This window comes from Sprattus sprattus (assembly GCF_963457725.1).
Source record: "Sprattus sprattus genome assembly, chromosome: 2".
NCBI lineage: Eukaryota > Metazoa > Chordata > Actinopteri > Clupeiformes > Clupeidae > Sprattus > Sprattus sprattus.
The window spans coordinates 58,319,927-58,389,926 of NC_137921.1; the positions used below are offsets into that span (position 1 = coordinate 58,319,927).

The following is a 70,000-nucleotide window of genomic DNA, read 5'->3' on the forward strand; positions in this document are numbered from 1 at the left end:
CATCAGATACGGCTCCTGAAATACATTCTGAGCAGGTTTACCATTGTAGCCTATGGGTCAGGGTATAGGACATGAATACTAACATTAAATATTGCATGGTCAATTTCCCCGGTGAAAAAAATACATGATCCGTGCATGTATGGGTGTGCAATTGCATATGTGTGTGTGTGACTGCATTTATTGTGTCTGTGTGTGATTGTGTGTGACTGTGTGTGTGTGTTTGTGTGTGTGTGTGTGTGTGTGTGTGTGTGTGTGTGTGTGTGTGTGTGTGTGTGTGTGTGTGTGTGTGTGTGTGTGTGTGTGTGTGTGTCTATGTGTGTATGTGTGTATGTTTGTGTGTGTCTGTGTGTATGTGTGTGTGTGTGTGTGTGTGTGTGTGTGTGTGTGTGTGTGTGAGAAAGAGAGAGATACATTTTGTCTACTGTATTTGTATGTTGACGTTTGCTTTGTAGTGTGGCAGTGTATTAATGGTGGGGGAGTGAATGAAATAAAAGAAAAGAACGATGGTCCCTTTAAATCAGGCAGCTAATTCGGTGGAGGCACAAGAAAATCTTTACCATGGAAGGTCCTGCTAATAACATGTCCAGTAGATTGCTTCTGGCAAGTTGCTTTGTTATTCTTGTCACCAGAGTCCCCAGGTAGCAGTCAATTTTAAACCATACATCAAAATGATTAATTTGCCACAAATGAGCACATGCTAGAATACCCTTGACTTGAAATAGGGAGGCTAAAGCCTTTTGGATCGGATATATAATGTATTCATGAAGTTGAGGAAATCGCATATTAACTGCTAATATGCGTTTATGCCCACAACTTCTCACTCGATTTCATAGACATGCTGTGTTAAAAATATTTTCCGGTTAGGATAACACAATTACTCCAGCTCAGATAGCATAATTAACGAAGCAAAAACGTCAAAGATTTTGTTCCGCTTCTTATTTACACAACGAATACGGCTTGCTAATTCTGCCAAATATTCCACTGACGAGATGAATGGATAAATGCCATTCTGTGGGCCTACCATGAAACTGCGTCATCTCCTAGAGATGACTGAGCACCAAGATGGAAAATCATACCTAAAGAAGCTTTATTTGATTCACTAGAACAGACCAAATTCGGGGATTGACAGTGGAGAACAACGAAACTGTGAACTAAACCCAAGGATATGTGAGATGAATTTCTGAAAACCAAGCCCTAAAAACGTGAACGGCTGATGGGAACGATTGGATGCAGTGCCCGGCAGGGCCAAACGCACACGCTGAGTGAGGGCCGGTTTTGACACTTGCCTTTAAACCCTTCAGATGCGCTGGACATTAGACCGCATTAAGTTCTGTAGAAAGCTGATTTAAGGAAGAGGGGCTGAGCGGAATTCCTTCTCGCTTTAATTGCTTTAGAAACGGTTCCCACAAAGAGACACTGCCCAGATTTACCTCCCGTTTAACTTCTTATTTCCATCGGTTCACAAGTTAATCCGATTTTTCTCCCAGACCTTAATACTCTGAGATATATCGTATATACAAAAGGCATGGATGAACAGAAGGTCGATTTAGAAGAATGCAAAACTTCCAAAACAGACATTAATAATTTATATATTATACATAGCTCTAGACAAAAGGTTATTATTAGGTCTTTAAATTAAAGTTGACCAGAGACTTCTTGTGAAATCTTATGTCTTGTCAACATGTATTGAGGCAGTTGTAGAGACAAATATGATATAGCTCAATAAAGCTAGACTACTTTTTATAATAGTTGAACCATGATGGTTCTCATTTTCTGATTTTATTTTGTAGGTTAAAATAAATTAGCGACAGCAGTCGTGTGACAACGACATGAATATATCAGCAGCTTTAATTTGCACTAGTTAACGTTAACGGGAAAGTAAAAAGTAATTCATAATAAAATCATGACATTTCATGACTTATTTAATGGGCCATGGGTTGAACACGGCATGGTATAAAAATAGATAAAATAGAAAAATAAGTCAGGATACCTCAGCCGATGATTTGAATATACCGGTGCGGATGAAATGCCCAAAGATCACATCTAGTTTAGGATGCTTCACCCTATCTCTCCGTTTCTTGGAGAATTTCAACAAAATATGCAAGCTTTACATTAAAAGGCTACTTTTCGCTGCCCTTAATTCCAGCCTAAACGGTTTTTCTCTGGGAGAAGAAATCTTTTCTAAAAACCTTGAAGAAGAGAAGGGCATTATTGTTTTAATCCTCTTACCACCCGTCATTTTAAGACAGTTTTTTAGAGGCTGAAATGGCGTCTTGTCTCCCCAATCCTAACCTAAATCCCTCTGGGCCGGGAGAGATTCTAAAGGCAGCAGCCTAGCATCTATTAGTGATCTCACCCAAGTCTTTCCAGTACCGTCTCACCATCAAATGGCGCGACAAAGTCCAAAAGCAAATACAATTAAGTCAAGTGTTATGAAACTGCCTTTAAAGCACAAAACTACAGCCAAGTTACCCAAGACCGACATATGGTTACACTATTGTAAATAAACCAACATACTCACCTGCATTTTTATGGGCCTAAAGTTAATCTGGTGTGCTCACTAAAAAAAGAGGAAAAGTTAAATAAACGTATTTGCTGCCTTCTTACTCACATCACAACAAAAATAACTTCTTATGAACTCATACATGTTATAGACATTTAGCTACCAACATTTCATTTATTTTCTAGATTTTCTATAGACTACAAACTACGTACAATAATGTTTTTGGCAATGTTATTGGCTTTTAAACCAAGATATACAAACGCATTCTGAAATGACTGATTGTGAATGTGCAGGTTTTTTTTTTTTTGTGTGCATTTGTTTCATATAATAGCCAATTGGAACATATTTATGCACTGTATCAAGTCACAGGCATGCGGAGGGAAAATGGGGAAGCTATGTCATTTGATTGACACTTCCAGCAACCACTTGGAATCTAGTATGACCTCATAAGCGCTCCTTAAAATCCCTCCCCATACACTAACCAAATAGATGGCAGGTTGTGTACTCTCCAACACAAGCAGACCGCGGGAGGTATCCTCACTTCAGGACAGTGGCATGCTTGCGTGAAGACAGACTTGGCTAACTTCAGTTGAGCGGAGATGCAGGACTAAACATCATCAATACAAGTAACTTTCTGGAAAACTGGAAAAGGCGGAACTCAACGAAATCAGTGGACTAACCAATCGCGTTTGAAAAGTATAAGGTAAGAGATGTAGCCTGTGCGCTTTTGGCAACTAAACAAAGTGTGAGATATGCTGTTTTTTTACTGCTTAATGCATGATTCTGTTGTAGACAAACGGACAACATTGTTTATTTATAACATTTGTAGCTAAATCAGTTTTGTCATTTCAAATGTCTATTTCTTTTTAAAATGTTGAAGTTGTTGTCACAACATAATTATGTGTCATACATTTAAATACATAGCCTATCGAGCAAAAGGACTGGATTCTAAAAGGAGTTGATCAAACGTAAAGCAATCACAAAGCAATGTAGCAGGCTAGACTTTACTGTGAATCCACCTGCAACTTATTTATTTGTCCAGTACATTTTCGCGTTGTTTTTTTATGCGTAAATATTCAATATTTTGTGAAGCACCACTTTGATGCAGACAGCTTTTAAAGCTAAACCAGACACAACTAAAGTTTTTGCCGGACACATGAGCGTATTCAGCAGCCAATATATTCCTAGGCAGCACACAACGTGCCCTAAGGCCATTGGCCTCGCAGCAGTAACATTTATCCAATTTGGCCTCACTAACAGATTGACACGATAAATCCACACCAATTTACATTAAGATGCTATCATGATTAGCCAGAGGCAAATGGCAATATCCGCAACGAATACATTTCACAAGAGAGTATTCTGGTTAAACATACAGCCTCACCTCTTTGTTCTGTACGCAATACACTGGGTTCCTCATAGCATTTAGCATCTTGATAAAAAAGGTAAAACCTATCAAGAAGTGTCAAGCGCGCACACACACAGAAGCACACACACACACGTCCATGTCAGGGCTGATGATAAATTAATGGCCTCGCAGTTGAAACCTATTTGCACCTACATTAGACGCCGACCCAACTGGGGATCACCATGCATATTTCACAGAAGAGTTCTCATACATCTCCGCCACTATAAGCCTCGGGGCGGTGAAATTGGGTGCCGCTAGAAAGATTGAAAGAAACGGGTCCGATTCGGCTCAAGTACTTGGGGAGCAAAGCAAATGTTTAGCAAAGCACCTTCTGCTCAGGCGAATTAAACTATTCCCTTATGGCCTTCCCATGATCACACCTGCATTCTGTTAAGTAGGGACGGGCACACGCGCTCTGACATTTTGCAGGAGCACTCATGATTCTGTTTAGAAGTTAAGTACTTACAAGCACGTATTAAACATATACAGCGTGTTTTTTTTTTTTTTTTTTTACTGTTTCATGAAGACGAAAAAAGAAATAATCCGGAGTTCTGTTTCTTTTTCATCAAAGGGTTTTTTGGTAAATTGTATTTTACTGGGCAAACGCAATTCAACTTCAGGCACTGCTTGAATTCCAGAACACATCAAAGTACCATAAGAATAAGACTAAATGTCGTGATAAATATTATACCAAACATTTAAATAATCTATATTGTGACTTTCTCGTACATTATTCAAAACATTGTGTGATTTATATTACATTTGTTATCATTATTATTAGTGGTACTTGGTGCAACAGAACAAAACGCAGTTCTTGCTTTTACTCTCAGAACCAAAGGCCCAGTTTTAACTAAATTACCTGGACAAAACAGTAATTATTACATCTAAATGTGTCCACTGTCATTTTTCCAGGCACAAAATGCAAACCCATGAAATATCTTAATTTGACCAATTACCTATTGGAGAGTCACCCGGCTTTTGGGACAGGGTTGAATTAATTACCCCGTTTTCCTAACTTAAAGAATAGAAGGCTCTCCGTGGATAAATTAACATAGAAATGGGAATTATACCCTGAAAGAGAGGGATATGTCAAGGATGACAATAATTAGACATACATAGTTTAACCCCTAATATAATACTTAAAAGTAAAAAAGAAAGGAATAATAGCCCATATGAGATGTTATGGATTAGTTTATTAATTCTACAAACATAGAGCGCTGTAGGACAACTTGTAATTCACATAGATATAGCCTAAATACACCAATTTTGCCTTGAGCGGTTCCGGTTGGTTTGCGAGTGGAAATGTAAAATGCTTCTGTATCCTAATACATTCTTAATCATATCCTGCAGCAATAAGCTCTCTCTTCAAAGTTATATTCCCATAGCGATTGTAACTGGGGTTTATGGGCTGTTATATACTATATTATGTCGTATAGCAATACAATTTTTAATATAAACGACACGGCAAGGGACCTAAACATGACTTTGTATTTCGTCGGTGTCAATTTGGTTCTGCTTGGCCAAAGGTATATTACTACTATTTTTATTATTACAATTATAATAGAAATAATAATTATTATTATAATGTGCCGTGATTCCCTTTCCCTTACATTATCGTATCAAGCGATACATTCAGTAAAAACAATTCAAACATTTGAAAAAATTATCAAAAATCCTTGCCACAGAATGTGCCAATTTATTCAAGATATGAATAGTACAAAAACAGATTGTAGGCCCTTACACTGACACATTTTAAGATGTATCAAAAATGCAATAATGTAAAGCACGTGGGCCTTGTCTGACTACCACGCTTTTAGTCCATTTATATAAATTATGCCCATTTATATTAATTCTGCCCATTTATATTAGGTTTTCTGTACAATTAGACACAATCTACACAGTTTTTCCACGAGAATTTTTGTTTTTCCTTTTGTTTGTGAAGCAATGAACTGGTGTATAAATTGTAGCCCTACTTCATTTAACGTAGACTCAGAAAAAGATTTCAGATGAAGTTTGTTTTTTAAACGATAGGTGTTTGTGTTGTCTGCGCTGCTATAGCCTACGTATGGACCACAGTCTGAGACCAATGAAATTTGACTTAGCATTGTTTTCCCACTCCACAGTTCATCGTGACCAGCGACCATGCAGCATTACGGCGTGAACGGCTACTCTCTCCACGCCATGAACTCGCTGAGTGCCATGTACAACCTTCACCAGCAGGCCGCGCAGCAGGCGCAACACGCGCCCGACTACCGGCCCTCAGTGCACGCGCTCACGCTCGCTGAGAGGCTAGCTGGTAAGAAGCTGTTGAACATCCTCACTCACTCACGCCTCCAGGAAATAGCGGTACACTTCAGAGGTCAAACACATTTAGCCAGCCCGGTGGAGGAAGTGTTATTTAGGTCCAAACAGCGTGTTTACTGGCAGGGGGCATAGTGCAAGCCGTCTCCTCAGGAATGTGTGTTATTTATTAGAATTTAATTCAGTTTCAGATGGAGTAAGATTGCTTAGAAAACCCTTGAACACACATTAATGGCTGCACACGCCTCCAACAATTTTACATGTAATTGTAATGTAGTTGTACTTTACATTTAGTCTTTTATTTTTGTACTGTCTCTATTACCACAATATAACGTCAACAATATTTATAGAGGTAATGTTTTTACATCTCTATAATCCTTTGAGGAGGGTTGGTGTCATGTGTTATATGACATTCACCCAATTTAATTAAACCAAGAACAGCTGACATAAAAGGCAGGGTCACCTGCATCATCTGAATCCTGTGTCATTGCCCCCTAATTAAACGTGCCATCTTTCTTCTCTTTCAACGGCTGCACATTTCAAGACATCATCCTGGAGGCCCGATATGGCTCCCAGCACAGAAAGCAGCGGCGCAGTCGCACTGCCTTCACTGCCCAGCAGCTGGAGGCCCTGGAAAAGACCTTCCAGAAGACCCACTACCCTGATGTGGTGATGCGCGAGCGTCTGGCCATGTGTACCAACCTGCCTGAGGCTCGTGTGCAGGTATGACAATTTCACCTCGTGGGAAAAGGGAACGAGAAATGGGGGAGAGAGAGAGGGAATTTTTTTCTCATATTTTCTTTTTGATAACATTTCTTTCTCCTCAGTTTAAATAGAATGAGAATTAGTCATTGCTCAAACATTGTTGCTCATATTGTGCCATGGAGTTAAAATAGTTATAGATGCTTTATGAAGTTCAAAGGAATCTCAACGCCCTGACAATGTATATAGGGTTATCACTGGCCCCTACTCATTAGCCAATCACTAATCTCTAATTAGACAAAATGCCTAGAAACCTCTTAACTGCCAGGAAATCAGAATCAGTGTCATAAGGGTGTATTCATACATCATAATAATAATTTCATAATCTCATGAAATATTATTTTTTTCCCGAAAGGTGTGGTTTAAGAACCGCCGTGCCAAGTTCCGCAAGAAGCAGCGCAGCCTGCAGAAGGAGCAGCTTCAGAAGCAGAAGGAGGCGTCAGGCGAGGGCCAGTCGGAGGACGGCAAGGTGGAGCCTCCCTCTACCGCCACAAGCGCCACCGCCACCACCTCACACACCGAGTCCCACACCCCACCTCCCCTCTCCTGCACCTCCTCTGTCTCCGAGGCGGAGCAGTCGGCGCGGCCCCAGACGTCTGAGCTCAGCGTGGAGGTGAACGTCACCTCCCCCGAGCAGTCAGGGAGCGAGTCGGCGGCGGAGGACAACATCGACCGGGAGGAGGAGCTCAAGTCCTTCAGGGAGGAGCCTAAAGGGGAGTTGATCCCGCTGCCTGGCAACAGGTCCCCCTCCTGTAAACACCTCAGCCCCAAGTCAGGTGAGGAAGTGTTTTCATGCTCTGCAGATATCGTAATTTTATAGTCCTGTTACATTTGCCAAAAAGCCATTATTGTCCTCTAAATGGGGGAGAACATGTTTGGGCAGGTAAAAATAACAGGCTTTCTGTGTCTCTCTGTTCCTCTGCAGACTCCCCACTGGGCTCTCCTGCCATCCCCTCCTCCAGTGGAGTCAGCAGTGGGATCCCCCAGAGCAACTCGTATGCCTCCTCCCCTCTGAGCCTCTTCCGCCTGCAGGAGCAGTTCCGCCAGCACATGGCCGCCACCAACAACATGGTGCACTACCCCTCCTTCGACATGGGCACCCCATCCGCCTTACCCTACCTGGGCATGAATGTCAACATGGCGGCACCGCTGGGCTCCCTCCCCTGCCAGTCCTACTACCAGTCCCTCTCCCAGGCTCAGCAGGTCTGGAACAACCCCCTCCTGCAAGCTCCCGGAACTCTCCCCAGCCTTAACAGCAAGACCACCAGCATCGAGAACCTGCGCCTCAGGGCCAAGCAGCACGCCGCTTCCCTGGGGTTGGACACCCTGCCCAACTGACTCCAGCGGGAGGGGGCCCTCCCCGGCCTCTGCAGCCAGAGGCAGCTTCATGATCACCTCATTTCTGGAACCGAACACTCCCTGTCTCTGACCCCAGGGCAGCCGCATGGTCCAGGATCTACTTCTGCTTCAACACAAAATATCCTCCGGTTGGCTGATCCCTAGTCAGCATGAAGTACCGTCTACAGAAGCGAGATGCTGAGGGGCCAAGGTTTCAAAACCCAAAGCACTCGTCCTTCCACGTGGATAATCATACAAGACCAGCTTTGTTTCATGTGTACGTGCCACCTCATCTGTTTTGAGTGCACTGTAAAACCATATCTAATGTAACCACGTACCCGAGGAGGAATTTTAAAGTCAAGAAAGAAGTTTATTTAAATGTGATAAAAACAGTATTCGGTTTGGCTATAATGGAATGTTCTGCTCAGAATCTTTTGAGACTTAAAAACACAGTGTTGTTCATCCATGGAATCCATTGACTCGTGTAAATATCTCTCGCTGTGTGCTCACATCACCCTATTTAGTCAGTGGTCCCATGGTACTTTTTGTACAAAAAATTAAAGAAAACAAGAAAAGAAGAAACTTTAAGAAGATTTAAGATATTTTTAAAATGTCACTTTGTGAATGTGTCCAGAGGCAGTTATGTATAGGGAGTCCAAGACTTGACAAAACGCAGACATCAGCGTTGACATTGTGCACGTCAGGAGGAGACTGTAGTCACAGCTTCAAAACAAATAAGTGAAAACCATGTTATGTATTTTGTCATTGTAGATCGCAGACATGTATACCTTGATTGTTTAAATAAATGTGAGTAATTTATCTGTTAAATGCAAGGGAATAAACCACAGTAATAATGAATCTCAACGCCCACGTGTTAAGTTATTTTAAATTTCAATAGACTGTAATTCATGGATTTCACGGATTCTCTACACATTTAATTAATGATCTTAAGCAGTGCCTTTGAGATCATTCACCAGATTAAGTCATCATCCAGCGATGCAACATCCTGCTTACCGATATCAGCCTTGGGATTCAAATCTCTCGAGGACCCCATTACTGGCTCTTATTAAACTAAGCTCATCTCCAGAGGGGACTTCATAATGACGCTATTGGCCATGCCATTCTTTTCAGAGGGGGCCGTGTTTGAAAGCCCCAGCCTGGGTACACACAGGTTTAACCGCCAGTGAAATGCTCCATTGGGTGCTGTGGCCCTTGATGTCCTGGCCCAGGGAGGGCTCAGGGAAGGCCAGGGCCACTGGGTAGGACAGGGCGACCGCGGTGAGGAAGAAACTACTGAGGCCCGACAGATCACACAGCTGGAGACTTTAGGTGTGTGAAATCACCGCCACAGCAGGGAGCCGTGGCCTACAGCACTCACAAACACACACACACACACACACACACACACACATAAAAACACACATACACACACTTCTTCTGTTTATGTATTTAACACCTCTTTCTCGCCCTTTCACACTCGCACACAGGCAGTCACAGCATAGGTATGAATAAATGACTGGATGCATTAAAAAAACATATTGATTCATTTAAAACGAAGAGCTATTTTCACTGGAATGGATGCACAATTGTTCCAATTAATATAATTGCTTTTAATATTCACTCAATTCATTCAAGATGATAATCAATTATAAGTCAATTGGATGATCACTTTATGTCATAATTTAATTTCTTTACAAATTAACATATTGTCTGGCACAAAATACTGTTCCATATGGAATATAAAATGCAGTTGTTACAGACAAATTCTTCCCTTGATGTGTGAAGGGATAGCCCACGCAAAACTTCACTAGGTCCTCATGACAACCTCTTAAAAGTAATTTTCACAGGAAAAGAAGTTACATTTCTTGAACTCCAGAACTCTTAACATCAGATGCCGAACTCTATATGTACAGCCATATGCCCTCTATCCTAATCAGACAACACACTTTACTAACAACTTTTAGAGAGAGAACACACTTCACTAACACACTGAAGAGAGAGAACGCACTTCACTAACACACTTTAGAGAGAGAACACACTTCACTAACACACTGAAGAGAGAGAACGCACTTCACTAACACACTTTAGAGAGAGAACACACTTCACTAACACACTGAAGAGAGAGAACGCACTTCACTAACACACTTTAGAGAGAACGCACTTCACTAACACTTTAGAGAGAGAACACACTTCACTAACACACTTTAGAGAGAGAACACACTTCACTAACTCACTTTAGAGAGAGAACACACTTCACTAACACACTTTAGAGAGAGAACGCACTTCACTAACACACTTTAGAGAGAGAACACACTTCACTAACACACTGAAGAGAGAGAACACACTTCACTAACACACTTTAGAGAGAACGCACTTCACTAACACACTTTAGAGAGAGAATACACTTCACTAACTCACTTTAGAGAGAGAACGCACTTCACTGACACAGTTTAGAGAGAGAACACACTTCACTAACTCACTTTAGAGAGAGAACACACTTCACTAACACACTTTAGAGAGAGAACACACTTCACTAACACACTGAAGAGAGAGAACGCACTTCACTAACACACTTTAGAGAGAACGCACTTCACTAACACACTTTAGAGAGAGAACACACTTCACTAACTCACTTTAGAGAGAGAACGCACTTCACTGACACACTTTAGAGAGAACACACTTCACTTACACACTTTAGAGAGAACGCACGTCACTAACACACTTTAGAGAGAGAACACACTTCATTAACACACTTTAGAGAGAGAACGCACTTCACTAACACACTTTAGAGAGAGAACACACTTCACTAACACACTTTAGAAATTCACAGAATGCATCTTCTCAGATTGACTGTAGATGTCGATGAAGGACCTCTCCCCTATCATTTACTTAAACCTCACCACACAGTCACTATTTTACCCCATCACACCAGACTCTCTGAATGAATGAACCCGACACACTGCTGGTGTACACTGTGTCAGTTACTTCACAATATGCAGGCAGATGGAGTGCAGAGGACAGGGGAAAACAGACAGAATAGAGAGAGGGGAAGAAAGAGAAATGGAGTGAGCAGTAAGATCACTCTCAAAGTAGGGATATATTTCACAGCCATCATGCATGCTTTCTCACACTCACACACACACAAACACAGACACACACACACACACAGACACACACTTGTTCCCGGTTCGTATGCTAGCTAATCCTGAGTGAGATGACTCAAACCCAGTGGCAGTAGCTACAGAGGGGCCGCCAGTCTTCCTCCTGCAACTCTCCCTCTCCCCCTCCCCTGTCACTTAGAGTTTGGCTGCACCGAAACAGAACGCTTTGCCATAAGAAGATTACCCAGGGTGGGGATACCGCTGGATTAAGTCAAATAGAATAGAGTGAGATAAAACTAAAGCCGGGGAAAGGTCCTCACTGTCGCCAAAGTTCGGACACCTGTTTCTCCTGGCCACTTGCGAAGCCATCTTCACACTATTTATGTGTTCATTGTTTTGTTTATCTCCCAGCAGAAGTATCAATATGTTGAGCTGTTAGACCTAACCAGCAGGGAAGGGCTGGTACAAGCGAGGTAAATAAATGCTAAATGTATTAATGAGTGATATTTGGCATGGTAATTGCAAGTGTCTTACCTGAAAGTGTGAAAAAAAGAGAGAGTGAGAGTGTGTGTGTAAGTGTGTGAGAGCGAGTTAGAGTGTGTGTGTGCCTCTGTGTGTGTGTGTGTGTGTGTGTGTGTGTGTGTGTGTATAAGTGTGTGAGAGCGAGTTAAAGTGTATTTGTCTATGGTGCTAAGTAGCTGAAGGTTTCCAGGAGCCCTTTGATGTGTATCTGGGCAATGCGCTATTAAAGGGATTTTCTGAGTTGACAGCTTGGAGAATATGTGGAGGAATTGCGATTGCCAGTGGGCTAAAAGAATGCTGGAAACAGGATTAGGATCATATTCTGGCAGCGCCTGTCACTTCATCAATGGGCTAAGGTTCCCTCGGTGACAGCTCTCCTTTTCTGCGCAGCTAAAACCTTTAGTGGGACCATAAAAAGGGGTGAGAGAGGAGGAGGGGGAGGGAAAAAAAACAATGATTGAATAGTGTGCTATGATTTTTGTTCTAGGCTTGCTGAGAGAGCACTATGGAGGGAGGTCTGGAGAAATTAAAGGGGCAGTGCTGGGTTTTTAACCCAGAGCCAGGTCAGAGGTGGGTGGGGCTGACACTCTGCCAACCCCCCTACCCCCCCCCCCCACCCCCTGCTAAAGGTTAACCCAAATCTCTTTTGTGGCCCACTGAACGTAAGCCTCCAGTGCAGTGCCAGTTCACACCGACGTGCGGCTGTGTGTGGAGGAGAGACTGTGACTTATACAGTTTGTGCACCCAAGGAGCGGACAGGAACTGTAAAATGTGCTATTTCATGACTGAAAGGCAGTGAGTGTATAATCCGCCCAAGCTAAATAAAAAAAAAGGTGGGTCGCTCTAAGCACCTAGCTACACAGTGAGGTGTGGTGTTTGAGGCTTCTCACCCCTGTGTCTGTTGTTGATAGATCTTGCTGTGGGAGCTTATGGGGTACATTACTGAACTGTTTTTTTTTTTTCCCCCCTCCACCTTCTCACAAGGCTTAAGTGTTTTATTTAGGTCCACCGGGACATGCTTATGTATCTGCTGAGCAAATCTAAAGTTAAGAGAGAGAGAGAGAGAGAGAGAGAGAAATGGAATGGAAGGGGAGGGTGCGGTGCGGGTTGGTCTCGGGGGGCCCTCGAGTCTCCGAAGGGAACTGGAAGAGGCTGATCCCGTACTTCATATGCATGTCAATGAATCTAAAGCCCTGATTTTCACAGAGCATGCTGTGGATTAGCATGCTGACCTCGCCATGTTGCACGGTCTGACATCTGAGATATGCCAATGGGTAACCATGAGCGGGGTCAAGGTCGCCATCGCCGCGCCAACGCTTCGCTCTGTTTTGCTTCCCTCAGCTGAGGCAGCTGGGTAATTGTGATTCGCTGGGGATTGACTGACATTGCTAATGAATCACAGGGACCACTAACACCATTGTAGCCTACTAGGAAGAAGCATAAACTTAAGCCACTTAATCCAAAATACCAGATTACTCCCTGCTTCAGCACAGGCAGTCACATAATTGTCAAACTTCTGCCATTTATTCAACTCTGCAACTACCATACGCACTCAGAGAGAGAGGGAGAGAGAAAGAGATAGAGAGAGTCCCCTCACAACAAAGCTGTGAACAAATAACAGAGACTTTCCTCAGTCTTTTCTGAACTCTAAGCCTCCAGGATCCCTAAGAGGAGAAGTAGAGCCAACAAAAGAGACTGTTCGGCAACCAGAAAAGAGGTTTGCCCAGGACAGTGAGGAGCACCATCCATATTTTGTCACATTGAAATCCAAAACGCTTCTGCAAAAAGCCTTCCATTTGCGAAGGTCTTATGCTAAATATAAAAACGATAAGAAATAATAAATAACTACAGTAGACCAGCATTACAGCGAGCAAAACAGGATGTACTAGTGGTGTACATGACCCACTTACACCGGAGCAGATGGGTCCCCCCCTTCAAGCTGAGGTTCTGCTCAAGGTTTCTTCCTGATAAAAGGGAGTTTTCCCTGCCCCAGTCGCCTAAGTGCTGGTTCTAGGGGGTTCAGGGCTCTGTAAAGCACCTTGAAACAATTGCTATTGGCCATTTTAACTGTTATTAAATCAAACTGAATTGAACTTGTAGTACAAGCATGCGGGACTGCATACTGTTAAAAGGAGAGTGGGGTTCTTAGCCTAACTAACCAGCCTTCTTAACTCAATTGGGCAATCAGTCTTTAACTAACAAAAGCTTTCATTACTGTCAGGAGTCATCATCTCAAGCAGACTGTGTTATGCTTGCATTATTTGTCTTGTACTTAATGATCTATTTGCTTTTGGGGGGTCTGAGTGGAAGCAAGTGGCCGGTTGAGTGCTGTGTTGACACAGAGGCCCACTGGGAGGGCTGGAATGGGGGCTTACTACACAGGTGCGAGTAACTGGACACATGACCCATCTCTCTATATCATCTTTACCCTGACAGCTGAAAATTATGAGTGAAAGCTCATTTGATACAAGTCTGAATTTGAGCTGTGGCTGTTCCTTTGTGATGCATTGATTTTTATCTTATTGTATGTCCATGAAATAAGGCAATTTATTTCTTAAATTCGTATTCCTACGCAATCAGCAGAAGCGAAGTCTTCTCTGTGGCCACTGCTGAGAAGGACTATGAGACCTGGAGCTGGGTTTGACACGAAGGCCACTCTCTCTCGCTCCTCGTTCTCGCTGAAGCATCATCCGTCCTGGCACCGCGGCCAACCCAACTCTCTGGTCCGCTCACCCGTGCAAAACAATACTTCCACAACGGCCACAGGAGTTTACGATTGCTGGCCACAAGTTATATAATTCCAGGAATTACAGACTGGCATGCAAATGTTTAAATCCCTCACACGACCCCCCCCCCCCCCCCCTCTTTCTTCTCTCTCTCTTCTCTCCTTCTCCAACGAAGTGGATGAGACGGGCTGTATCTGCAGGCTTCACTCGGTCTCTTCAGCTTTTGTGCGGCAGAAACACTCTTCTTTCTCCCCCCGACTCGGGCGGTAATCCTGACACGCACTGTCTGCATTTTTTTACTGTACGTCTTTAAGCGCATTTGCACAGCATTTATCTCTCCAATGTAAACCAATTTGGTTATAAGGGCCGCAGGGCAAGTGAGCCAGCACCGGGGAAGAAAAGAAACCTCAGACCTAGCAGATGCACAGTGGGAGCGCTGGTGACGTGGTGACGAGAGGGGGTGGGGGTGATGAGGGGCCACAAAGAGAGAGAAGAAGCGGAAAAGTCTTGCAGGGGTGCGGGGAAGGTTTGGGGGGTGGGGGGGGGGGGGGGGGGGACTTGTCCGGAGGGGGAGCTTTTCATTTTGAAGGATAAGAGACTCGGAAGCATCGGAAAAACCTGGATGAGGGAATTGTTGAGTCACAGAATCTCCGAAATCATCATTTATCGCCTAATCCCACCATACAGAGAGAGACACACACACACACACACACACACACACACACACACACACGCACACACACACACACACAGTCACCACTGCAAAGTCTCCTGTGAGGACATAACTCAGTTTGTGTCGGTATGCCTGGGTCCCTGTATCAGCGGTCTCTTAATCTCTGGCTTGAACAGATGCAATGTCTTCTTTCAGTGGCTTGAAGAGCAGACCGCATCTCCTACCTTCTCCTCTCCTCCCATTACAAACTCCCTCTATCCCTCTCTCTCTCTCTCTCTCTCTCTCTCTTTCTCCTCCATCGAGGTGTAATGGCAGGTGAAATGGAGCAGATTTTCCAAAGCTGCCAGTGTTTCTCTCTCTGATGTCCTCGTGAAAGTGGCTTCTGGGATGCATCGGGGAGAAAATGTCCCTTTTATCATCTGGGAGGCAGGAGTCTTGCTGTGACAAACATTACCACCTTCAGCCATTAGGACCTTGTGGCTCTCTGGCCCCTAGAAGGACCCATTAAGAGAGAATGATCCTAGTTTAGTTGAGGGGATATCTTCCTTTATGTGGCTGCTCGCGAGCCGGTTGTGAGTGTCTTGCAATGACTTTTAAAGTGCCTTATCTTCTGTCCTGAGGTTGCAGCGAATGGAGAGTCCTGGGTTTTTATTAATGAGACGTTACATGACAGAGTTGATGGCCTGATGTCTATTTTGTGGATCCAGCAGGTGCATCTACTGACTTGGTCAACTCTGCTTGACATCCTGGAACTTTTACTGAAATGTAGACCAACACGCTATGATCAGTTGAGCACAGGACTGTTAAACGTGGTCACCAATTTGTGAATATTATTAAAATCCACATTTAAGAGTCTGAAGGTTCTTCAAGAACCTAGGCCAGATCCGGAGGTTTTTAAAGACTCCCCAGCAGGCTGCCTAGAACAAATATGTTGCGGAGTTAACATGAGGTGTATGATACGGTAAGATTGAAACCTGATTCATAGTATCATCGTTAGTTCTTGAATGAAAAGTAGTTAGATTGTTTACGTAAACCTTTTATACCCTAAAAACACTTTAACTCAAGTATTAGTTATAATTCCGCTTAATAAACCATCTTATCAGGATAAATGGATTTCAATTACTGAACAGCCCACAGAGGATTCACTGTGTGTGTGTCTGAGTCATACACAATAACAATTATTTGCAAACACCACAGTATTTTCAAACCAATGGGCCTGCAATTAGCTCTACCCCCCCCCCCCCCCCCCTCCAGACATTCTCCATTCTCTATGGGCTTAAACTATTTTTAATACTGATATAGCAGTGATAAAAACAGTCATTTTGATATTAAACTCAAGTCTATCCCACCTTGCTGAAAGTGGCATGCAGAATAGGCTATCTTCGGCTAATATCGCACGGCGTAAAGGCGAAGGAGAGAGAGTGCAAAAACAATGATAGTAGGAAAAAACACTTTGCCCTTAATGGACTTCCATCCCATGGGAGTTGAGGAAAAAATGTAAATTTATGTAAAACCCAACTGAAACACATATTTACAATATGCCAGGGTAATCACTAGATGCCGGCATGGCAAACTGGGCCCGCCGCTGTAAGCTATGTGTCATTAAGTCCAACTATAGTATCTCTAAACAGTTGCAACTGCCACACCACCCCTGGCAGCAGTACAGTAATCACTCACAAGCGCGCCGCAAATGATCTCCACTCATCTGTGGCACGGAAATGAAAGAGCGAGGAGCGCAGGCGGCAGAAATATCCTATTCTGCGTCCGCCCCGCCAACACGCGCGCGCGCTGCCCGCCCGCATGCTCCGCGCCAGCGAGCGAGTCAGAGCGAACGATGTGCGGCGCCTACGTTTCCAATCGGAGCTCGGAGGTGGAGCCCTGTCTCCTCTTATCATAACGACACCCACAACACAATTGCTCCTGTTAATATTAGTATACCTATTCACGCTCCATTGACTATGTCAGGCAGACAAGTAGCCTAGAGCGCGAGAGGCGCTAAAGAGGAAGAAGAGAGAGGGAAATAAGACATCATCTCTTATGAAAGCACCACCAATAAACAAATAGCTTCACAATAAACAGGATGCGCAAGGAAACTATTTAGGGAACATAAATTTACGTCGAATTAAGTTGTATGACCCCCCACCCTCCGCCCCACACACACAAACAAACACTCAATTTTGATACAACATACAACATAATAGTGTATAAAAACAAAGGTGTTGAAGTTTGATTACCAGCATAGTTGCAATTATGACACTTGGCTTCTTTTACCAATTAGTGTATTTACTAGTTTATTGTTAATGAAAAGAAATTCAATACATTTGTTAAATTATTACAGAGGTCGTCCTGTCAGAGTGCTTTCTTTCCTTGAAATGTACTATGCTAATCCCATAGACCCATAAAATAAATTACTTTCCCTTCCTTAGTGTTAATTAATTGTTATTTCTAAAGTATCACACTTTTATGTGGGATCTGTCTGTACATTCTTTAATGCTGCAATAAACTACATTTTCAAGTGACATATTTGTCAAATGAACCTAAAAACCCACATTATATTAGCTCGAAACATTTAAAACCCACCCCTATAACAGTTGAATTTAAAATGAACTTCATTGCAATACAATGTGTGATGTGAGAGGTATCAGTAAATAGGATAATCCATCCAACACTTCCAAAGGTGAAGGAAAAAAACTGTGCTTTAGAATATGCCCACTGAAGTATTCTAGTAGGAATACAGAATAGTGTTAATCATTTGAAAGTGACTTGAGGAGTGGATGTAATGTAAAGGATTCCTGTTTCCTACTCATTATGCCTAGTCATAATAGCCTAGGTCTACTGTGTCCCCGGCAACAGTGCATTCAGTGTGATGGTTATAAGGCACTGCAGTTGCAATGGTATGACTTCACTTCCTGCTCTCTTTAACTAACTGTTCCACCTCTTTCATGAAGCGAAGACACAGTTCCTCTTGCAAGGGAAGAGCCACACACTCCACCGCAACTGGAAGTCCTACGCCACCTTTCACAGCCTGCCCACAAACAAACACACGCACACACGCACACACACACACACACACACACACACACACACACACACACACTATTATAGCAGCCATTGTATAATTTCATCCTGTCAAAAATCGCAGATATCTGATACCAAAGAAATGTGAACTCTTGTCCCATGCTGTGAGACACAGCAGGGGTTGAAACCACTGGTCCAGTAGGGGTGTGCTGCCACCTGGTGGCTATACCTGGAAGCGTATGTATTTCCCTTATATATATTTTCACAGCAGACTCTCTGCAATATTGACATTACTTCAAAGTATTATTAATCTATTTAGGTTGATGTGGGAAAAAACATCAAATGACTCAAAGAAACAAGTCTGATGAAGAATACAGCCACTAAACTCACAATATTTTAAACATGCTATAAAAGGTCCCAACATTTATAAGGTCATAAGATGTAGTCATATAACACTCTGAAACACTTGGTTACGATTAAGAAACACTAACCCCTTATACTTTTATCACATGATGGCCAATATCATTGTCAGATTCAGTGCCGCAAGAGTAGCCTTTTTCGGTAAGCATTTGGTAAGTCATCACCACCATGCTTGCTAAAACCAACCTTGACAAAAAGCTTGTCCCATGGGTCCCCAAAGTTGCCCTTGTAGTCGTCCAGCTGGGCCTCGTCAGCAGTGGTTACTGAGGACACTGGCACCACTCCCGCGGGGAAATTGAGAAGGTTATACAGTATCGTGTAGGAGAGAGCACCTGAGATAAACGAGAGGAACACAGATGGAGGAAGATCAAGCGAGGTTTTCAACCAGAGTCACAACAAGTCTGGAAAAAGTAATGGAAAGTTCTCAGCCTCTTTCTGGCGTGATGCATCAAAATAAAGGGTCATCGATAAGGAACTGCACAGTGGTGGAGACGTGCAATGCTGAGTGCATGCCGTTGCTGGGCAAATGATTAATGCATGGCATGAAAGCATGGCAGGTAAATATGCTTGTCTTTTTATGACAGGTGTAGCTGTTTAAATGCAGGGATCCAATCACATGAGGGCTGTTAATCACTGAAGCGAGACATGGAAGTGAAATAAAGCACACTTAGGTGCACAGTCACCCAAGCTAGTTAGACTGAGAGGAAAAGATCTACTGGCACGGTAAGGGGGGAAGGTCGACCGTACTGGTGAGCTTTCCACAGTAGTTGAAGTTATAAGCAGGCCCAAGCATTGGGCAGAGCAGCACGTCCATCTTCAGCCTCTGCCATTCCGAGATGAATTCATGGGTGTAATCCTGAAAAGGACAGCACACACAAACTCAGTTCCTCCATTTTAGGGGGGGGGGGGGGGGGGGGGGGGGGGGGGGGAATAACAAAACGTCATGTCATGTCATGGTTGGCATAAATGAGTGTGGCAGTGTAAAAAACATTCTTGTACCTCAACACTGGCATGCTGCCTCCACAGGTCTGCTACAGATCTTTACAAACAGAGAAGTCAAAGATTAAACCGACTGTGCACAACTTGAGCTTAACAAACATGAATCTTCTTAAGGCAAAAGGAGGCTCTCACCTGACTCCACATAAGGCACTCAGGCTGGCAGAAATGCGAGGTAACTAAAAGGGAAGCAAAGCAAGGCAAGGCAAGTTTAAATCTACAGCACATTGTATACACAGAGCAAAAGGAACAACCAAGGGAACTAAAGGAACAACTAAAGGAGAGCTTAGCATCATAGCAGCGAATGGCTTCTTAAACAGGTTTAGTTCTGACAGTAGGTATAATCAGTCAATAGTTTATATTCCTCCTATAAGAGAGACAACCTTGCTTTGTATATTTCAGCATTATATGTGTGAAGCAGCTCTTTTTGGATTTGATAGTGGACCATAGTTTGTATTTGCGCCATTTCTGTTCTGAATGACTGGAGACACAGACACATCAAAGAACACACAGAAATGACCGGTTAAGTCCTTGACGTCTGTAGAGACATTGAGACCTTTTGTGACGACAAAGTCCAGAGTAGGACCAAGAGAGTGAGTGAGTTAGCACCTGTACATGCTGAAGGTATCAAGTAGTGCATTTAGCTCCTTAGCATAACTGTTTTTTGGGTGATCTACATAGATCAATCCAGACACTCACTCATAACAGACAGCAATTAAAAGAGTTCAAACTAGGGCAAAATATAAATAAAATATAAAATGTATATATTTATATAACCTACAAAAATAAGATATTAAACAATACGAACTACCAGAAAGCAGCTGATATATTGCACTTGAGGATATTGCACATAATGCTGCACAGGATATTGCACATTTGGTGAGCTTCAGTGGCCATGTGTCGAGGTTGTGCCTATTATATATTATATATATAACCTTACATGCAAGTTGAGATCCCCTGGCATAGAAAGACAGAATCTGTACAAACAGTTCACCTAGTTCATCGAACAAATCTTCAGCAGAGTGTTTTGGAGGCCTTGTAATGGTTACTAACAAAATATGAGAACACTAAATGACAGCACATTGATATTTTAAATTATGTAAAATGATGAATGTTTGCAGGACAAATTATTCTGTTCGCCTTTTAGTTTCTGGAGTTTTAATTATGTTATTCACAATTCAATTCAATTCAATTCAATGAACACTCACTCCTTCCAAGCAAACAAAACTATGCACAGGCCCATTATTTTCTATACAGGAATATGAAAACTGTTCTAGATTTTTAGTTGACCCAGGTGACCAATATACAGCTAGAAACCTTGACTATACTCTTGATCTTACTCACAATTGGCCTGAGGATCACTGACAGGGTTTTCTTCAGCCAGTGTGGTAAACGGTATGGAATGAGCTGGGCCTTCAAACATGGGTCCACTGGTCCACCTTTCCTGCAATAACCCCATGACCCAAAGCAATCAGGTAACTACTGCACCATGTCATTACATAAGACACAACTCAATAACTGGTTCCTCGTGTGACTTAGGGCATCATTAAGGGATATGTTACTCACAAGCTAGTGAGTAGCGTCTCAGCTCCGTCTGCCAGGATGCCTTTCACAACCAGCTCGTGCATAACATAGGCAATTCGTGGGGGAGTGAATGGCACAAACTACAGGGAGGAGAGAGTAGTGTAAGGTTTCTAACCATGGCTGTAATGGTCCTTTATAGTATTCCCATAAGAGCTCAAATAGGTTTTATAAAGTGTTTAAAGCACACACATCTATAAACACACAATAACTGTGAGGCAAATTAAGAAAAGATTGTTTACATTCACATGTTTGCTACTGACTACTGACAAGAAGTAATTCGACCTAAGTCCTCATAAATAAGTAGTCCAGTAGTCAATGGCTACTTACAACCTTACTACAAAATGTATGGGTATTAATAGAAACAAACAGATCGGTGGAAAATATTTATGTGGACCCATTTAACTCTATAATGCACTCATACTTTTACTGTTTTTGTGCGCATACAAAAGCTTTTTATTCCACAGCATGTGAAAGCAGAACAGATTGCAAGGTCAAGAAACCTCACCAAACATATCCGTCATAGGACTAGGCTCAGAGTGATAACAGATGAAGCACGCTAGGAGCTTAAGAAGACATTAGAGAGAGCGATAAGGTGAACTAAACACAGGTTAAGATTGTGAGACCTACTGTGTGTCCTGCTCTCTCAAGCAGCTCTCTGGTCTCCCTTAAGGCCCTGCTCATACTGGGCGAGGGCATAAGATAGCCATCATTCTCACAGTAGCCAATCCGAAGGCGCTTGGTGCTTAAGTACACCTAGGAGACACCAAGTAAATAACTTCAGTTAAATGTGTTAAGTGTTTTTGCAGATAGATAGAATATACAATTTATGATAACAGAAAGACCTACTGGAACTATATCAATCAATCAATTAATCAATCAATCAATCAATCAATCATCAAGTGATTGATACTGGAACTATAAGCACTTATGTAAGCAGTTCAGGGAGCATTTATATAAAATCATACACAGACATTATAATTAGTTCACATTTATGTACTCAATTCATAGAATATACACGCATTATATACACAAATGGATGCAAAAAACAGCCATAAATGCCCCAATAAAAGTTCATAAGGACTCTTGAAGAGGGCCTATTGTGCTCATCAATGTTCTGAACTTTATTTGTACATGCACAAAAAGCTATATAATACACTAAATAACAGGGTAAAAACCAGAAAAAAGCACAATAGGTCCTTTTTAAGGAGACTTCCATTAGTTCTGTTCTGGGCAATACCTTATCATCAAAGGGCATGGGTGGCACAGTGGGATCCAAGGCAAACATGTCCTCACACAGCAAAGCCTTCATGCACAGGGCCAGACTGTCAACATCCCTGGCCATGGGCCCTATTGCAGACATCACTACAGCAGACATGAACACACGCTGGTCATAACGCTAAACAGACAGCCTGGTATGGTTGTATGTGGGAATTTTTCACAGGTCATACATTATGTTTTTTTCAAAATATGTTTTGTAAGTCGTTTTGGACAAAAGCATCTGATAAAAACCTTCAACTAAAGCTTATGTTGGTATGTTAGTGACTGTGCACAAACTAACCTGATTTCTGGCCCCGACAACATGAACTAAGGCCACGGACACTGTACAACAGATAATAGACTTGAATCACATGACAATCACGCACAACAATAAAAGCCTTGTGCCTCTGCCCAATGAAAATGTGATGACCACATGAGTTTGCAGACACACATACACACAATTACTCTGGCACAATGATGGACATACTTGCACAGAACTATGTAGCACATAACCAGGGATAAATGATCTAAACAAACAAAAACATTCCATTACAAATCTAGAGAGAACAGTAAATTAGGATGGATAGGCAGGATTCAGGAAAGGGCCTGTATCGTAATCTACCCTTAAACCAAACTGGTTCCTGCAGACACACACCTTATTCTGTTTGATGTTGGCTTGAAGCCGCATATCCCACAGAACGAGGACGGAATGCGGATACTTCCTCCGATGTCCGTCCCGAGGCCCAGGATTGAGCCACCCCCTCCGATGAGGGCCCCCTCCCCACCAGAAGAGCCCCCTGGAGTCTTCTGAAGGTTATGGGGGTTCAAGCTCTGCCCAAATAATGGGTTACTGCAGTCATAGCTGAAAGGAACGGAGCAGGCAATAAAACAATAACCACCGAGGAAGTCAGTATTCTAAAAACTTGAATTATACCTTCGAGGTGTAATAAAGGTCACATTATTGGACACTGTTTAAGAAATACTACTAACACAACTTTAAAGTTACATCTGACAGGTTTGTGATACACTGCAGCTGCAGCAGTGAATTGACAAGAAAAAGAATAACTTCAAAGTAGCGAGGAAAAAGAAAAAGAACAAATATCAAGAATTTTCGACTATCATGATCGAGTGTTACCGTTATTCTTTTCTGAAAACTGGGTCGTTTTTTTCCCAGTTTTCCCATGCGTAGATGATGAATAACATTGTGGAAAGGTGTGTGTCAAAACACAATCCACTTCTCCATGTGACAGTGACCTACTTGAGAAGGCCTTGAGGGATGTTGGTCTTGATGAAAGGAATTGCTCCTTGTTTTTTCAGCACTTTCACTACCACAGAGTCCTCCTCAGCAGGCTCGTCCACCTTACAGACCACCCCACACGTGGAATCGTGACCCTGGCCCGAAGACACAACATTATAAACATTAGAGTTTGCAACAATCGAATGAAGATATTAACAGTGCAACTCTCTTTAATGCAAATGTAGGATCCACTGGTTAAGTCACCTGAAAAACAATGTTTTAGCATTTTCCATTTATCCTCATGCCAGCTAAACTCCATATTCTGTTTCTTTTTATCCTGTTCACTAAAGGAGATCAGCAGGATATGTCTCATTGAAGACATAAACGTTTTGTACAGAGGTTGGTAGTGGCCAGACTTTTCGAAGTACTGAAAAATTGCTAGGGAACCCATTTTGTTCTGCACTGCGAAACAAAACTAAGGGACTGCTGACACAGGGCTGCTACGGGGATAGTGGCTTTATTATCATTTCTGGATGAGTGATCCCTTAATAATTCAACAGCCTTATAGAATAGCATGGTGCTTACATCCAAGTACCTGTAAACATGCAGTCACATGCTTCAAAGTGTAACTGCACCCTTTAAGGTGTTATTGAGCTGTAAACAAGGCTAAATGGTGTGACTGTACTGTGATGAAACACACATCAGTGCTGGTGTTAATATTGAGAACAATTCTGCATGGCTTTCCATGTACGGTTTAAAATAACCAGAGGCAACGTAGAGGCAACATCTTGGGACTAAGCTACGTCATGAAACGGGCGGCTAACTGGCCCCTGCCAGTTAGTGTGAGTCACAATGTTATTTACTAGTCAGGACACCTCATTCACAGGAGTTAACAGGAGTGTGTACTTTGGGCGTTTCAGTGGGGTTTCTACGTCATCTTGTCCTACTAGTCATTCTGGAAACACTACTTAAAGAAAAAATGTAACCTAAAACCAATTTCTTTTTGTGAAAATTACGTGCAAACCTGTTGTCAGTTTTTTTTCTGTGGTAGGCAGCCTACCTTATATCCCACATTATCTTTGATGCTGATAGGGACACCATAGAGAAGACCATTTCTGCAGTTCTCTATGTTTGTTAATTGCTCCCGACTCTCCAGTAGAAAGTCTGTGGCACAGTTCAGTCTCTTGTTTACCTCTAGTGCCTGGGAATCAAAGTACAGGAAACATTTTATTACTGCAATCATATTTTGAGATTGGAATATCTATGTCCTTTAGCTCTTAACTTGTAAGAATAAGACAACAATAAAGATGTTTTTTTGAGTTAACGATTTGCAAAGGACCAGAGCCATTGGGTCAAAGGTGACACTTCAGAGAGCTCCTTTGGAGGCAGTAATACCAATACTCCAGGCAGCTGAAAAACTATTATGCCTTTCAGACTATGCAAACTTTTTAGGTCACTATGCATGATCCCAACAGTTCACTGGGAATTCAAGAGTCATCAAAAGACAACAAATCAAAAATGCATTAATAGAATACCTTTTCCATATAGGCATGGAGAACTTCTTCTGGGCTCAAAGAACCTTCTTGCAATGTTTTTGTCAATTCAGTCAGAGAAAGTGAGACAATATGCGCATTTTCAGCATCAGGTTTCTAAGGGAATTAGAATGGAATTTATGAAAATTGAGCTACCTATAGATAGTATTGACCAACACTTTCTTTCGTAGACAAAGAAAACTCAAGTCATATGACAAATTACATGTTTGCAGCTACTAGTCTTTGTGTAGTTTTGCAAAAAACAAAAAGTGTACCAACTGTACTTGATCTATCTAACATACATATAAATGTATTAAATGTATGTACATTATACAATAATGCGTCCCTATTCATTTTAATTCAGCTATTAAACCATGCAGTACAATGCTTACAGTTGCCATAACCACTGAAGGTCTTTTAGGGAAGGCAAGGCACAAAGTATTTCTTACTGTGGTACTGAACTGCTGAACCGCCTGCTCTGCTTGCTGGACCGATGCATCCCTTCTAGATCTGGCTTTACGAATTTTAACTTTTATACGCTGTCTGTTGCAGTACCTCATGAAGAGTACCAGTGCAGCCCCGCCACATGCTGTAGTAGCCAGAACTGACATAAAACTTGGGTCCATTTCTGAAAGAGAAAATTCCGTGTTCGTCCTCTCCATTGTACCACCGCGTAAACTGTATTAGTGAGCTATCAGCTGCGGTGATTCCTGTGAACAAGTTTTGCGGTTGTTGGTGGAAAGCGGAAGTGCCTAAAGACCAGATACGCACACGTTGCCAGGTAGTCGACAAAAAAATCACCCGAAAGTAAAATGTGAATTCAGACATCATGTAATGTATTTGAAATACGGTAATACAAATGTTGGTGATAACAAAGTATTACATCCGAATATATTTTTAGTCGTGTCAATAAAAGGAGCAGGAATTGCCGAATGACTATTTCGTGGGTTCTAGCTTTCAAGAGTGTTTAATAGCCTGATTTGTGATTGTAACATTTTTTTGTTGTAAAATTATGTTTTAACTAGTAGAATATTTACGTGTTCAGAAGCACTTCAGAAGATCTCAAATATATTCTCGTCAACGTAACATATACGGCTGCGGTTCTAAATGGCTTACTTATTTATGCCTGGCAACCTCTAGAAAACATGCCTCGACTCTTGTTTGAATTCCACGCCTCTAGATGGCAGCTAGCATTAAAACATTTCTAAAAGGGAGAGTCGAAGAAGAATCCTTGAAGTGTCACACTGTCCTTCGCCCTCACGTATCAGCAGCTGCAGGAGTGTAGTCGTCGGGTCATCTTGGGACGCAAGAACTGCAATCATGGTTTACGAAAAGAAGATGATCTTGAATGGAGACCCAGATGATGTATGTGATTAACTTTTTCTTGTGGTTGGATATTTCCATTTGGCATTAGTAGCACGATCATAGCTAAAACTCAGGGATTCCAGCTAGCTACTTATCAGTGCGAGCTCGTAAAGCTAGCGGTGTTTGAAAGGCAGCTACCGGCGAACAGTCTGGATCTCCTTGACGTGGATTTAAGCACAAACAATTTGTATTCTTTATCTATTGTCCTGCTAATGAAGAAATAATAACACATCGAGGCAATTCTACTCAGTAATTGGTCAAGTAAAGTTGTATGAGGTCGTACATTGAGGACGGCTAACTTCTTATATAAGCTATCTGTTTAGCCAAGCTAGGCTGCTAGCTAGCTAGCTATGTTGTCCTCGTGAAAGTATGGAGTGTGAGTCTTACTCCTTATGGTTTTCCATCGGAGGAAGGTTACACATAAGATGGCTGGGTAGCTCATAGAGTGTTTTTTTTCTCATTCTTAAACGTTAGGTTTGGAAGGAGTTGTAATGAAACAATATAACTTGAGACTATTCTAGATGCAGTGTTCCTAGTATTAGCTGTCATTGGGAAATTTCGGGAACGTTGTTGTTGGTTGTCATCTGTCAACGTTAGTTACATTCTGTTGAAGTGCTTTTCTACGAGTTAAATCTCAGATCGAAGCCCGTGACGGATACTTTCTATTTAGCTAGCGGTGTTATCCCCAACACCTTGGGATACCCTGTCACTTCCCCGTGCTAACATCAAGGTCACTGTTTCGATCCCTATGTAGGACGCGCACAGAAAATATATACTTTTCTTATACTGGATTATAGCAAATAATGTTAATGTTCTTTCTTTTATGGCCATCTTTGTTTTCCCAGGAGGAAGAAGAGGAGGAGGAGGAGGAGGAAGAAGAGGAGGAAGAAGACCTGGTGGTATGCATTACTAATTCAAAGTTGCATCCAGTGCCTTGGTAAGGAAATCACTCTTTGGGTAATGTGAGGTGTATCCCACCTTTATCCTTATCTGACCAGGACCCCCTAGACACGGTTAGGGAGAAGTGTGAGAAAACGGAGCACTGTGTCCATACACGCGAACGGCTGGAGGAATGTGAAAACAGAGTGGGGTCGCGGTCAAATACTGCAGAGGACTGCACAGAAGAACTGTTCGACTTCCTCCATGCTCGCGACCACTGTGTGAGTACAATTTGGCCATATAATCCCTTTCTTTAGATTATTTTAAATTTGGATAGATTAAGTATTTTAAGTGAATATCAGGATATGTCCAGTTTATAGTTATTGGCCAAGCCGAAAAAGGAGGCATCTAATGTAATGTGTGTGTGTGTGTGTGTGTGTGAGTGTGTGTGAATGCATGAGATCCTCGCTGGATTTCAGGATTTGGGTGGACAATTGTCTCCCTTCATTGAGAGAAGTGCATCTGTGTGGTTGGTGTGTCTGTGTGGCTGATGCATCTGTGTGTTTTGGATAATGTTTCATTGCTGTGCCTCCAATGTCTGGGAACTTTTTCAAAATTAAAACACCTCTTTAGAAGAGACACCTAATACATCCTGTTATCTTACAATCGTTACAATCAGTATTATTGGAAAAGTTCGAAAGTGTTTTTCACCATAAAGTTCAGTATGCTATAGGCTCTGTTTTACTCCATTTGAGACGAGCTATACTACAACTTCTGTTTTACATAAACTTACCAGCTGTCAAGCTTTACATCACTATTAAAAATGTATTTTCAAGCCAAATAAGTGGATGAGATCAGAGATGGAACTATGAGTTATTTAAATAAGACTAGGGTTATATACTGTTTCGTATCGATTACAAAAAATTTAAATCAGAATTATACAAAAGGTTTTGGCTTGCAAACCACATTGTAGATGCATGACTGGGTCAAAAAAAATGATCCAGTACTTGTAATCTAAGAGAATCTTACACTGCTCACCTACCCAGTGCTGGTCAGGCTGAACTCCTTGACTCTGGTGGCAGTCTGTCCAATCATGCTGAAGCTGAACACTCCAGTCCCAGTAGTGATGAAGTCCCCAATACCAATTAGGCTGATAAAAACTAAATGGCAACACATCGCAGAGGAAACCATCTGTATACAAACTATTCATTCAGAAATTCAGTCCATTCTGGCTAAGATGCTGAATATCATCATGTAGTGATGTACTACGTTTGTTGGTTATTGTATTTTGGACAAGACGTTTGAAAAACTGACAAACAATAGGTGGCCTCTGAACTTTGCTACTTGGCTAACTATAAACAATACGATTTGTGACCACACTTTTAACTCATATATAACAGGTAGAATTATGCAGTGGGTGGAGTTGGTCTCAGCTGGGGAGAGCTTGCGGCTGAGCTCTGTCAAAATGGTTATTTCTTCACATTCTGTTTCTATTTCTATGTCACTTTAAAACAAAAATGTTATGTATAGCACCTTTTAAAGGGGACAACTATGGCAGACTTTTTTCCGGGGAGAACCTAGGACTTTTGTGGGACTGAAATCCCTAGACCTACCCAATTCCTTATGAGGGAGGGCTGAGCTCTCACCTCAATCCTCATAGGAAAATCATGACTACTGAGTCAGCCCAATATAGCATTCCTGACCAGTGTGAAAAGGTTGGCCACAAACCATCTATGAAACTTGGTAGCATCTTGGTATAGATCAAGGGACACTAAAATAAGGATTTTGTTCAGCATCACTGAAATTACTATTGGTGTTTATAAACGTCATCTGTGATTTTGTTTCCCACACTAAAAATGTGCTTTTGTGTTTTTCCCTTCAGGTGGCACATAAGGTATTCCATTCCGTGAAATAATCTCAAAATCCCAGCACTGCAAGTTGATGTCCATTTATCTCCGATCGAATGCTCTGCTCACATTTTATTGTTGTAAAAAAGGCTCCCTGTTTAATTTATGTGTTGACAGGGATGCTCTGCGTTTTCTTGTGAATACATTGTGAATAAAATGTTATCTAATTGGAAGCAGATTTCCGAGAATGATTGATTGAAACAGTCAGTGTTGGATGACCTCAAATAAATACAGTTGATTGTATAAAACTCCACTGAAAGCACTTCTTTGCAGCTATCAGTACATTCTTAAAAAGGCAGCTTTCATTTCTCAACATTTCAGCATACACCTGTGACTTCAATCTGTTGTATTTATAAGACACAGAGGTATTCCAAGTATGTGCTTTAGTGACACCAAGAGTAAGTTAACCCAGAGTAAGTGTTAAACCTCGTAATAGAAGAGCCCTATGTCTTTATTCTTTTAACAAAACAACTTTAAGGAGGTTTACCACTTCAAGGTAATTTACCCAGGTTTGTCACAAAACCATGTACTTGGAATACCCTCCCAGTATCCCTCTTGAAATGGATTTCAAGTAGTTTAAAGGATAGGTTTGTTTGTAGTTTGAAGCTTATCAGAATTATCAGAAAGTTACCCACTCATGCTACATTAATGTCCTGTGGTCAAACTCCGCAAAGCAAAGGCTTTTCATATATGCATTTCTGGAGCAATAGTCCTTGAAATACTTTGAGGGCACAGGTTGTTATCTGATCTGAACACACTGGTGACTTGAATGGTGGCTTGGCGAGGCGGTGAACACCAGCTGCCTCAAGTGGACAAGTCAGTGGACTTTTGCATGGCAGTGCTGCGCTGCTCCCAGTGTTTGGGGATGGTGAGGCAGCAAAAATGAATGAAAAAGCGCTTTCCCTTGCAAACTGATCAATAAAAAAATCACTTAAGCCTCAATATCTACATATTGTCTTTTTCTCACAAGAATATGAAATTGCCCCTATAGTAAGGATTAATACATTAATGTAGTCTTATTTGTAGTGACAATGTTTGTACTTGTTTGTTGGATTGGTGACTAATGCAGTTAAACATGATCTCACATTTGTACTACAGATAATTATTACAGCAGAAAACCATTGGTAGAAGTTCTCCCTGATAAATTAAGTAGTTTGGTGGCTTAGATAACAAAAGCATTAACAAAAGCACAAAAATTAAAACATAATTCAAGATAAATAATTTGCTATGGGGTCTGGGTAAGAGAGTTAGAAAATCACAATTTCTCTAGCCTGTCTACAGCCAGTCAAAATGCTGAGATTTTAACCACCAAGACACTACATTGATCTACACATTATTCTTCTTCACATTGTTTATAGCTTGGTCCAAGCCACTATGTTTGTCTCCATTTACAGAGCCAGGACTGTACAAATACCACAGAACGAACAGCTTAACGGGATGAAAAGAGCAAATCCCTGAATTTGACATAAAGTGTTTTGGGTTGGAATTGCGGATTTCTCCTTTAATTTCCTTATGGAGAGTTTTTACAGTTATCAAACAGTCATGTTGAAAACCACTGCAAAATGATGGGTTGTCACTCACACTCATCAAATATTGATTTATTGTGTAATATGTGGTGTGAATTTTCGCCTTAAAAATTATTTCAACAATCCAAGAAAACCAAGCATCCTCCTGAATTGAAGTTCGATTAAAGTATGTCCAACCAAGTTAAACTGTGGATTTGATTGGCTCAGAGGTCATGGTGGAAAAAGCTCTTTCTCCAGGGAGTTCAGAAGACACTGTTTTAATGGCACTCCGAGGTGTGGGACGTGCATGTGAGACTGTTTGTGTGTTGAGTCCCAGCAGTGCGATGCTGGCATCCCAAAGTCGCTCAGACGTGTTATCATCAAGTGCTTGTGGAGCCGGATCCTTCTCGGTCATCGCGTCATAGTAACGGCCAGAAGAGCCGTCCAACTCCTTAGCAACGGCCAGATAGACACTGGACTGAGCCCCGAGAGTGGGAGACTTCACAAACAAGTAGAAAAACGGCGCTGCACAAAAAGAAATTGAGAAATGCAACATGATGAAAGGGCTACACATCATATGCTCCGTCTCATTTGTTACACACATACCCCCTCTTACTCACAAAGCACTGTGCTGGAGAGCTGTGACTGGTGCAGACCGGTGTGTCTCCCCAAGTCTGTGGCCACTACACCTGGGTGTACAGCATTGACGGTAACACCAGTACCTACACACAAGAAAGGAAATACACAGGACACAAATATGCAGCTATGTATACAGTCGTGGCCAAAAGTTTTGAGAATGACACAAATTTACATTTTCACAAAGTTTGCTGCTTCAGTGTCTTTAGATATTTTTGACAGATGTTACTATGGAAGACTGAAGTATAATTACAAGCATTTAATAACTCAACTAATTGTCAATAAAAGCCTTTGACACTTATTAAATGCTTGTAATTATACTTCTGTCTTCCATAGTAACATCTGACAAAAATATCTAAAGACACTGAAGCAGCAAACTTTGTGAAAATGCATATTTTTGTCATTCTCAAAACCTTTGGCCACGACTGTACATTTATTATTTTTGTCTTTTTTTCCTCTTCCTCAGTCTCACACACAGACAGTTTCACACACACACATACCCTCTAGTCTCTTAGCAAGCTCTCGTGTGAAGAGTACAATGGCAAGTTTGCTTTGGCTGTATGCTTTCCTCGTGTCAAACTTTTGGTGATCCCAGTTCAGGTCATCAAAGTTCACCTCCCCACCGACATGCGCCACAGACGACAGGTTGATGATCCTGCTTGGGGCAGAGCCTTTCAACTTATCCAGTAGGAGACTGGTCAATAGAAAGTGACCTAAGCAGGACATGAAGAATATGCACATATTTATGCATGTATATGTTTATGCTTCAGTCAGAGAACAAGTGCATGTTCACCAACCCTCTCACCAAGATAGTTGACCCCAAACTGCATGTCAAATCCATCTTCTGTCTTCCCTGGAGGACACCGCATTACTCCAGCATTATTTATTAACACATCCACACGTTCTTCCTCTTAATAGACAAAAAGGCAAAGGCACTCAGAAAGAGTAAATACAGCAATGATACATGCACCAACATCACAACAAATGTGTTGAAAGTGTGTTAATACAGGTGCAGTTCAGAAACTGTTTAATGAATCACTCATGTTGTGTTTTGTTGGCTGCATGCTTCTTACCCTCCTTGATCTTTTGGACAAAGGCCTTTATGGATTTGATGGAGGCAAGGTCAATGTGTCGGGCGTAGACATGTTTGTTCAGTGTCTTTCCTCTGATCTCACGAGCTGCTGCTTCACACTTCACCATGTCACGACATCCCATAATTATCCTGCCACCTGTTTACATAGTGAATTTAGCAACTATACCTCTCATATCACATTACAAAACAGTTTTTTTCTGACACTACTGTTTGAAGTATTGATGTGTTTGTTATTTCCACCAACCCACCTCTCCTGGCCAGCTCCCGGGCAGTCTCCTTGCCGATGCCTGTGTTAGCACCTGTGATGACCACTGTCTTCCCAGGGATCTTGACTTTAGATGGACATGTGCCCCCAGTAACATGATTCCTGTAGAAGAACTTAAAGGTCACCTTTCACATCCCAATTCTTAGAGGTCACTTAGTAACTCTCAACCAAAGTAAATCTCAACCAAAATAAATACATAAATAAAAGATAATATGCTCTCTCAAATAACCCAATATTTATTCTTGCGTATGAATTTTATGTAGCCCAGCAGAGGCAAAACATTCTTTCCATGCGACACCAATATGTAAAACAAATGACATACTACACCAATTAACCTGCAGCATACTTAAGGTGTCTGTCGCCTATCATAAAATGGGTTGGTTGACATAAAGTAACTGTTTACTCACTTCAGGAGAACCACGCAGCCAAACGCTGAGCCAAACACTGACACTGGGAGAATGTATTTACTCATATTTGACACAACTCGGCAGACCAGCTGTTACGGTCACTACTATAGTAATGGATTAATATTAAATTACATTAACACGAATTTATACAGAAATGCATTTATTTTGCCGCAAAATAAATAAATACAAAATAGTCGATGTCCTTTCTCGTTGCAAAACACTTACTTACATCAAAAGCTGCCATTAGATGCACTGCCATTTCCGTCGTCTCTGGATGACGTGGAGAATAGCATGTGAGCCTCGAGAGCCGATGTGTACGTTCCTAGAGCAGGCTAACTCAAGTGTTCGACTGATTGCAATGTTAGAGAGTTGGATACCATAACTAAGAACCTTGAGTCTTACCATGGATGGACAAAGCGAAAAGAACATATAGTTGCCACCTACGTCGGTTTATTAGGTCTTTGAAAAATGGCTTAGCTAGGTATTCCCTAAACTGGCTAGCTACTGTCTGTTAGCTAGCAAGATTCGCCGAAATAATAGGTTAACTTGCTGGAAATCGGCTTCACAATGGCTAAAGTGGAAACGAGAGGGAAATCGGCAACTGTTGAAAGCCTGGTTAAAACATGTATCAAACTTGTTTGCCAACATATGTCTGTTCTTGAGGAAAGGATTTCAGGTAAGTGTTTTCAAGTATTTGTGAATGAAAATGCAAATCTGCTGCCACCCAATTTCGTTTATTTCGGTTTGACTACCAATGGACTATAGAAGAGACCACAACAGGACTATAGTTTGATTCCTTTAAACGCATCATTACCTTTCATTTGTGCTCAACGCTTTCTAGATCTACCGGCCTCTCTTCTAAAAGACATCCTTCCTCATCTCAACATCGTTTACCTCGACAGAATTGAGTCGGCAGTTCAGAGTAAAGGTGAGTATCGTTTTAGCCGCTAATATATTAATTAGAACTACAACGACTGTGATCATGTTACTGTCTTTGACACTTGTGCCTGTGTTGTTATTTATCTCTCCAAGGAATTTCCACTTCATTTGTGTGGGAATTCATATTCAAAGATCTGGTCAAGACGTGGCGTTGCAGACCAATGGTATGCTAATATTCATTGTTAATGTAGCATTTGATACCATTCTAGTTTTCCCAGCAACACTTTAGTTGAATGAGTGAATTACTTTACAAACCGTGAATGCATTTTTGTTTTTCTCGCTTCAGGTTGCTCAGCCTGACTGTGACTGGAAGCAGAAGTCCCTGGAGAGGCTCTTCCATGTGGCCCTGTACACACACAACAGAGGGGACAAAAAGTACTTGTCAAACCTCAGTGAGCAGACCGTCCTCTCCATGACGGTGTCACATGTCCAGACCCTGTCAGTAGTGTCCAGGAAGGTGTGTCGGCTAGCTACAGAGGATCTTAAGCCCATCCTAGCTGTGCTGGAGAGAGGGGCAGATTCCCTCAAATTGCTGGATCGCTGGAGTCCGTGGACAGGCGTGGAGACAGACTTGCTGTACATCCTCCACCGCCTCCTTGACCACGGCTCTGTGAAGGAGGTTGAGATGGGACGCTGCTATGGCCTCGATCTTCAGAACTGGATTACCACCAGGTGTAGAAGAATTGATAGAGTGGGACCACATTTAAACCACGAGTCTGTTGAGCTGCCTGTTGCAGGTACTTCTAGTGGCAGCCAGGTGACGGAGCCCCGTTGTTTAGATTACACCTCCACTGGCCCCCGAGGCAGCGGTTCAGCCACGGAGGAAGTGGCTTGTAAACGCAGAAGGATCACTTGGCTGTGGGACATGCCAACAGAATTCCCCTGTGACACGTTTCTTCCCAAGTGTGGCCCCATTTGTCCCAAAGGACAGATAAACTCGCTGGACATGCAAGTGACCCCATTTGAAATCACCAATGTGGTGTCACCATCCCTACCATTCTGGCTCTGTCTTCATACCCTTCATCTTCACAATGAGAGTACGTGCCAGTATTTAAGTCTTCACAAACATACTGCTACAAAGTTCCATTCTGTTGACACAATTGGAGAAACACAAAATGCAATTGACAATGTATTTGCCCTGTTTTTCTTTTTCCAAATGCTTGCTGTTTTCTCTTATTGATAACACCGGTGCCTTTGCAGGACTATTTAAGGACTCTGATCTGCTGGCGTTGGTGAACTCTCTCCAGATTCTGTGCAGCAAGCCAGGCTGCCTCCTCAGAGATCTTACTATGGCTGTTAACGACCACACGCCTGTGGATGCTGTGCTAGAGGCCTGCCCCTCACTGAAGTCTCTCTCTCTGGACATCTTCCCTCCAACACCTGGCTCATGCAACAAACTCATACCAATGAGAGCCTTTAGGCATTTAGAACCCACAGGTAAGGCACATTTATCAAATAACCTTTTTTTTTTAAATGCACTACATTAAACAGTAATCGAAAAACTAGAAATAGAAATAGAAATCTGACTACCGATAAGGCATGCAAAACCTTTACAAACAACAGCACAGTTGCCACTGATAAAAGGCTTTGTAGCATGCTAACCCATGTCTTTTGGTGATATAGTTGGCAAGGCCATGCTGTGAAAGCTTTTTCTTACATTTTCACAGAACTCTTTATGCTAGCAAGGTACTATCTTTGTTTATTTCAGGCCTTCCTTCTCTATATTAAATTATAGTGATCTCTGGTGACTGTTTCAATAGTTTATTGTATAATATCACAATTAGTTTTATTTTACTTAAAATAGCCTATTTTTATATCAGAAGGATGTTGTGGATATGGGTCTACATAGAAAATGTAGCCATCTGCAGGGTTAGGAATCCTCAATAACAAAAACTTACCTTTTCTTTTTTTTGACAGTATTTGTATTGGAGAAGCTCTCTGTGAAATCTTCCCATGGGAAAGTGCAAATAGATATGGATGGTCTTCTGTCTGCACTGAAACAAACTCCAAACCTCAGCACTCTCCATGTGGCAGGGATCCACCCAGCTTCACCCATACTCAGCACACTGGCAGGTAAGCTCCTAAACCAACCTGTTCGTGTTGTTTAGAGTTAGAGTTTCAGTGTCCATTTTAGTCCAGGTAAACGGTGTACTCCTTAACATTTTCTCCATAATCTTGCCTACACTTAAAGGCAGAATCTGCAATTCTCATCCAATACACCCGTTGTCAGATTTAGTAAATTGCTCCTCAGTTCTCTAGCTGTTTTGTGTACGCAGTCTTGGCTCTGTACATGGGGAAACAAACATGGTGGTTTGGACTGAGACATTAACAATTTCAGCCAATCAGCGTGTTGCTTCACAAGCAGAGAAGGGGAGGGTGTAATTTGATTTGCTGTTGAGTTGAACAACCTGTAGCCAGAATCGCAGACGGTCTCTAATATTGCTATCACCAAGACCCTGTCTTTAAGGTTAGATGATTGCGCCAATAATTCATAAACATGTCCTTTCTCAGTGTAATTATTAACTTGCAAGAAGGATATAACATTTAACCATAGGAAAGCCTTCAAAGTCAGATTTAGCGATAGTCCTAAAGGAACTTGTGTTTGCTAAGTGATACCTGGCCTAAAGGATGTTCCTTGTCAACCTTTCCATTTTTCAATGTGGGAGATAACATATACAGTGCCTTGCATAAGTATTCACCCCCTTGGATGTTTTACCCTTTTATAGAGATTGCTAATGTGACATCATGAACGCAACGCATTTTGGGAATCCGCGGCACAAACAAGTCGGCGCGAGCATAGACATGTACACTCATAGATATATGGATGCTGGAAATTGGGCAACAGGTTGATGTCCCCGGACCAGTCGCTGTGCTCATAGGGATCAACTCCTTTGACTCCTTTGAGTTTTTCGATATACCTTGTCTTTGCGTCTTTATTTAATTTTAGTCTGTATGGCCCGACAATGTTTAATTTCTCTCGCTGCATTTGGTGTGATTTTGAAGTGCTTGAAGCCGCTAACTGACCGCTTACAGCTACTGTATGTTCAATACGTACTAGACCAGTTCACTATACTTGCTGCTTGAACTTCAATTGTTTTCAAGCAGCAAGCAGCGACCTGGCCAAACGTACCCACAATTCTATGCGTTTCATGACGTATATTAGCAATCCTTATTGCTTTTATAAATCAGTCATGGTCAATATAAGTTGGCTTTTTGGACACAAAAAATCACAAAAAAGCCCTCTTTAATGTCAAAGTGAAAACAGATTTCTACACAGTTATGTAAATCTCTTCAACCTCTGTTGAATTAGGTCAGTCTATTTAAAGGGAGTGAATACTTGTGCAATCACTTATTTTCATTACATATTTTTATTGAATTTACATAACTGTGTATCACTTTGACATTAAAGAGGGCTATTTTGTGAATTTTTTTGTCCAAACAGCCCACTTATATTGACCATGACTGATTTATAAAAGCAAAAAAAGGTAAAACATCCAAGGGGGTGAATACTTATGCAAGGCACTGTACATGATTGTAATATCAAGCCAGGATTCTTAGTGTAGTGAACTGTATTGAATATCCTAATTTAGTTGTCTTTTGTGCATTATCATTTTCTAGACTCCAATAAAACCTTGAAGTCACTTACGTTGGATGATGTTAATCTGGCCAGCTGTCATTGTGAAATCCTTCATTTCTTGGAGAACTCTCTGCTGCAAGGTATATTTTTGGCTGAAAGTAGTTTTCTTGATTGGGAGTGACAAGTTAAACAATTGTGTTGTTTTCAGATATCGCTGAATACTGTTAATAATAGCATTTGACATACAATATCAATTTGTTTCTAATATGTGTTTACAACCACAGATTTATGCTTGAAAGACTGTCAGCTTTTTGACAAATGCACTACAAATGAAGACTTCCTCATGCCCTTTGTAGAGACAGTCAAGGGGTTGTGTTCTCTACACACTCTCGCATTGCCTCAAAATCGACTGGGTAAGATTTCAGTCCCCACTTGATTCTGACCAGAAGACTCCTGTCAGTAATACAATAAATTACAGATGATGTTTTCTCCCCGAACAGCCAAAAGTGTTAAAGATTTAGCAGAACTTTTCTCAGGAAACACGCCAAGCCACATATTGAAACTGGACCTCAGGTAAGACAAACATCAGACCACCATTGTCTTTGCAACCAGCTCAAATTTTTAGTTTGGAAAAAGTGTAAACAGCCTACAGCTCTTGGCAAATGTTGTGTTGTCTAGCCTACCCTGAAGTTGTGAGGTATCTCTTTTTTGCTCTCCTATTGAGGCTTAAAGTTTCATATATCTTGTTGCACAGCTCAAATTACATCTTGCCTGCTGACCTGCTTGAGTTCAGCACCTTGGTGAGTTCATATAAGAGGTCACAACAGCCCTGCCCAAGACTGATTCTGGACCTGAGGTTGAACCCATTGGACCGGGACCAGGAGGTGAAGGAGCAGGCGCTGAGGGCACTCATTCCCTTCAGTCACATACTCACAGACAACTGGGACTCCCGGAACACCATGGTTGATCACATTAGCGTGATGTAGCCAGGGCTGGGGGGACCAGGCCACTACAGCCAACACGGAACTGTCCATAGTTTCAGCATCACCATCTTATTTTGTATGTGTTCGAAGAAAACACAAATAAAGATTTTTTTTTACTTGGATTGTAATGTGTGGAAATGCAGCCCCTGATTTTTTTAGTCAGAGCAATTTGTGTATTTTTTGCCCATGATTAAGTCTGGTTCAAAGGTGATTGGTTTGTTTCAAATTTGACAAATAAATCACCACTAAAATTTGACAAATAACTTTTCGCTATAGTACACTTTATCCATGTATATCACAGGTGGCATAGTAAAGTTTAATATATGTACTTAACAATGTAGTCTTTTTACAGAAACAACAATACTTGAGTGCTGTCCAACATTCACACAATAAATACACAAACAGCAAATGAAAAATAACAAGAGGGGTAAAAAAAATACAAGTAGAAAAAAAAACCTACTAATGCACATTGTAAAGCATTACCAAAGTAAATCTCAAAACCTCAAGTTAATTTCTGAGGCGGCTGTGGCAGATGGGGTTGTTTTGAGTTTCTACAAACTGAGGTTGATGTAATAGAGTTGAAGTGCGTATCTCTGTCCTGAGTGTCCACTTCTGTTCTGACTGAGGCACATCTCTGTTCCCCTCGGTGTCCACTTCTGTTCTGACTGAGGCACATCACTGTCCTGAGTGTCCACTTCTGTTCTGACTGAGGCACATCACTGTTCCCCTGGGTGTCCACTTCTGTTCTGACTGAGGCACATCACTGTCCTGAGTGTCCACTTCTGTTCTGACTGAGGCACATCACTGTTCCCCTGCACGACTGCATGATCTACAATAAACCCAGTGTCTTCAGTGCAGTCAAGGGTCTAGATGCGCCCCTAAGAGAGGAGGATGTGGTTTGAGGTTAACCCCTGTGTCAGTGAGGGAGAATGTAAGTAATCCATTTGTGTGCATATCCCGGTCCTGGGATCAGATGTGTTCTGGCTGGAGCATATCACCGATTCCCTTGAATGACGGTTTGATCTAGAACACACCCAGTGTCTTCACTGCAGTCGACAGAGGTGTCTAGACCCCTGCATAAGAGCGGAAGCTGGGGATTGTGGCTAACCCCTGTGTCAGTGAGTGGTTTCTGGTTTAAGCAGCCGCTCACACTACACCTCTCTGATCCTCGTGAGAGCGCTGGTGGAAGACGAAGGAGACGGCGGCGTCCCAGGCGGCCGTGAGCATGGGGTCCCTCAGTCCCCTCTTGTCGGAGCAGTGCTGCCAGAGGGACAGGTCACTGGTGCAGTCCGCATCCTCGGGGGGAGGACGCACCTGTCGTCCGTTCACACAGCGCTTGCAGCGAAACCTGAGGAGATCATCATACTGATTCAGCAAAGCTCTGTCAGAAATCAATAGATAACGCACCAATAATCCAACAGGACCAATGAGAAGAGGTCTGAAAGGTATTTATGTGCAAGCGGCAACTGGCGTATGCATGCACTATTTCAAAAGGCGGTCGAATTAAATAAATCAATGAACCAAACAAAAATGTCAGATTAGGTTGTGTTACTGTGCTACACCACTGTTGTGACTCCTAAAACGTATTTTAACAGGAAAATACAACTTAATACCACATGACAATACTGGTGCCTACTTGTCGTGTGTATCACTGGTGGTGTCCTCGTTGAGGGAGAAGAGCTCGCGCAGCTCTCCCAGAGAGAAGTGTCTCTCCACGTCCTGCTCCTCATCCACCACACAGCTGCTCAGAGCCTTCTTATGGGCCTGCCTCTGCAGGATCTTCTCTTCAATAGTACCCGCCTGTTTACACACACACACACACACACACACACACACACACACACACATATGAATGCTGGAAAACTGATAGACAGTTCTCTGTCGACAGAGAAGGCAATCTTTTGTCTATATTTAAAAGAAAATGTAGTTCCCCTTCCGATGCATAAGTAAGAGTTTGAACTCACCGAAAGTAACCTGTAGATGAAGCAGGTCTTCTTTTGACCATCTCTCCAAACACGGGCCATGGCCTGCTCATCATTGGCTGGATTCCAGTCGGGGTCGAACATCACCAGCCGATTGGCTCCAATCAGATTGAGGCCACACCCTCCTGCCTTGCTGCTCAGCATGAAGATGAACTCAGGGCTCTGTGACAATGGGAGATTTGAGAGTGTTTATGCAGAAGGACATCACATGTGACATCATATTCACTTCAGTCATGACACAGAGGACATCACATGTGACATCATATTCACTTCAGTCACGACACAGTGGACAACACAAGTGTACATCATATTCACTTCATTGGCTCATGACAGGGAGGATGTTCAAGATGCTTACGGAGGGACTGTTGAACTTTTCCACTATCTTTGCTCTTTTCTTGATTGACATGGTTCCATCCAGTCGAACATAGAGATATCTGAAATTTAAAGAAATGATTTGATTGCTGGTGGGCAAAGCAAAGAATATATCTTTATGACCTGAAATGGCTTGGAGCTTACCTCCGAGTTCGACATAACTTCTCAAACAGATCGAGTGTTTGGGTGTAGTTGGAGACCAGTACCACTTTATCACTTGTTGTACTTTTTGTCATGGCAAGAATGTAATCCAGCACCAGCATTTTCCCTGCAAATATATACAACAATCACATCATTTATACCTTCAAACAATCGTATGGATCATGCATGAAAAGAATGATAAAAAACGAATAAAACTACAGATGTTCCTCAAAGTGATAACGCATTTAGAATATTCCGAAAATATGCAGATCAGACAAAATCTCAACATCAACTGCATTTCTACGGCCAACAACAGACTGATACAGCCAGAAGTCTCTAAAATAATAAATGTTTTAAAAATGTCTTTAAAAATCTGTCGGTCAGGCAACACTCGCTCTGAATGAAGTGATTACAAAGAGAGACACAAGCTGGGTTTCCATCCAACTTTTCAATGCGCATTTTGACCATTCAAATAAGAAATTTGGACTGGAAACACTTAGAATTCGCTTTAAATCTTCTAAACCAAATAAAAATGTGATTCGCTAAGGGGGGTGGATTAACACCCTATTCACATTGGGTATAATGCGATTAAGGTTGATGGAAACAGATTTGTGTTTCCGTTAAAGTCGCCCTGACAACCTTAAGTTTTGATCCCACAGCTGCTCATAAGGCTCCCCTCAATGAGGAGTGTCCATGTGTAATTCGCACAACACAGCCGATGGAGACACACGCCATCTTTAGCCTGATCTTGGTGAATGCACTTAAGATTTGTGAATGAGTGGGACGGAGACACAGCTCCAAGCCTGAGGCTTACCAGAGAGCTGAGGCTCCACAGCCTTAGTGGTGTAGCGGGAGGGGAAGAGATCCAGGGCCCCCTCAAAGCCCTCCTCCCCCTCTACACACTTGTCATAGATGAGGGAAGGATCTGAGGAGCACAGAGGGAAGACTCATAAGCACAGATAATGGCATGCACCGCAGGGAAGAGTACTAGCTATAAATGAAACTACACAATCATAACATAAATAGAGATAGACAGATATAGACAGAGAGAGAGACAGAGAGACAGACAGACAGACAGACAGACAGAGAGAGAGAGAGAGAGAGAGAGAGACAGACAGACAGACAGACAGAGAGAGCGGGAGAGATAGACAGATAGACAGAGAGACAGACAGACAGAGAGAGTCCGACAGAGAGAAAGAGAGATAAACAGACAGAGTGAGAGAGCGAGTGACTGAGTGTGTTGGCTGTGTGAACACTCACGGTTGCAGAGCTTCTTGAGCGAGGTGATGGAGGAGAGGGAGGAGACGCTGATCTTGCCCCCCTGAAGGCTCTCCACAGGTTTGGCCTGCTGCAGGAAGCGCTTGTACAGCTCACTCTGCAGGGGGGTGAGTCTACAGGCACGCACAGGCATGGGCATGGGCACGGGCACGGGCACAGACACAGACACAGACACAGACACAGACACAGACACAGACACAGACACAGACACAGACACAGACACAGGCACAGACAGTGTGTTACAGGTGTCCTTCTCTGGGGAACACAGGGCACCAGTGCCTATACATGTACAACTTTCCTTTACATTCATCAGCAGACTGAACTCAAACCCACTGTCTTTGTAAATAAAATGAACAACATTTCATTTGGGTGCATAAAGACACCAAATACATTTTGGATAAAAATGCGTGCTACATTCAAAAGGCTTATTGATACCAAAGAAGGTAGAATTTGCCATGTACATACCTGCAACAGACAACCTGCTCGATCTTCACAGGGAGGTACTTTGAAAGTATGTCTGAGGTCCTTCTAATCAGGCATCTGAAAAACACACGAAAATCCCATCAAACTAAATTCCCTGATTTACACAAAGACTAGAACTGTTTATTACATTGACATTCAGGGCTCATTTAAGCTCCTGTGTGCTTGGTTGGAAGTTACAAAGTTAGAAATCAGCCATATTCTTTATCTACCAGAAAGTGTTGCCAATTGCCGTCTATCCTGGTAACCGTTACTAACCCGCTGACAATACTGATGAGCTCCTTGAGTTTGTCTTCTCCAGCGGCCCTGTCTTTATCGCTGGCGTCAGCGTCACGACCCTTCAGGATTGGAATCTCAAAGCGTTTCTTAAACTCCTGAGCGGTGCCTGAGAGGGTCAGAGGAGCAGGAGTTACAGTGGAACACAAAAGCTTGGGCACGCCTGGCCACAATGTCTGTTCCTGTGCATAGCTAGCTGAGTAGAAAATTAACCGATCTCTTAAAGGCATTAAGCTAAAGATGAAACATTCTTTTCAACATTAACATCAACATTTAGGCAAGGTTTGTGTATTATTTTTGTTTTGTACAATTTTATAGTGAAAAAATTAACCCCATGCAAAAGTTTGGGCACCCCAAGAGGTTTGAGCTCTCAAATAACTTTTTACCAACGAATCAGAGCTTAGATAGCTTGTTATGGCTAAGCCATGTTTACGGTCATCGGTAGGAAGGGTCAAGTTTCAAAGTTTTATAAATACTCCCGACTCCTCAAACCTTGTCCCAACAATCGGTAGCCATGGGCTCCTCTAAGCAGCTGCCTAGCTCTCTGAAAATGTAAATACTTGGCGGCCACAAAGCAGGTGAAGGCTATAAGATAGCAAAGCGTTTTCTGGTAGCCGTTTCCTTAGTTTGTAATGTTATTAAGAAAAGGCAGTTTACAGGAGTGGTTGAGGTCAAGTTGAGGTCTAGGAAGACCAAGTAAACATTGAGAGAACGGCTCATTTGATTGCTAGATGGCAAATTAAAACCCACATTTGACTGCTAACTTCGGGAAGATTTAACAGACTCTGGAGTGGTGGTGTGCGGTTCTACTGTGCAGAGACACCCGCCCAAACTTGACCTTCATGGAGGGGTCATAGGAAGAAAACCTCTCCTGCCTCCTCAGCACAAAATTCAGTGTCAGAAGTTTGCAAAAGGACATCTAAACAAGCCTGATGCATTCTGGAAACAAATCCTGTGGACTAAGACCATTTAAATATTTATGTTTGGAGAAAAAAGGGTGCAGAATTTCATGAAAAGAACACAGGGAGTGGATCCGCAGGGGGTGTCATGCTTTGACACTGTGTTACAGTGAGTGGCATAGGAACATTTAAGTGATAGAGGGAATTTTGGAAGATTCTCTTAAGATGATCAAAGGATGGTTTCTACAACAGGCCATGGCCCAAACTTTTGCACGCCTCTTTCCAAGAGAAACATCCCAAAGGACAGCAAAGGTCAAAGGTCACAGCTATTTGGCAAGTTCACACAAGACACAAACCCACAAAGGTTTCTTACCAAGGATTCCACGATTGACAAAGTGCACAAGGCTGAAGTACTCAAGCAGGTCGTTCTGAATGGGAGTCCCAGATATGAGCACTCGTCTCTGGGCATTCATGGCGTTCAGTGCCTGGTAGGTCTGATTGTCAGAGTTCTTCAGCCTGTGGCCCTAAAAATAAATAAACTGTGAGGTGATGCTGAACATGTTCATACAGTAATGAAGAGTAAACTGAGGTGATGCTGAACATGTACATAATGAAGAGCAAACCGAAAGTACGGGAATGTTTAGGGCTTCAACTGTTCATCAAGGTTGCACAGAAAGGGAAGCTTGCCTACCTCATCACAAATGACCAGGCCGACTTTCCCCTTGTGCAGGACTCCAGTGTGAAGACGGAATGTTTCGTATGAAATGATAAGGATCGGAGAGGGCACCCTCAAGCCATGCTGTGCCATGAAGCCCGCTACCAAAGTAAGAAAAACCCACATTCACTCACAAGCCGCATCACACAAGACATCACAAAGCCCATCAGTACAGTCTGCAAACGTTTTCTGGTGAAGTACCTAATTTACGATCAATCTCCTCTTTTGTGCCTCCATCAATGGCCAGTGGTTGCATGCGTCCTGGCAGCCATTTACCCACTTCATTGTACCAGTTGCGCACCAAACTAGAGGGAGACACCACGATGGCCTTTTCTATCTCCGGTTTACAATCTGGGCTCTGCCGGAGGAGTGTCCACATGAGTGCGATGCACTGCAAGGTCTTTCCCAGACCCATTTCATCCGCCATGATGCAGCCGTATGAGTCAGGGATGCGTCTCCCCGTCACACAGTCCCAGAGGAATTTTACACCCTGTCAGATGAAGCAAAAAAAGTATATGCTCATATTTCATTTAAAAACTATTTTAACGTGTGTGTGTGAAAGTGTACTGAAAACTGACCATATGTGAAAATGTATGCTTGTTCAAAAGACAATGAAGAACACTTACCTCTCGCTGATGAGGCCGCAGTACTTTGCCAAGGACTGGATCCACAACAACATGAACAGGAACCTTGTCTCTGCAGAGAACATCCAGAGATTTAAGAACACCTCACCTCACGGACATCATGACTATTAGAGGATCTTACATTAAGGATGCTCATCTCTCTCAAGTTCTTACAGATCACAATAACATAGCAATGGGATATTAAGATATCGTTATCGCTTGGATTAAAGTGTCTGCTAAATACCTCACGTAACCTGAAGAGAGAAGAGCAATGACTCACTTGTCAGCTTTGATCATGTCATGGGCACTCAGAACAGGTGGCTCATAAAGAACCAGGGCATCAGCCTCAAACGGGTCATGAAGAGCCTTCCGGACCCCTGCACGCTTCAGGCCCAGAGCTCGTATTCCCAGAGAGCCTGTAAAGATATCACAGAGACTTATCAATGCTGTTCTTAATAGAACATGTGGTGTAAATATACAGACGGGGCTGGGCTGACTTAGACAGAGGAGGTGTTCTGTGAGTACCTGTGTAGTTGGCAATAGGAATTTTGAATGGCTTTGAAAGGATGCTGCGAATAAAGGCCTCCTGTAGTAATCAACAAAAACGTAATATCAAGGGCGATATGAAAAAAATACAAGAGATCATGAAGAAATCATGCAAGCTTACACATAAGGGTAACTTACGTGCTGACTGCTGTCCACACATTGCGGCGGATTGGTTAACTGCGTGAGAGGTTTCCTGTAAGGGGAGATAAGGTTCTCTCGGCAGTCCGCATCTCCCTTTCTTCGCTTACTTGTCTGCAATGCCACAAGACATCCAGCTGGTTCATTATTCAACGAAGAATGACAAGTAGTTGTGCAGCTAGTGCTACATATAGCAAACTTACCGGGTATTTATTTTCACTTGCCGCTAACACTTGACTTACCTGTTTAGGATCCCAATCCTCGTCGGAGGAGGAATCACCCCCACATCTTTTTTTTTTGGCAACTTGACTTGGTGCTAAGCTTCTTCTCTGTAAGACGATGTAAATTAACAAATATATTTCACTACTGCAACTTTATTGACTCTTTGTGACTTAGTTCGTTATTTTTTTTTAAATAGGTTTTAAACTTTGACTTTGTCTCCCAGTTATGCCAATTAACGTAAAGTATTGCTAGCTAATGTTAACATCATGCAAATGAAATGTAACAACGTAAGTTATCCTGCTTACCATGGTCTTAAATTCGGATTGTACTCCAACGAGATACATAAACAAATTTGTATTATTATTATAATTATTTGTCGCTCTTTGCTACCCAAATAGGACAGCTAACGTTAGCAACCAAGATAGTGTTAACGTAAATTAACTAGCCAGATAGATAAGTAGTTTAACTAACTCTACATTGCCATCCGTAGTCAACCACATCATGCCTTCTGAAATGATCATAACAATAGCAAAATAAAACAACGTGGCAATCTTTCGTTATACATGATGACAGAGCCTAAATGAACTACACAACTAAATCTAAACTAGATTAGCACACCATCTTCTGTTTACAAAATGCTGTTGAATGTCCCGCGCGCAGATTACGGAAGCCGTACGGAAACCGTGATGGTTCAAAAGACATTTCGAGAAGTGCCCATTACAATGTTACAATGTTACAATGTAACGTTAACGTTAATTGTCCTCTTCGTCATCCACAGTGGACTGTTCACTGTAACAATTTGCTGAAATACAATAACATTAAAGCCTTGCTTACGCTACCATATATATTTATTTTTATTTTGTATTAGTAGTGGGGGGGGGGGGGGGGGGGGGAGTCTCCAACACTGACCAACAGGGGGCACAAATAGATAAGCTGTTCCTTTCTAAAGAAATTCCAGTGTAGGAGTGTGAAGGCCTATTGTCCTACCAAATGAAATTTAGCCTATGTCATGTTTAGCTTATATCAACTACTTACATAAGGAATTCAGAAATAATTGTTCAATTCATTACAAAGCACACTATCTAAGTGAATATCAGTTAATCAAGTCAAGTTAATCAATTACTTTATCTTATATACTAATCTTGTGTATAAAAACTATACAGTACATTTGCATGTTGTCAGTGATGTGACTGTAGGGTAGCTTTGCCCTAACATGTTTTAACAAACAGGTTTTAATCTGTGATGTGCACATACATCTGTGGCACGTTGGTGTTGTGCTATGCTGCAGTTAATGTTTCAGTTTCTGAAAGGTCGAAGGAGATCGCCCATTCAGACTCCTGATAAGACTCATAGTTTCCATAAACGTACGGGGCTTCCCAACAACACATTTTCCTTTATGGACCATGGCCAGGGAATGCTGGGAGAAGTGATGGGCCTGAAGGCAAGAGGTAACCCCCGTCCTGCCCCCGCCGCAGTTATGTTGAAATGTTAGGCCACCGCATTGTTGTCTTGCACATACACCCATGAGATGTGAGCAGGTGAAAAGGGCTCGCGATAAGAGCCAGTGGCACGATACGCTTCAACACTCAGGTCTTTATCTCCTCTCTCATCAGGACTAAATTCCATCAATGTCATAACCTTCCACGTATAAAGCACTTGTGTGATGAGGAGATATGGAGTCCCCAAGTGGCCCAATGATCAGGTTTGATTGTGAGGATGTGGGCGTACTTTGGTGACCCTACATTTAAAACAATGATCCCTCATGCTGCTGTCCAAGAGTGGCCAGATGTGAACGCCCATCCTCTGGCGAAATGTGGATGTGCAGAGGTAGGTTTCAGCGACAGAGGCTCGTTCAAGGGAGGTTGTTTTGTTTAACCCGCTAGAAACAATAATCTATGTGCTTGGGAGGCCCAGGGCTTTGTGCGGGCAATCCTTCACCCTCCATAGAGAAGCCCTTGAAGCAGATGTTTGGTCACCTGTGCCGTGGGACAGTGTTGATAAACAGTCTCCGAGGCAGAAGATCGGAATCAAGTGCTAATGCCCTCTCTCCGCACCAACTCTGTCTCCTGTCTGTGGTTTGTATAAACAGTGTATCACATTCAGCTCAGGGCTTGGGAGGGTAGGAGTGTGTTGTCAAGCGTCACTAGGGCCTCTCTGCCCTCCCAGGTGAGAAGGGTGCCTTATCTGACGGGCTCCTACAAAAGAAAATACTGCAATCAGAGTGTGATGGTGTGCGGATAAGAGAACAAAACTGGGCTTGTGGTAGTTTACAGAGACGTGCAGAACCGCGTGTGAGCTTCGCGCTTCAGAGAAGGCTCTTTGTGGGAACCCCTGCCTTCACTGGCCGCATCTATAGAGGAGCACGTTAAACCTATGGCACATTACCAACCCTTGTCAAACTAAATAAAGACATACCAACTGCTATGCTTTGCCGGTGGACCACTGATTTATCATTGAAGAACTAAACAACTCTGTGGTCGACTGGATATTCATTAGTGGTGCAATGCGAAAAGAAATGAGAGTCAAGGCTACTGTTCTCATCATGCTTTGGAGGCTTTATTTGGTGGTCATTTTTAAATAGCTTGCCTTAGACATTGCTCTGGAAGAAAACAGCAATGGATCACAGGATGTTTATATATATATATATATATATATATATATATATATATGACACACACACACACTTTGGAAAACTTGAATGGAATCTCTAATGGTCTCACATTGCATGCATAGTTTATGTACCGTGCTGTGATATGCATGTACCCCATATTTCTCCTCCGTTATGCCTTTAAAGGTACATATACTCGATTTGTCTCTCAGGATATTTTAGTGTGTATTCTGCAACAAGACCTTGGGGTTCTACTCCCTGGTCATCAGTCAGTTAAGCATTGGCTTTTGAACAGTTTGTCTGCTCAGTATTCTCATTCATTTCATGTTCACTACCTACTAAATAAAACCACAGTCTACCTTTTCATTCATAAAATCAGTTTTGAAGTATTTCCTTTGAACACTGATCTTTTTGATAAAACTTTATTCCTTTACAGGAGGAAAATAGTATAAAAATATAGTTCATACAGAACTTTCACAACAGTGGAATAAAAACAGCAACACCAATAATAATAATAATAATAATAATTATAAACACTGGAGTTATGAGGTTGTGGATGATAATGTTTAACTGTGGAACAACAAGGCTCCTTGTGGTGGTAAAGCACTAAATTAGATTAGATGTGGTCCTTGGTCAGGCTGAGGTGTTTGGTCCCTGATGACAGGGATGTCAGGCACAGTCTATCCACGCTTGGCTTCCTGCTTTGGCACTGTGGGAGAGTGACAGAGCTGGAAGAGGCCTAGCCAGTGATATTTGCACCATGCTAACTGCCTATTAAGAGCCCAGAGATAACAGGAGAGTGCTTGTGCGGTGTATAAGCAGACCCAGGTGTATTGTTGCTGTGAATGCTGTTGATGGGTGTTAAGCTGAATGAATCATTGTCCCTCTGTGAATGTTTCGGAAGTGTTGCTTTATAAGGATCTTGCCCCATTGGGAAAAAAAAGAATAACAAATCTTACATGGCCACTTCATAAATAATAGACATCTGATGTTTGTAAGAACAAGTCCAATACAAAACCATAATAAATAAATAACTTAACAGCAATAAATACTTCCCCCAGTAGCATAATAAGGCGAGGAGATGCATAGCATCTAATGGGGGAGCTATCTCATAAAGAATGACAGACTTATTTACATGAGAGAAAAAAAATAAAACATGAACCTCCCTCAGGGCTGAAGACTGTAAACTCCTTCTGCAGCAGACCCACACGAGCCACCTCCCGTGTGTACTAGAAGGAGCTCCACAGTAAGCAAGTGTATACACTCAACCAGGACAAACAGCCTTGACTCTAAGCCTCGGAGTAAGGCACAGCTCCGGAAAACCCCCCGAATAGACATGTGTTTTAAAAAAATCGTTCACGAAATGGATTGTCTTTTTGTACTCTTCAATGAAAGGGAAATCTCCATCTGATCTCCTAATACAAAAAAATATGAGGTCAATATGTATCTAAGTGATATTATGGTCAACAATGAGTTACAGTAGCATCCTGAGAAATAAACTGAATATACACAGACAAACATACACAAGATAAAACCCGATAAAAAGACATTGTGAATATTAAGTGAAAGTTCATGGAAACAGCAACAGATTTGCCTGGCTAATTTTCAAAAGATTAACAGCAACACAGGGGATCAGAGATGTGGTCAAGGTCAAAAAGTTACTGGGTAGACAGTGAAATTCCAGATAGGTAACAATTTCTCCTTGCATGTTGTCCTCCCCTTTATTCTCATGCAACATGACTGTAGTCAAGTGATAATGCTTTTGGATTATTACGGGCCATTCATGCCATTCATAAATTAAATACTACCTCAAGCACGTATAAGCTTAAAATAGAGATGAGGCCTTAACATGGAAGAGATATTATAATCTCTGCAAAGACATACAGCCCCAGAGTTTATACATTTCCTTTAGGTTTACAAGATGTCCAGTGGCCTCTTTAAAACCCCTTTGTTACACACATGTGCCTCACTTCAAATAAACCTTCAGCAAAAAGAGATTCAAGATCATTACTGACAAACTGTTCCCCGCTAAGAACCTCTAATAAATCATGTGTTGAAAGGCTGTCAACAAGATTGTTTACGGACATGTAAACTAGTTAGGTCAAATAATGAGGAAGTGTCTCGCAGAATTCATCAGTTGAAAGCAAATAAACCCTGCATAACCCTTCCGGGGTGACTTGAAACAAAGCCTTTTGATGTAAACTGCTCTCATACTCTGACTGCTGCACAAGAAAAGAAACAGATCAAAGAGCAATGGGACTAATGCTCTAAATGGTTAAAGTCTTCATGGAAGTTTGAATGGAGAAAATCACAGTAATTGCAGTCTCTGTGTGCTTGGCATAATGTGGCCTAAAATGATAGTCCCCTTGACCGATTAAGATAACTAGCGACAGTTAGCTTAGGCCATACACCTGTGCCACTTAGTGTTTCTGTCTGTCACCATATTTATAGGGCTAATCTACAGATAATGCCAAAAGTGACTGGTCATTTCATTGATATGCTATGATAAAAGTAAGTAAGAAGAACCTATATAAACCGATATGCATCCATACCGTGATACAAACAAAAAGAGACATGGGTCAGTCAAAGTTCAAACTTCAGGAAGTCTGCTTCAAAGTCCTCGCTTGGTTAGACCACGATCCTGGGGCTGAGTTTGTCATTCAGTAGACCACTTATTTAGTGGGGGGATCAAAAGTCATCTCCAAAACGTTTAAAGGAAAAGGCAGACTTACTCTTGGCTTCTTTGAATGACGGCCTCTCGTGACCTATTAGTGACAGAGCTGCCTTTGAAGGAATCATACACACGCACCACACCAAATATTCTTGGTCTGATAAATGCAATTACCCCAACTTTGCTTCATTTCAATGTTTCAAATGTTCAAAAGTTTTTGGTCTTCCAATTCATTGTCATGCCCACAGTTCTCCTGTCCTTGTTTAACTTCATGGCAGCTGATATGTCAGGAACTAGAGAACCATTCTGTGGCTACACATGATGCTAAAGGCACATGAAGACCACCAAAAAACAAAAAAAAATGATTATAGATGTCCTATACCAGAGCTCCTTATCCACAAAGTCCGGTGCTCTGTGCTCACTACCTCTTTCATGCTCCTCTATCAGACCTTATGACTGAGGGAAACCTGGGCCTGTGGTTGAACAGAGATGCCTTTGGTTGTCGTTATGGCTGGCAGCGTGGCTTTCCTTTGTGTCCACGTCGCCATTGCGCTTCATCTCCACTCCACTTCAGTGCAACGCTCCCACTTTTGGAGAAGCAGGGCCTCTCGCGTCGCACCACATCACATCACGACACGTCACCGAGACAGAAGACTTCCCTCACCTCCACACCGTGGTTCATGCCATCTCCCTAGACACCTCAGGCCTCTCATTCTCCAGTTTCCTCCCTCGTTCCTGGAGCTTCTGATTTAGATTCAGGGTTTTTTTGTTTGCCGGCTGTCTGGCTGCCTCTGCGTCTCTCATCCCACGCAACTGCAGTTGGCGGCGGACAGGCGCTTGATGGTCTTCCAGGAGGTCTGGGCGTCCATGAAGGACACCGTCTCGTAATGAGTGGGTCGGCAGCAGGGATGGGAGCTCACTTTACGGCTTGGGATGCTGCCGTTCTCCATCAGGTGCCTCAGGGCCAGGTCGTAGTTCTTGCGCGCGCTCATGCACGTGCCCACACAGTACTTGAAGACCACAATCTCGTCCGAGTCGAAGCCGAAGCCCAGGTCACGCACGCGCATCTCCTTCCTCTCCATGTGGCAGTCTGGACGGTCTTTGTTTTTTCTTCCTTTTCGGCTCTTTTCCTTCCTTTCGCGGTTCTTCCGTGAACGCTGGGATGCCGGTTCAGAGAGGGAGCGCTGCCATCGCCTTTGGTGATCTTCGCCCTCCTCCAGAAGTGAAGGACTTTCTGCAAGAGACCAGACCAAAGGGAGGGTAAACGCACAGGAAACACACAACCCTTTTTTAAAGAACATCAACATTTAAGCGTACAAAGTCAATCATATATTCATAGATGAAGTGATTACATTTTCTCGTTTGTGAACGAATCCATTGTTTCTCTTTAAAAAACGACTTTTCCAATGGAAATCTTTCAACTCTTTAATGACATGCCAAATCTCACAGTTTCTGTAAACAGACTTAACAGTCAGTGCCTTCAAAAGTATGAATCAAAATATTCCTCAGGCAAAAGCGGGTATAATTGGCTTAAGGAGCTCGTCTGAATGTTGAATTTTGCTGTGTTAAAACTTGCCATGCTGTTTGCAATGTGCATATTACACATTACCAAGGGATTTAGGTAATGGCTCCAATGTTGTGGAGTTACTGGTTACTATAGCAACTCAGGAGCATTCTGATGCCTTTTGCATAAAGTCAAAAGTAACCTTTACTGTTAGCAGAAAATAGGGAGTGACAGCATGCTTGAGGTCATTTTACACTACAAATAAAAATCAAGTGTTTTAATCAGTGATACTGACTGTAAAAGTCTTATAACAAACAGCTGCGTACAAAAAAAGAGCAAGGAATTATTACATTTGAATTTGATTAAATCTACGGTTGAAGCATTGTTTTGAATTAAACACTAACCTTCTACGGGTAATACAGACTACTGATATATGTGAATATAAAGCAATGCCAAGGTTACTGACTATCAATACCTTTTGTGGGCGTTAATGTTACCCTGAAAACATCAAGACATGAAGTAATTGGTGCAGTTTGAGGCCACTTTCTCATGACATTCGAGACGCTGACAGTAAATTACTAGTACACATTGCCCAGTGGACATTAGCGTTTTATGGGAAAATTCTCGTAAATTCTCCAATTCAAGATAAAGTCTGCTAGCTTGGAACTCTACGCATCCTTGATCCAGTCATTGTTTCTGTAGGGAGGCATCGAAGGAAGCAAGGACACACTTAGGGACGAGGGTCCCGTTCAGTAAACCAATATCGGATCTCTCTACATCTGTTTTGAGGCCCGGATCAGTGCTCCAGTTCCCAGTGAGTGATACACCTCGGGAGCAAGGTATCTGGGCTTCCTGGGGAGGAGAGTGAAATCCATATCTGGCTGATGATTGTTTCCATCCATGCGGGGACTGGGAGGTCGGGCCGCTCCGCTCACCAAGGCCATCTTTTCCCTCTTGCGAGCAGAACAGCTTGGCACACGTCCAGGAGTTATATTCGTTGTGTGGGAGCGACAATCTGTGTTTTATAGCGGCGACCCGCCGGGGCGCCGTCTTGATTTACACATTATTATTTTCATGGGGTTGGGGAAGCCCGAGTGCATTCGATTTATTTGATTACCACTGCCCCTCAGAATAACAATGCTCTGTCCATCTCAGGAGACAGTGTTAAAACACTCAGTGAAACTCATATAACACACATATAAACACACATACATGCACACACACACACATACACACACACACACACACACACACACACACACACACACACACACACACACACACACACACACACACACACACACAGGATGTGGGCCTTGGACCAGTGCTAGTGATCCATTTTTAGCTCTACTTGACAACTATTGGTTCTGCTGAAGAGGTGCTTTGTTGCACACTCACCAAATAGCCCAGCCCAGGAAGTGGGGTCATCAGTCTCCTCCTCCTCCTCTTCCTGTGCCTGTGGGTGATTGGTTGGATACCATGCCATCCTCTCTGAGCTTCTTAGTATCGCTGGCAAAGACTCCTCTCTGTCCCTCTGTCCCGCGACAGATCCATCAACAAGGGCCAGCAGGGAGGCTAGCACCCATAGCATCACCTGCAAAGACAGGGAACAAATCAAATCAACTTATAGCACATACGTACAAAAGTATATTTAGGTGAAACACACAAACTTGCTGACTGCAGGCGATGGACAACCATCGGTGTTACACAACCTTAGAGTAATACATTTTAGACAAACAAGTACAACTCATTCACAAATGTAAGATATTAAAACAGATGCCAGACTCATGTAAACAAGTTCGACACGAGTGTACACAAATACAACACAGGCACTCACGCATACATTCCCCAGTAAATCCCCTCAGCACCCACACACACATAGACACACACATGCAGACACACACACACACACACACGCACACGAATACGCACACACACGCACACACACACACACACACACACACACACACATGCAGACACACACACAGACCCACACACAACAAACACACACCCACACATAAATGGAAGATACTTGTTGCAGTATCTCAAACCCTTCCATTCACCAAGACCACTAGCATTTCATGACTACACAGTGCTTTATGAAGGTGCACAGAGATGACTAAACAGTGCTTTATGTAGGCGCACAGAGATGACTACACAGCCTTGTTGACACTCCTTCACTGAGCCTTCAGGCCAATTTAAATCCAACCAGTTTTCTTGCAAATTTCAGCCAGATGATTTCAAACCTCCCTCTTCTTGCTTTGTCTCTCGCTTTCACTGTCTCTCTCCCTCTCTCTGTCTACTTCTCAGTCTCTCGCTCTCTCTCTCCTTTTCTCCCTCTCTTTCTCTCTCTCTCTATCACACTCCTTCCTAACGATGTGCCCCTGCCTGCCTGCCTGCTCGCCAGCGTTCTCGCATTTGATTTGCCGCGTGCGTTACATAATCCATGTGGGGCCGTGTCTGGACTACGAGCTGTCGAGAGTAAAACGATCCCTGCTGTCCCACCGAGGCGGTCCTTTCGATATGGAAACTCTCCGCGGGCTCGGCCTGGTGCGCTCCGCGCGGGGCTCCTGCACTCAATGTCCCCTGATGCTCGGGGGCCCCCCTGCTCCATATCAGCCAGGGCCAACACCTTCGCCTCTTTAATTACTTAATCGACACCCAAAACCTTGGCTGGCCCTAGGCGAGTAAATATTTTAAAGGTGCTTATTAAATGAGCGTCGGCGAGGCAGCAACAGCAAGCGTAGATTGGATGGTGTGTGTGTGTGTGTCCATGTGTGTGTGTGTGTGTCCATGTGTGTGTGTGTGTGTCCATGTGTGTGTGTGTGTGCTTGTCATGAGACAGAAATGCAGTTGTGTTGTTGACACCTTTCACCTCTGCTCAGACTGTCATGGAAACGAGTGTGTGTGTTTGACAGGCACGTTCACTCGCAGCACGTGTTGTCGTAACAGGCATGCTGACACAGTAGGGGGCTGCTCACTCACCCTCCATGTTCTCAGGTGACACGGGACAGATGACATTGAAGGAACCTCCTGCCTCCGCCACCTTTTGCCATCTGGAAGAGAAGAAAAGGGCAAGTAAGCACACAAACACAATCTCAAGTGGCCTCATCCATCAGGGACACAAAATAAATCAACCCAAAAATCTAGTTCAACGTCAAAAAAAAAGGATTGGATAAGTGCTGTAATCAAAGACATGAAAAGAGAATGTGCAAAGCTTGGAGCCGAGTCGTGAAATGGAACGTGTGAACTGTAATGTGTAAACTGAAATCCTCTTCCACTACAGCCCAGTTGAACCGAGTCCAAACCCCGGCTCTATCTGAGCCCATGAGGCACGGCCACAGGTATGTGGGCACGGAGGATCTCTCAACGCCAGTGTGGCGACAAACCCTCGGTGTTGGTTGACATGGCATGCCTGAACGGGGCATGACGAAATAAGGTCACCCTCACACATCTCCCTCTGCTGGCCAGAGCAGCGCCTGTGCCCGCGAGTTGACGACAGCTGAGGCACAGGGGCCAGCTTAGTGAAGGTAGGCAGAGCGTGGAAGAGCAAAGGTCATCAAAAGAACCTTGTGTTCCTCGGCCCATTTGCCTTGTGTGTGTGTTTTACATACCATGTGTACCCAGATGGAGGAGGAGGTACGTTAAAAACGCCATCCTATTTCCCAGCATGGTCAGAGATTAGAAACAGACTTAAGTTATATAGTTTTATGAGTCTTCAACCCATTGCATAGTTAGGTTCTCAGACAATGTACATTGCCTTTTTAGTGACTCTTACCTGATCCTTTGTTACTTCTTTAGATAAAGGCCAGATAAAGGAAATTCAACTTCCTTTACAAACTCTAACAATAGATAACGGATCAGACACTTGGGCTAGGATTGCATTCCAGGGAATGCTTCAAATAAACAAATATGTTACTCGCGGATGGGGCCACTTCAAAGGTAACTGCCATAAACCAATTAAACAACATTCTCCCCCTCCGGAGCTGCTATAAATAGAACCATAAATCAAAGTTCAGATAGGGAGATGTTTTATCGCACGCTTAAAATATCTTTTTTTCGATTGCCTATGTTTCTAAAAATAGCCCTTTCCATCCCGGGCCTTACCTACATATAGCACCTTGACACAGTACCTTGCACAGTTTGGCAGAGCGAACAGTACAAAGGTTAGAAGAGGACTGGTGTCTTATTACACAACACGAGGCTTCTGCCACAAAACCGTGCATGTAATCAATACCCTGATGTGATTAGCATGTAAATTAGAACGCCGAGATGAAAACAACTAAAAGTGCAATCAACACAAAAGGCATCGCTGGAGAGGAGGAGCTGGTGGAGGAGGAAGTGGAGGAGGCGCAGACGGCTGTGAGGTGTGAGGGAACAGTATTCCTGGGCCTGGCGCAGTGGTGTAATAGAACCCGAGCCGAGGGGTATGTGTGGCTCTCCTGCCATGCTATCCTGTATGCTAAATTAAAGTTGTAAAGTATCCTAAACTCCTCTGGACCAAAATGGAGTCTGGACACCGGAACACGTCTGATGAAAGAAGGTGTGCAGGTGTCATCCCCCAACTGCCTCCAGAGTGCAAACACACACACACACACACACACACACAAACATGCATAAACACACACACACAACACACACACATGCATACAAAAACACACAACTCACACACACAAACATGCATACACACACAAACGTGCACACATACACTAAAGAACAGTAATATGTATGACTGCACGAATCTCAGTATCAGCAGAATTTTCCATCATCATAATGCCTTAATGCATAGTGAATCAGAAGGATAGCAGTGAAAAGGACCACTGCTCAACCTGGATGCCACTCATACCTATGTGTTCCTTGCTCTAACAGCCTACACAGCTCTATTACGGCATAACTAACAACATGAGTGGCATTGTCTGTGGCTCGTAAATGAATACTTGCCTGCTCAAGCCTTGACCTGAGCTTAAGACGGGACGGATTGGAATTCTGCCAAAGATTTAAACCCATCGCCTGGAAATGTTCTGCGTGTCAACCCAATGCGCTGCCACCTTTGACTTCCCCTGCTGCAGCAGGATGGCATTGGGCAAGAAACAGAATGCATCTCATTAGTTTGATCCTTTCACCAGTGCTCTAGACACGCAAGCGGAGCCGAGCACAGGCGCAGAGGAGTCCGCCGAACGAGGCGAAGAGAAACGCCTTCTTCTTCTTTCCAGAAACTTCAACTGCAACAGCTGCACGACCATAAATGTCTTTTTCTGGTTATAATTTAATTGAGTCAGTGTGGTGTTTACACAATAAATCAGCCTCTGGGATGTTGTAACAAAAAACACAAAATAGGCAACTGTCCTGGCTGGTTAGAGGATGTGAAGTATGCAAGAACAATATGTTTATGTTTAAAGTGTATGTTTGTAAGAACCTTAATGCATTGACAACAGATACTCAGTCAAATAGCCAAATGCTCCAAACAGCTATCTTGTTTATTCACCATTGCGCCTGACGCTATGTATTAAACAACAGTGTAACATTTACTGAATGTATATAATGGAATATACATGCAAGCAGGCAATACATCCGGATTCCCAAGACACTGGGGGAAAAGGGTGACATGGGGTTCATTCCTTCCACACACTCAACAGCTCTAGGATCTTGCCACTAGAGTTACAATGTGTTTTCCTGTTTTTTTACTAGAGTTATGAGTTGAAGAAATAACTAGCAAGTCAAAATCTTTTCCTCACAGATCATTTTCGATCAGTTCCATGTGAACTCACTTCTGAATTGGCCCTTAATCTGATTATTCAGCTTCTCTCCATCCCCACCTTACTGAACCGTTCATGCCCTGGCTGTTATTTCATAACAGTAGATGACCAGGTTAAAAACACACAGTGTAGAGGTTCAAAATGAATGGCGCCGCATCTACGCGGTGATGCCTACAGAGTCCATGGACGTGTGCTGAACACCCGGTCACCTCACGGCAGAGGACCATGTGAGCCCGGCCTGACAGGAAGCTGTTGCTGATAGGAACTCCTGTAAGCGGGTTCAGTCATGGTTCACAAGTAAGGATTAGAATTGTTTTTCCTCTCCCCCCCCCCCCTTTTTAAACTAGCAATTAGCGAGAGTATCCTTAATCTCCGCTGTCACAATGAATGGGAACATGTCAAAGCATGTTTACACACAGAGACGGGTGCCAGTTTTAATGATATGACCAAAGAAAGAGAGAGTTTAGCTCTGGCACTCGGAACCATACATAGCAGCCCGAGGGATACCGGGCCACGGATCAAGGCAAGAGGAAACGGCGTCAGCTGAGTTGTCAATCTAAGGGGAAAAGCTCCCTACTTCCGCGCTTTGCATAAAGCCAGCTATCACCAGTGCTGATTCATTTCACTCTCTCTCTCTTGGAGTCATTCTCAGTACTGTGACTTGTCCCAGCCACTCTGCTGATACGAAAGTTGCAAATTCATACAACAATAGCTTGTTTATCCATATTATGTCTGACTGGGTCACATCAAGTAACTTTTTTTCTGGTTTCTGTGAACACAATCCTGGACAAAAATGACATTATTGAGAGCAATGGACTTAAAGGCACCAGGTGCAACTTTCGAGGCTTAAAAATAAACATTCAATTTCTAGTCTTTTTTACACGTAGTAAGTTCCAATAACTCCATATCATTACATATCGACATTCAAGGAGCAAAGATGAGACGTCGTTGTGTGGTGAGAACTGATAGAAAATCGATAACAACAACAATCGCCGCCATTTCCAGTCAATGTAAAAATGGCCTCTCCCCACCAGCGATTGTTGTTGTTTACGATTTTCTATCAGTTCTCACCACACAACGACGTCTCATCTTTGCTCCTTGAATGTCAATATGTTATGGTATGGAGTTATTGAAACTTACTACGTGTAAAAAAGACTAGAAATTGAATGTTTATTTTTCGAGTCTCAAGCCTATAAAGTTGCACTGGGTGCCTTTAAGTATGGGGAGAGGAGTGCAACTGAGGACATGTTGCCACAGTGCTACACTATACGCCTCTCTCACTGAGAAACTAAGGCAGTGTTTCACTAAGCAGGGCACTGCAGGGACAGAGCGCTAACACACTGTGCACCCTCAATCCAACTCATCAGCAAAGGCCGGGGGAGGTTAAATCTGCCCAGTGCTTGTTGAAAACTGTTGTAATTTGACTGCGGAAGATGAGTGACGTCAATTAGGTAATTTTGACTGGGCTATCTGTTTTTAAAAAGTTACATACAAAGATCCATTTTATCAAAATGTTGTTGGGTGACATTCAAAACAATGCAAAAACTAATTTGACAGACTAAATACTCAACTTTGCCTTGAAGAAATCATATCCCCAAGCCCTGAATCACCTCTTCTGCAGCGTTAAATCTTCACCAATGTGAGTTCATATGGAAAGGTACATTAAATAGAAAACTAGCTTTTTCACTGCTGGCATGAAACTGGCTGCCCAAATGGCTCGTCACTTCAATGGGTAACATCAAAGGGTACAGGCAGCAGTCCTCATCGGTTCAAAGCACGCTCTGCTCCTCCACACGCCACTGCCTGTCAGGAGCTGGCTCCTCTTCTGTTCTGTCAGTTCAATACATTTCTTTCATGCCTTGTCTGTGTATCGAGTTGTGTCGATTTTTTTTAAGGCTCATTCAACTGAATTCAGTGACTACACGTAGGATCACATCTTATTCTCATCATGTCACACAATGCGCAAGTATTTTTAGGGTTGCTTTTAGGCACCAGGTCTCTGCCCTTCCTTTTACAAATCAAGTGGTGCCTGTTTGCATTCCCTGACATACCACTTCCTTGTTGAACATGACTGCTGCTGTACAGCAGGTGGCCAGCTGTGCTTTGGCACGCTCTGACCGCGTGAACACCGCCGCAACAACACTCAGGTTCTCCATTTCAACCGAGGTGAAAGCCCCTTTTTATCAAAACACAAACTCACTCTGACTCAATTATTTGGGTATTAATTCACTGGCTCTGGCTGTGTGTCAGCTGATTTCGAGTTCAGCAAGTAAGTCAAAGTGTGATAAGTTGTTCCAGACATTCTGTGATTCATCCAGTTTGAGAGGGTTGGGGTTAGGCGTGTTTACACTGATGCCAGTGCACTGCGTTCTCCAACTTTAGTTTACAGCCCTGCGGGTAGCAGAAGCTGCTTCCCTCTGATGTGAGAGGGAATCTTGTTGTTGGACTGCCATCTGCTCTGACCACTCTTCTTTTGTTATGGGTGTCCACAGTGCAGGAATCGCACCTTTTGATCTGGGACTCAAAAGGGGGTGGCCGCCTTCATTCCACGCATTCTAGCAAGTAGAACCTGATACATTTGGAAACACTACAATGACACACTCATGCTTGTCGGGATTGGACGTTTCGCTGCTGCCCTCATGTATTGAGCACAGAGGAGAGGTCTCTCACTACCACCCACGGATCATTGAGGTGTGGCTTCATTATTTTATCAGTGCTGAGTGAAAATGAATGCTGAAAATGAATCATCACAGTTATGGTGAAACTGACATATTCAAATACTATAGAGTGGTGGTAGTGGGGCTCTACTTGCTCTTCTCAACAGTCCAGCTCCTTTAAAGCTCATGACGGTGAGGTTCATTAAAAGCTTTGGGAAAAAACGTTCACTGATGTTAAGCATACAGCTGAAGTGGCAGCAGTCCTGATTCACTTCAAATGGGGAGCACTTCATTAAAGAGGCCGTGCCCCAATGGCCCCGGCCTCTAATGTAGCTTCAGAGCAAGATTAACTAGGTGACAGTGAGGGTGACAAACACGTTTTAGCTCCAAAGGCAGCACCGTAAACCACCAGCGCTTGCAGTGCACCGCCCCTGTAAGCCAGCACCAAAATGTCAGGGCTGACTTGACCCCACTGAGGGCTTTAAGGTGTTTCTCATTGGGGTTGGGGGGGGTGAAGTCTACCCGTTCATTAGCCATCGCCACAGTAAAACATATTGCTGTTATTCTGCCATTCGGTGACTCGAGATCATAACTCATCCTAGCACCACTCTGCTCCTTCAGCCAAGGGAAGTGACCCAGGGGAGGTTTGTCTGGCCCAGAGGTGGCTGGCCCTTTGATGGGTGTAGGTATCTCAGAACAGAGAGGGGGGGGGCAGGGGACAGAGGGGAACAAAGAATGCATTACTGTAATTTAGATTTATGACGCCCACGCAAGATTTGAAAGGAAATTAAAATCCCAGTTCAGTTGAGAAAACGAACAGCTTGCTCATAAATGGAAATGATCTGGTCAAAGTCATCTGAGGGTCAACTGCATGAAAAAAGTTTCCTCTCTGCTCAGCTCTGCCCTTCTCGGCTTCCCAGCAATAAAGCTGATGGCCTAATCTATACTGTTGTCTGACCGGAATCCCAATGCATTCTAGGGGATTTGCATGGTCATAAAATCCTTCCTGACTATGATCCTCGTTATTGTGCAATTTACTGTACAAATGCAAGCCCTTAACAGAGGATAAAAAGATAAATAAGATAAAGATAAAAAAAGACAGGATGGGGTATAAAAAATATAAATCTCTGCCTGACTTTCAAAACTAATCCGGTGGAGCCAAAGTAAGCAGAAAATCGATTAAGACATAGATGACTGCCCACTGGATTCAGGAACTATTCTGAGGTGAATATCTGAGTTCCACATGAAGAAGGACGGGCATGCCAACTCGACTGTGAGGTGAAGATGTGTCAGGCCCACACCGGAGCGGGAGAGGCTGGAGTGGACTGCACTGTGATAAAAATGACAGCGTATGTCAAATATTTTCTCTTCACACCAGCAGTTAAGTAAGCAGAGTGCAGGGCCGATCCGGATGGCCTCTAGTGATGAGTGATGCTGTCCTGACCGTTTAACAAGGTGGGGCAAAGGACTTCTCACTCTTTTTCCACCATGAAATACTGCTGTAAAAGTCAAATGGCATTAGACATAAAAGCAAGAACCCAGGGGGATTCTCCCTGCCTCACCAGCGGACTGTGTAAGGGCATTACATACTGGGAGTGGGAAGACCATATAGACAGGCTTGCCAAAAAGAGGCCATATCTTCAAAACCTATCTGCATTGACAAGATAAGAATATTGTAGCAAGGAGAAGCAGACCTCAAGATAATCAACATTATCTTTTCTCTGAGTGGTAATCTTGGGGATGTTTCGGTTTTTCCTAAAACAATTTGGGGGCTTCAATGCACTCTGCTTTCAGTGATTAAAAACAAATAGCTGCAACCAAGTGAAGGATTTTAACTCAGAGGAAGAGGTTAATAAAAAAAAGGCCAGAAAGTAAAAGGAACCATTCCCACATTCAAACACATGTGAAACCCATCACCCTATTTTCCGCTAATAATACAGTGCTATTCTTTCCTAAACAGACTATCCAATCAGATAAACTGCAACTATGCAATCAGATAAGCAACTGTTTCATTGTCAAGTGGCCATTTAATTCAAAATTAAATTTCTTTAAGCCCACTCATTACGAATCAAAAAGAGGGAAAAAGCACAGCTGGAAACCCAAGCGCACGACTGCCAGCTCATACTCTCCCCCTGTCTGAGACTGACTAATTTTCTGTACCAGCCATTGCTGTACCTTGAGTCTCTAAGTACAATAAATACAATTACTACAGACTAAGATCTAGTACAAATCCAATTCGCCACACTTACAGCCACATATGGTAGTAGACAATGGGCCTATTTAACATTCTTGACACATTCCAATCAAATACCTTAAAAGGACACTTGGACATAAAAAGGGTGGTGGGGTGGGGGGAGGAGGAATGGGGGTACTTTTTAATGGCGTGATGGTGATTTGTTCCAGCTTTGAAAAACTGAAGATAAACTGATCCCTGTCTGCTGTGCACCTGGGTAAACTTAAGTTTTCGGGACGTTTCAATAGCTGAATTGCACAATAATGGTGGAATGTTCAGTGAAATATACCAATACACTGTGGAATTGTACTATGGCATCTAATCAAGACTAGCCCATAAAACACACACTACTCCACAAACACAACAGCACAAAGACTGACTAAAGGAGAAAAACGGAAACGCGCTCAATTTTGATATTTCGTCGATATGTAGGCTAAATATCGTGCAAGATGTGAAGAGTTATGTAGATGGCAAATGAGCCTCTAAGGTTTAGTATTAAGGCAAGCTGTCGGAAATGCATACTATTCGAGGTAGTAAATCACGAGGACAAGAAATCAGCTGTCTAGGTATTCTGCTAATGCATAAACATGCACAAAGGATAGATACTTGAATATTTTACATTACAACGTTGTAGGCCTACCTGCCACTTTTTTCATTTTTAAGTTGGTCAAAATGGCCAAAATCTACTGTCTTTTTTCTATCACAAACTAAAATGGTCGACTTCAACCAAAATCACTCTGCAAATTCACAGCGTCGTCAACCTTCAGAGAAAAGGGTTCGATAAGAAAATATTAAAGAGATATTAAGCCATTATTTAACTCCATCTGTAACGGAGACAAATTAGTAACAGGTGCTTTTGTCGCCCTCTTCGGCAATCTTTCGCCAAATATATGGGGACTTTGCCGGTTTATAAACAGTCAGGTTGACATATAAATATTTATTGCAAATAAACATGAGAGAAATCAGTCAAATGCAGAAATATAGGAAGAGGACTTTGATAAATGCTGAGGACTGACCAGCACGGTGACCATATGTGCTAAATATTCCTCCGTCCCCGAGATAAGCATCTCAGGGAAATGACAAATCCATGTTGATAAGGCAACCTCGGAGCCCTTGGCTCAAATACAATTACACTGTTATGCATCAACTTAAGCCAATTTATTGATTGCCAGCTATTCTTAGACCTCTCAGCACCAGACACAGTTTGAACATGCATGGACGATATTTGAGCTTCGCCTTAAGACTTTAATGGTTTGCGGATTTGGCACGCTTTATGGGCAGGGGCACTCTGGGGTGAGCTACATAGGTATGAAAGGTAAACATAAACTTCCTTACAAAGGATATATAATCCAGTCAACGACCACGTATTAGGAATAATAATAATAATAATAATAATTACAATAATAATGCAATAGGCCTACGTATTGTTGTTATTATCATTATCATTATGGTTATTAATAATATCACCATAACTATTATTATAACATAAAATTGTCCGATATTATAGGCAGCCGAGTGGTTTTACAATTTCATTCATTAGAATGTTTTCATCTGCCTATGACGAACTCGTCAAAGATTAGATGTGATTAAAAATTAAGGGAAAAAGTTATACAGAAAGTTATAAATAAAAGAAAACACTGTGTAACCAGTAAAAAGAAAAGTGTACGGTACAAGTATAATCCACAAATCTGGATGTAACGGTAATGGCAATATCTTACCTTTTCTGACTTGGACAACCTCTCCGATCATGGACGTGCGCGTGCGAAATGAGTTAAGAAGCACTTAACAGATGAAAACAATCCAAAGGTGACGGCACGCTATTCCACTGTAGACTTTGCCTCGATTTGTCTCTAAAATAGAGTAGCATAATTTTCGGAATCCGAGTTTCAGTCAGAAGACAGCAGCCACATGGTCTTGAAAACTTCAGAGTTGTCTTGAGTCGTCTGGACCCAGGTTGTGTCTCCCTGCGTTTCTCCCCGTACAATGTTGTGGACGCGGAGAGACTGCTGCGTTTTGTAACAGAGGCTGGGAACACTGGAACAGTGAAACAGGTAGGTAGCCCAACGTCTTGAAGAAGCTTCCAGTTCCAAACTCTTGTCCTCCTCGACCAAATCCCTGCACCTTTGTGTCAAATCAAGTACAGTTCCATATACAGATGTGTCGAACCCCTCCAGGTGTCAAATTCCAGTTTGTATCACATGATCCAACACAAAGTGTACAGGTTGCCAATGATAGCCTAATTAGCATGACTATTGCCGAAGCTCCCACAGCGAGTGATTCTCCTTGGCTCACTTTTCCTCCCTTTGACAGACTGGTGAAATGTTAAGTTTTTGTACTGAAATTGAAACCGGTCTGACTGTTTTCAGACGTTTACCGGTCATGTACGATCTCACAGAGGTTTCACACAACTGGCAGTGTCTCTAAGAGACGCAAACACTCGACTACAGCCGGATCGACCCAGGGAAGTCCTGAGACGGCACAGTGCGTGCTAATGCTGTACCCATTGATAATAGACTACCTTATTTTTCCGCTCTGCTGTTTGCCGTATGAATGCATGACACTGCAACACAAGTATTTAGCCTGTGTTTGGTGTTCCGCTTTTATGAATCAAGCAGAGATAACCCAAGCAATTCCTGGGTGGAAAATGCACACTTTTCCAAATAAACGTTATGTAAAATTATCTAAATATCCCAACTTCCCGGGTAAGATTATTTCATTATAACGAACGATGTGTAATATGAAGGGAAATTATTTTTTCTGCTGTAGTGATATCAAGGTCAAATAACAGGTCAATTACTCAGCCAACCAGGCAGGCTGACTCACTGGCACAATCAGCATTCACTTATCATTACATCAAACAATAGCCTGTATCCCAAATCTAATTTTTATGAGCAACATCAGCACAATATTTTGGGAGAGGTAATATGACAAATACAACACAGGTAAACAACAACCAGTTTTCAACGCAAAGTTGGCTCAACCCCTACTTTGAAATCGCAATAGGCTCTCTTGGCCAAGTTTCCCCCAAACACCACACTGTGATCACTGGCTTTGGGACTTATCAAGATTGGCAGGGAATCAAACCCGGCTAAGCCGGCCTTAGACCCCTTTCTCCAATTGTGGAACAGTGCCTGACAGCACAAAACCATACCATCTGAAGCCCTCTGCCAAAGAGCAGATTAGAAAGCCCTCGAGAGCCTCAATTCCTTCTTTGGGCACCCCGGGCCTTGGTGGAAGGTAGCCGAGCCTGACCTGCTTCCTTCTCCTGTCCGAAACACTCGGCCCAGTCCGAGGGGCTGCGTGGTGGTGGTGGATGGTCAGCTTTGCCATCAGCCCAGTGATGCCTGGACCAAAGCCCTGCACAGGGCCCCTGGGAGTGGAGACAGGAGTTTGTGGGGTCAACAAGGCGTGGCCCTGCCAGCCATGCTGATGCCAGGGGGATTTAACCAGGGAACCTGAGGTATATCAGCAGGGTTTACCAATGAGTCAATAACGATGATGATCTTTACCCAGTAGTATGTTACTGCCCCTGAGGTGGCTGTACATGGCTGTTTGTCATTATTAGTCATAGCATTTTCAATAAGTCAACTAATACATTAGAGGCAGAAGCATGAAGCACATTACTTATCATCAGTGATAGGGACAAAGAAGATGCCTGATTTGGTCTTAGATTTAGTTTCAACTCATATTTTTTTCATATGTATTGATCAACAAGTTGACAATATTAAAGAATAATACAAAAGTTATATGAAAAAACAGGAACATTGACATTTGAAACAACTAAGCAGTGAAATAGCAACTCAAGCAACAATCTACATTATTCTTCATGCAGTTTTTCACTTCAGCCTTCTACTGAGGGCAGGTCAGTTTAAGTGTTGCATTACACCCGGAGAACTTCATGCTTCAGTTCAGATGGTTGAATAGGCTGACCCAGAACTGTCATAGGCTCTGACACTGTACCTGCTAAGACAGCCACTGGGGTCAGTCATGCCAGCATCCAGTTGCCGATTTTTGACATCAGCAGGAATGTGACAGTTTTTTCCCCCCAAGTGTTGACATGACAGTACAATGGAGGAACCTCCGGACTCACGTTTACAATACATGTATATTATTGTATAGGGTTCACGTTTATACTACATCTTATATTTACGCATATTTTTCAAGTCTATATGTCAAGAACATGACTGAATGCATAGAGGCAGTCACTTGCTGAACAAGCTTTGTTATTAAGATTTTACGATATTTTCTGAAATCTACATTTTTTTTTACGCTGGTACCACCTTGCCAAGAGGCTGGCCTCCTGACCACCAGACACGTTTCCTCTCTCTGACACGATTAATGGCCGCCCCCAGCAGGCACACTGGGAGCAGCAAGCTTTTGAGCCAGAACTGCCACATAACGCACATAGCCAGGGCCTGACCCATAGCAGGGAGCCCCAGACCTGTCTAAACCCTCTGCACAAACAGCCTCCCACCTGCTCGGAGCTCCACCAGCCAGCCCCACTGCTGCAGCCCCTTCCCCTTCCCCACAGCCTCCAGACCCTCCAACGCGTCACTGGACCCCAATATGTTAGCACACTGTCTGACTTCTCACTGTACACCACTGTATTCCTAATGAATAGCAGTCAGCGCCAATAAATCTGCATCTTTCTTTGGTGTCTCGCTGGGCGCCCCAGTGGATATCATTAACTTTTCACATTTAAATAACGAGGGCTTAACCTCTCAAATTAAACAACTGACTGATACAATATTATTTTAATAGCTATTTAGACTCAAATTGGCCTCTGTCAGAGTGATGTATTTTAAGGCATATATTATTCAGCTGGAAAAACAAACCTCTTCTCAGCAGCTCTAATATGCAGGGAAAGTCGTTCCCTGTGGAGCGTGCAATAACCAAAAACTGGACCTACGTGAAAACAGCTGTGAAGTACCACAGTTATTGCCAGTTTTGGTGAGATATTTATTTTGCAGTTGCATTTTCAGATGAGTGCTTTTGCTATTCAGTCATTGGAAAAGCAAAATTACTTACAAGATTTTCAATTTCAATTAGTTATTTGAACCTTCTGATGATCACTGTAATGACTTCTAACGGTAGATTCTTCACAGGTCCCAGTTTAAAAAAAACATGAACAAAATTCAAATATAACTATGTGTATGTATACCCCATAACACTTTCACTCTCTGGACAGTGGAAAAAAAATAAGGATAAGGCTAATAAAAAAAATAAATACATATCAGCCTGAGGAGGAACAGAGCAGAACAAGTCAGGACTGTATCAGAGACCAAGAGTCACGCATGTACAACCTTAAAACCTCTCCTTGTAGAATATTTGGAATATAAGAATAAATTAACAAGCACAATGTTAAAGTATTAAAGTGCATCCCTTGGAAGAACAGAGCATGAAATTGGGAGTGAACCAGACACCAAGGGTCAACACCTGACCACCTGACACTGGACCCAGTGTTCAGCTGGAGAACAGTGACGTGTGGTCAACCAGCCGCTCATCCTGCCAGTCCACCTCATCCCTGTGGTCATCCAGGCCCTGGGTGGCCACTTATGCCCCAGGCTCCCCTGCTGATCCCAGTATCCAGTTCCTGTGGTGAGGCTGATGGTGGTGCTGGATTCCACCCAGGGATAGCATTCCTGTACAACATGACAAAGTTGCCGTATTGGCTTGTCTCCTCCATCCATCCATCCAGCCATCCATCTGAGGGTGCCTCAACTTGTCTTTTTTTTCCCCCAGACAAAAACGCGTCCGTCATTAATGGGCTCAAGTGACTTAAACACACTTACACATACACATAGACACACACACACAGACACACACACACAGACACACACACACACACACACACACACACACACACACACACACACACACACACACACACACACACACACACACACACACACACACAGACTGGTAGCCTCTAGAAGCAATCTGCTCAGGGCGATCATTTGTCAAA

At 42.7% G+C, this 70,000-nt stretch overlaps 6 protein-coding genes across 6 annotated transcripts; 3 read left to right on the forward strand and 3 right to left on the reverse strand.

Moving 5' to 3' along the window:
* Positions 1-6,053: 6,053 nt before the first annotated feature.
* Positions 6,054-8,312, forward strand: dmbx1b (diencephalon/mesencephalon homeobox 1b; the record flags this gene model as incomplete). Its single annotated transcript, XM_080832316.1, has 4 exons — positions 6,054-6,207; positions 6,742-6,935; positions 7,330-7,750; positions 7,900-8,312. 4 exons carry the CDS (start codon positions 6,054-6,056, stop codon positions 8,310-8,312), a joined length of 1,182 nt encoding a protein of 393 aa, XP_080688442.1.
* A 9,924-nt stretch (positions 8,313-18,236) lies between these two features.
* Positions 18,237-26,085, reverse strand: faah (fatty acid amide hydrolase; the record flags this gene model as incomplete). The annotated part of the gene is made up of 15 exons (XM_080833713.1): positions 25,828-26,085; positions 25,382-25,495; positions 24,907-25,047; positions 23,868-24,001; positions 23,265-23,471; positions 22,911-22,951; positions 22,590-22,714; positions 21,980-22,105; positions 21,335-21,432; positions 21,113-21,212; positions 19,904-19,947; positions 19,772-19,811; positions 19,520-19,628; positions 18,959-19,104; positions 18,237-18,359 (listed from the first exon to the last, which is right to left on the reverse strand). Exons 1-15 carry the CDS (start codon positions 26,038-26,040, stop codon positions 18,237-18,239), a joined length of 1,761 nt encoding a protein of 586 aa, XP_080689839.1. The 5' UTR covers positions 26,041-26,085.
* Positions 26,086-26,622: 537 nt separating this feature from the next.
* Positions 26,623-29,780, forward strand: uqcrh (ubiquinol-cytochrome c reductase hinge protein). Its single transcript, XM_080860807.1, has 4 exons — positions 26,623-26,743; positions 27,589-27,642; positions 27,742-27,903; positions 29,505-29,780. The coding sequence occupies exons 1-4, from the start codon at positions 26,699-26,701 to the stop codon at positions 29,535-29,537; spliced, it is 294 nt and encodes a 97-aa protein (XP_080716933.1). The 5' UTR covers positions 26,623-26,698; the 3' UTR covers positions 29,538-29,780.
* A 1,369-nt stretch (positions 29,781-31,149) lies between these two features.
* Positions 31,150-33,690, reverse strand: LOC308360064 (retinol dehydrogenase 13-like). Its single transcript, XM_080831820.1, is given in 8 exon segments — positions 31,150-31,349; positions 31,351-31,559; positions 31,655-31,756; positions 32,171-32,383; positions 32,476-32,580; positions 32,744-32,899; positions 33,012-33,130; positions 33,436-33,690. Coding segments are annotated over 8 exon segments (1,053 nt in total). The 5' UTR covers positions 33,501-33,690; the 3' UTR covers positions 31,150-31,265.
* Positions 33,691-33,762: 72 nt separating this feature from the next.
* lrrc41 (leucine rich repeat containing 41) lies at positions 33,763-39,056 on the forward strand. The gene is made up of 10 exons (XM_080860338.1): positions 33,763-34,111; positions 34,277-34,363; positions 34,468-34,538; positions 34,661-35,411; positions 35,575-35,811; positions 36,292-36,447; positions 37,993-38,091; positions 38,236-38,364; positions 38,452-38,524; positions 38,706-39,056. The coding sequence occupies exons 1-10, from the start codon at positions 34,003-34,005 to the stop codon at positions 38,935-38,937; spliced, it is 1,944 nt and encodes a 647-aa protein (XP_080716464.1). The 5' UTR covers positions 33,763-34,002; the 3' UTR covers positions 38,938-39,056.
* Positions 39,057-40,080: 1,024 nt separating this feature from the next.
* Positions 40,081-52,433, reverse strand: rad54l (RAD54 like; the record flags this gene model as incomplete). The annotated part of the gene is made up of 18 exons (XM_080860317.1): positions 40,081-40,282; positions 40,571-40,734; positions 40,899-41,078; positions 41,272-41,350; positions 41,433-41,556; positions 42,244-42,354; positions 42,690-42,820; positions 43,173-43,247; positions 43,446-43,572; positions 44,736-44,886; positions 45,054-45,178; positions 45,279-45,567; positions 45,704-45,773; positions 45,981-46,116; positions 46,226-46,286; positions 46,385-46,498; positions 46,627-46,713; positions 52,335-52,433. 18 exons carry the CDS (start codon positions 52,431-52,433, stop codon positions 40,081-40,083), a joined length of 2,325 nt encoding a protein of 774 aa, XP_080716443.1.
* Between the last annotated feature and the right edge of the window lie 17,567 nt (positions 52,434-70,000).

Coding starts and splice junctions, on each gene's coding strand:
- uqcrh (XM_080860807.1), top strand. CDS start 26,699: ATGGTTTACGAAAAGAAGATGATCTTGAATGGAGACCCAGATGAT. Junction 26,744..27,588: donor TGAATGGAGACCCAGATGAT/GTATGTGATTAA, acceptor TTGTTTTCCCAG/GAGGAAGAAGAGGAGGAGGA. Junction 27,904..29,504: donor TCCATGCTCGCGACCACTGT/GTGAGTACAATT, acceptor TTTTCCCTTCAG/GTGGCACATAAGGTATTCCA.
- lrrc41 (XM_080860338.1), top strand. CDS start 34,003: ATGGCTAAAGTGGAAACGAGAGGGAAATCGGCAACTGTTGAAAGCCTG. Junction 34,112..34,276: donor TCTTGAGGAAAGGATTTCAG/GTAAGTGTTTTC, acceptor AACGCTTTCTAG/ATCTACCGGCCTCTCTTCTA. Junction 36,448..37,992: donor CATACTCAGCACACTGGCAG/GTAAGCTCCTAA, acceptor ATCATTTTCTAG/ACTCCAATAAAACCTTGAAG.